Source organism: Cyanistes caeruleus, chromosome 1 (genome assembly GCF_971803275.1).
Source record: "Cyanistes caeruleus chromosome 1, bCyaCae1.hap1.1, whole genome shotgun sequence".
NCBI lineage: Eukaryota > Metazoa > Chordata > Aves > Passeriformes > Paridae > Cyanistes > Cyanistes caeruleus.
The window spans coordinates 94458550-94530638 of NC_141701.1; positions in this window are offsets into that span (position 1 = coordinate 94458550).

Here is a 72089-nt window from a genome sequence, read left to right on the forward strand (position 1 = left end):
CTCTCCAAATTTTTGTCACCTCTGTTATGATTAAACTTGTCCTTGTGTTATTTAGGCCTTCTCAAGTGACTGCTTTACTTCAGCTTTTTTTCACACATCCACAGTTTGATCCTCGCTTGCAGTTTTCACCCAGCTAGCAAGGGATAAACAATAACACACCCATCTTTACAAGGACTCAGTGCTTGATGAAAAGTTTACAAACATCATGAAAGTGTTTATCAGGATTGCATATTTTCACTAAAAGATTATCAGCATTCTGAAATGTGTTCATCTAGCAATGAAGGGATAGATGATATTATTTCCCATTCAGAAGTCTATAAAATCATTTAGTTACACCATGCTGGCTTTGAAGTCCTTGGTTGAAACATTACAGCATTATTTTTAAAATTAGTTTTTAGTTTTGCCATATCATAAGCATTTATATGTATATATATATGTACATATATATATGTCATGTCCAATGCAGTCCTCTCAATGCAGAGTGAAAAATTTGTCTTGTAAGAAACATACAGAGAATCATAATTCTGTATCTAAAATTAGATCAGGCTTCCACCTCCTTTCAATACCAAGAATCACTGATCAAAGGAAATAGGGACAGTTTATTGATGACATAGTTTTAGTATAGAACTATTAATGGAAAACCAGAATCAAGTGAGAATAAGTAGCAGCAAGAGTTATTTTATGAGAATTTTTTCAATATCTCAACTTATGCTTAAATAGGAGAAAAAGAGGAACATAATATCTTTCAATAAGGATTTCAGAATATATATTCAGCAAACAGATAAAAAAAGTTATTTGATGAAGTGTTCCAGTAATATACAAGTAACAAATATCTGAGCTATTCAAACCTCATATTCTATAGCCTTCAGTGTGGTTATGAGTCAACTTAGCTGATTTATGGTGCATCATAAAATCCATGAGATGCTTTATGGATGACTTTGATATAGAACTCAGTGAAATGTTATACTTCTTCTTTGAAAGTCTGTTTCTTTCTCAAATTTGACCCTCAGTATAAAGCTTTTGTACATAATGAAACCTTCTGCATTAAAACAGAGAATAATATATATATATATATATATATATATATATATATGTGTGTGTGTGTGTGTGTGTGTGTAGGTATGAATGATGTATGTATTCTGCTCCTTCCCATTCACCCACCTGGTCAGAAAATATATTGCCCCTTGAAATAGAAACTATCATCAGCCAATCCAGACAGCTTCTCAAATTATGGCCTAGGAGTCTATCCAAATACTAGTTAAATGATGGGGCTGTTTCTCTTCTTTCTCAGTACCACAGTTGTGGATTTTTCATGAGAATCTTCTCACATTTTTGTGGTCAGCTTTGGCTTTCACCTAGAGAATATAACCAGTACTGATAAAATAAGAACAGAATGATTTCAAGCTCAAATCACAACTGAAGAGCGATTAAAGTAAAAAAAGGACTTTGTTTGTATGTTGTTTTTCAAATATACACTTCTTCAAGTCCTTGTTTGCAAAGTGGCACCAAATTGTTGCCTGAATTAAATCTGTTGCAACAATACATTTATCAATATAGATGTAAAGAACACTGTACATTTGACAAAGTTCAAGTTTTGCAACTTTTCATGGATTACTTACATAACAGTCAATGATGTGAGCTTTGTTTCATTATGAATTTCAGAATAAGATGCATTCTTCTTTTTACCTTCCCACTGGCTTTGTTCAGTTCTTCCTTAGAGATTATATTTGAGAAACAAGTACTGTTGGCAGACAATGTACTTATATGCCATGAGTGATAAAAATCCTTTGTCTGGCTTGGGTGGATATTTACAAGCTCTTTGGGCTCTCTTTTATTTTGCTTGCACACAATACCAAGCATAAGGAGCTTCCAACTCTGTAAAACTATAAATTATGAACTAATCCTCAGCTGATTTCACATTGTAAAAAGTAGCTAAATTTAAAGGAATTATGGTTTCTTTCAATGTGACAGAATCTTGGATTCACATGTGTTGAGATGTTTAGATGTATTCTCAGACATACAAAATCCCATGCTCAGCTTGCAAGTATGTTGATTGAAGGGTTCAAAATGTGAGGTGTGTTATGAACTCTGCTGGCTGTTACTGCTATACTGCAAAAGAAAGTAGAAGGCTGAAAAATAAAGTAATGTGCTCAGTCTTTATTCCCTGTGAGCTCTTGACTTGGAAGCTGAATCAAACCTTTATATAGTCATGTAAAGAAAACTGAGACAAAAAGTAGCAGAAAACAAGAAAAAAATTAAATTTAGGAACAGGGTTTTTCCCAGTCTTAGTTTCTGCAGATCTGGCTGCAGAATGAGGATAATTAGAGTACAATTAGTAACTCTTTTTTTTTCTTGTACCTATTGTCTCTCTTACACGTTTATGCTTTTGTATATTCACTGTCTGCCAGCACTTGCCCTCTATAGGTTTTTAAAAGCTGTAGAAATACTTACAAAAACTTTTAATACTCACGAAATCGTAGGGAGGATTTTCAAAGAAACTTAAAGGAGTTGGTTTCCAAACCCTCATGAGAATAGTTTCAGACCACATTACTTTAAATCTGTGTTACTCTAGATTATTTTCAGGAGCTTAAAATGTAGGTATTGTCTACTCTATCAGTGATCTAGAATGTGTCAGTTCAGCTACTGCCATGGATTAGCTAGAAAACATGTTGCTGTTTCTAAGAACAGATTCTGCTCTTTTTTTAAGATTAGTCATTGCAGGGACAATGGCAGGTTTTAGTCTTCTCCAGGGTGCTGTGTGTTATGCCTTGACAACTAACTCTGGATTAATCCTAGCTGAAAGTACACATTTAACTGAAAAACCAGGAAAAGGAGGCTAGTTCCCTTAACCCATGACTATATAGATTCACACTGTATAACAATTACTCAGAAAAAATAAGATATGAGTTGCCCATGGAAATATAGGGGAAATGGACAGTTAGATAGGGTTTATGTAAGCCACAATGCCCAGGTATCTCACTCCTATGGTCTTTATGCCATTTTGGAATTCATTGTGAGGCCTCTATATCTGGTCAAAGAGCAAGGACTTTCAAAGTTTATGGTCTTGCTTCTGGATGATGAGCCCAAACAACTGATACTTCCTTTTCATTACCACAATTCCTTTCATTGCCTGTTTTATCTCATGCTTTACCTTTTAATTCAATTCAATTTTGTTTAAATTACTCTTTACTGAAGTAGTAATTCAGACAGGTTCTTCCTTGGCCTCACTCTTCCACTCTTGGCATCAGTAGGAGAAGCAGCATTAGGTCACTGCTTATCACTCCTCATAGATTTTTTATGGCCAGAAAAAGTCAGTGTGACCATCTCCTCTGACCTGCTTTATAATAGTAACCCCTAGGAGCTCACTAAGTAAAATGTGCAGAGAAGTTTCTATTCTAGAACAGTCAATAGGTGTGTTGCCATTCCCTTTAAAGAAAGTATCCTAAAAAGTAATTTTTGAACAGAATTTAAGAATCTGAATGAAATATAAACCCTCAACCCTTTTGCAGAGCTAGTTTACTTGTTTCTAGAAATACTACTCTAGAAATCTAGCTTAAACATCAGTTTTAGCCTGAAAACTCAAAATAAATTAAGCTCACATGAAAACACTCTATGGTCATGTGAATTTGTTTAATTGCATCAAACCTCCATCTAAATTTCAAGAATTTTGTCACAACATACATGTTAATAATAAATTAATGTTATAATAATAAACATTTTCTTAGGTAAGGGCTTTTGATTGGGCCATCTTACAAGAGAAATAACTTCACAGTGTTAAGAATATACAGTCTCTTTTGAATGTAGAACCAGAGGTCTTTACAGCCACAACAGACTATAGGATGCACAGTTTTTAAAAAGCAGTACCATCCCTTGTTACTTGGAATATGATATGTACTTAAAAAAGAGGGTGCCAGGTACAGAAGCTGAGTCCTGAGACCTGATAGAAAGTGTGTAAATGTTTATAACTGCAAACTGCTTTAGATGGTCAGTTCCTCTGAGAAGAGAATGTCTCAGATGGTAGATTTTTTACTAAAAAAAAAAAAAAGTAGTTCTCTATTAATTCTTGTGACTTCTGTAGTCTTTTATACTGAGATTACAGTTACTGTATCTCAACTATCTCAACTACCTTGTATTCAAGGACATGGGTACCTCCAGTCAAAATTCTCCCTTAGAATAATAATAAAGAAACTGAATGTGTGCTGGACAGTGACTTTTCTTATGTTTTTGAGACCAGAGTGGAGAATTCTTTGGAGGAAAATAAATATTCTGTACTTTCATTTCTCTTAATTTCCTTAACACAGATATTTCAGGGGAGTCTTATTTCAAGTATTGCATTTGAGAAGAAAAATTCACAGAAAACTACAGCACTTTTATGTCCAGGTCTTCAGGTTGGAGCTAAGTGAACAGATTACACAGCTTCAGCTTGAAATCAGCTTCAGACTGCTGGTTTATTGGGTTTCTTACTGTGGGCTTTAGCACCATCTTCTCTGACCCAGCAACTAACTTGGCAAGTTCATGGAGGACATGGGAAACCTTTTCTGGGTCCCTGCCTCTGCCTACAGTGTCTGGTTCTACAGAAAATTGCCATAATTGTGAACCTTTGAGGATTTATTCTTCCTAATCTTCTCCATTTGTGTCAATTCAATTTGCCCAAATAACCAGGCATTCATTGCTACCCATCTTGCTCACCTCCCAGGTGACTTTCAGAAGAGGGAATAATTTTAATCTCAAATTCAGGACAGTGTTTATATCCAGCTCACCCTATGGGTTTTTTGTTCTCTGCAAACAAAGCAGGCAGCAGAAAGTAATCAGGTTCTCCATCTTTAGTGCCTTCTCATCACACTAGAAGATCTTCATAGAATGGTTTCCTCATTTTGGCTAGAGCACTGTTGATTAAAATTGGTTATAAAATTATTCTAGTATAATTAAAAAAGGGCAGGGGAGAAAAGGGTGTCCTGGGTCTGGAAGTAGGATATTCTGTTGTGTAAAGCACCTCACCTGGCTTGCTCCAGTGATTGTTTTATTTCTTCATATAAAATACCTTCAACAAGCAAATTGAGAGCTTCCTTCCTGCCTTGCACTCCTTGCATGTTCAACCCAATCCCGGATAGTGTGGATTCTAGGCAGGAGCAGGGGTCCTGCCTGGAATGTTTTCAGGTCCCTTGGGAGAGAATGAAACTGAGAGAGATTTCCTGCAATGCTGATGTGTGATGGGGTAAAACAGTAACATTCCTCTCAGGAAGGGAAAATAGTGAAGTCAAAATGCACTTAGTGTGGTTTGATTTTTAGTAGCCAAAATAAGGCATCCACTAATGCCCTTGTCTTACTCCTGAGTCTACAGTGGACTGTCTGTGTGCATCCTTTCTGGCACTACACGAAATCTCTCGGACTTCCTGCCTTACATGAAGATTTAACGATAAACCATGTTACTGGAATCAGGGTTCCTTGCTTGTCTAGACTCTTAATTTTTATCACTGTAATAAGTAATCTTGTTTAAAATAAATAAGCCTGTATTCCCCTCTTCTTTTTCCTATACAAAATGAAATCATTTCAGGGTATAAACTGTATGTGTGTATGTGTTTAAGCATACTTTAAACTGCTGTGACTTTTGAATTTTGTGATTAAATGTAATTGTGATTGATTACCTGCTGCCAGTCTCACCTGATTTCTAGAACTCTCATAGAAATTAAAGCTTTCATCTCAACAAGAATTACCCGTCAAAATAATTTGTAATAAGCAACACTTTCCCCTTATGTATATTATGTAATTCTAAGAGAAGGACGTTATGTTGAATGCACCTGATGCATAACTGTAATGGAAAAAAGGAAGGCACAACCTACTAAATTTTCAGCTTTGGGAGGAGATGGAATCAGGCCCACTGTATGTTGTTTATTATACAATTCATTTCATTCAGTGTAATAACCAAAATGTTCTCTTCCAGTGAGAATTATTTTCTTGTTGACCTCGAGAAGAGAGTAGACTTCCCTGGTTCATTAAAAATAAATGTCAAAGCAAGATTATGTATAAATGTGTTTATAGCTGATTACTTCATTTTCTCATAAAATCATATGCAGAATTTCAAACCACCTATGTCATTGGTGACATGTACAATCACAATTCTAATGACATATGACAGACTTTCCCTCTTTCCCCCTCCTCTTGGCCCCACACAAGAAGTCTTGATTAATTCCTACTGCTGTGAAGGGAAGAAAAAAGGGGGAGATATTTGCACATGGGGGCAAGCTTTGACAGCTGCACTATAAGGACCACTTCATCTTTAGGGGAGACAGAGAGTTTAGACCAGTTTCCCTAAGCCCTCTTCATTGCCACTGCAAACACAGGGAAGAAATTCACCTTTCATTATTTTAAAAAATAATGACTTTAATCCCTTTGGCACTGTTTGTACAAATGATGTGGGACCTAAACTTAAAAAATAACCTTCTTATATATTAAGCAGTACAAGAAAATAAACCTCATATTCAGCTGGTGCCTTCAGCCTCTATTCTGCTAAATAGCTTGGGGGGACCTGTGTTCTGTCATGACTGCTGAACCTGTAGTATTTACATGGAGCCCTTTGAAAACCTGACTCTGGACTTGTGCAAGGAGATTCTGAAAATCTGGATCATTCTTAATCTAAGCAATGTGCTTTTACCCCTGACTGGAACAAGCAAGGTCGTTCCCATCACATTCAGTCTTGCTCTACACTGAAGTCACTGTTTCCTGGATCAAAGAGATGCCTCTCAAATGACCAGAGTTCCTGAATTAGTGTTTTGGCTCATGTACCAATACCTGGAGTTAAAGGTCCATAATTTTCACTGTTCTTTAGGAATAAAGGGATAGTAACCATGCAATTAACTTTGTCTTTCTTTCCCTGCTCTTCACTCCACTCCTTTTTGCTAGATTGTCATAGGTGCACACGCTGCATTGCTATTTCAAACTAATGCCTGATTTGCTGGTTACATCTCCAAACTGTTGCATATATACAGTGTGCTTCAAGTGTTAATGTAAGACCTTTTTCATATAAAACCTTGTTAAAACTTTGCTTCTGAGCCATGTCTTTGTTTTGTTTTGCTTTATGTTGTTTACAGACTTTTGAATTTACTCTAACTAGTACAAGACTGTGAGGGTAAACACATCTACAGTACATTTTTTTAAAATCTTTCTCCATTTAAGGAGAATGTCTGTTTATATACATTTCTTTCCTATGAAAAGTTTTTAAAATGTTTTAACTTATACTAATCCAGGCAAGGTGAGGTTCTTCCACAGAAAAAAACGCACACACTAAAAGAGTTCCTGGAGCACCACAATATTTATTTAACACAGGCCTTAACACAGACATGCAGTAATTCCCATTATGTGTCTAAAGAAGATTGAAAGGGCATGGTGTTTGTGTAGTTGGGTATAATCAGTGCTATGGGGTTCTTCCTCTCCAAACTCTGTTTCAAAGGAACTGAATGTGGAGGTCCAAAGAAGAGACAACGAATACACTTCTTATGATGCATTGGCTAGTAAGTACATCTAGACTAGATTTAGAGAGCTCATAATTTCCTGTTGATATAGATTGACTTTTTTGGTTTCTTGCACAACAGGGATGAATGGAAAGTAATGGATTTCATGGACTGCTCCGTAATTTGAACATTTTGTGGTCTTTCAAAAAAAGGAGGCACCCTCAAACAAAAGATCTACTCAAAAACAGAGAAGCGTTGCGGAATTTGCCTTCAAAATTAGTTAGTGTCTCTGTGTAGATTTTTCAGGATGTGTGACTCTGTGTCATGGGACAAAAAACACAAGAAAAGGGGGGAGTGTATTGATCTGAGCTGTTTGTTTCCATCCCCCTCCCTCAGATGGGGTACAGTGGAGTCAAAATAGCCTGTACACTTTGCAGAAAACAGTGTCTGCGTACGTGGAGACATGATAAGTGTCTCTAAAGTGGAATAAAAATAGTCTAGACATGGTAGTATGTAAGAGAAATACAAAGCGAAAGAAGAAGAAAAGCCGTTCCCATACCTCAGGAAGGAAGTGAAAATGCCAGGCCTAATCTTACTTTTAGACAATTCTGATGATCCTCTGTGCCAAGACACACTTAAAAAAACCTAACATCTTCTGAAGGATATTTTAAATTACAGACACCAACTTGTCTTGACTCATGGTTTTGTTATTTTACTGTGCTTTATCTTTGAAATCCTGTTTTTTTTCTCTCCGTGCAACTTCAGGTCTTTCAGAAAGGAAGATATTTGAGTTACCACCATGCAAATGTGAAAACAAGGCATAAAGAGAGGAGAATCACCTATGATAGAGCCGACTATGAAAGTTTTACTTTTTTTTTTTAACTTTGGGCCAGCAATGGGATTTTCATGATGAATTTTGGTTAGAAAAGTTACTTGGAAAAACCATTTTTTAAATTCAATTAATAGATTTATTTACCAAAAGAAGATAATTATTTAAGGGGAGAATGGATCATGAGAAACTAGTTCATCTGGTTTCACCTCTTGTTTAGAGTAAAATCTACCTTGTGTTTGGTTATAACTATCACAGCATCCAGCCTTGATTTGAAGCAATCAGGAGATGGATAATCCACCATTTCCTTTGGTAGTTTGTTCCAACAGTTAATCATTCTCACTGTGGCTTATTTCCAATTGGAATTTGTCTGGCTTTTAGCCATTGGTTCTTGTTATTCCTTTCTGTATTAGATTAAAGAGGCCTTTACTACCTTGTATTTTCTTCCTGTGAAGGCACTTATGTACTGTAATCAAACCACCTATCAATTTTCTTTTTGATAAGCTAAATGGATGGAGCTCTGTAAGTCTTCCACTAAAAAACAGCTCCTTCAGGCCTCAAATAAGTTTTGTGGCTTTTTATCTCACCCTCTCCAGTTCTTCAATATGGTTTTTAGAAAGTGAGCACTTTTTAAAGAAAGCTGTGTGCAATATCTCTGTCTTGTTCTCTAGAGACCTGGTCCTAGTTGCCCTCATGTCTCTTCTGTTTATTCATCCAACAATTAGATTAACTTTTTTCCATGAAATCAAAACAGAAGCCCATTGAGCTGTGTGCTCACCATGCCATCTGTACCCCTTTTAGAATAACTCCTGAAGAAAAGCAGTGTCCCACATTTCTTTTTTGCTAGATACCTCACTTTGAATTTGCTGTATTGCACACTGGACACAGAATTCCAGCGGATTCAGGGCACTCATTCAACAGGCCAGGCAGCCTCCTCCTCACTTCCATCCACTTTTTGCCATCCCTAAATTTTAACCACAAATATATTTCTGTAAGTATGCCACTCTTCAAAGCACAGTAAGAACCAGGCACTTGGCTGTTTCCTCACGCTCTGATGTACTTTGATTAATGTGTTTGTCAAAGGCTACATTAGAGTTTTTCAGAGTAGAAAGTTAGATTCCATACAGAAAGTGGCATACAGCTAATTATCATTTCTTCCTTTAGTTAAGTCTGTATGACCAGTAAATTTTGCTAGCTATACTTTTTCCAGTAATGACACATTAGGTGTCTTTCAGTTTCCCAAAATCTTTCAGTTTCAGCTCTCTTTGAATTCTTACCTAGGATCCAACTCATGAACTTAGAAACTTCTTTATTTTGTGTCCTGAATTACCAATGTTGCACTCCCTAATGCATTATTGATTACAACAATGATGATTTATTACATTATCTTGATATTTATACAAATAGCATCAATATTCATTATTAAAATTCAAAGTTGTGTCATTAGAAACTTATGATAATGCCCCTTCTCTGCTAGGAATTCTTTCTGGTGGACTTATAAGAATTCCTTCTCACTGGCTTTCATTTTTCCATCATTTTATACAAACTTTAGTCCCCAGCATCCTTATTTTCTATACTAAAGTCTATTTTCTACTAATATTTCACACTGGAGTTTTCATGTCTTTTCTCTATTTTGGCACTGTTAGTGCCCTGGAGTAAAGGGCACATTTATCCAGCTGTTAAAAAAAATGGGTTTTTCCTTTATTGAAGGTCAGGGAATCTCTGAGATTTTTTGCCTTCTGATAAAACCTGTCCATGAAATCTTGATCATACTTTTCTACTTATATTCCAAATCCCCTTTTTTCCTGGTAATGTGAATTTAGCTCGAGAAGAGACACCACACATTACAATGCTGTGTGCTAACTTCTCACTACCACATTAAAATGCAAGTTCATTATCACTAGGATAAATTCGTTTGAAAATATTGCAAGTATAACTTTAGAGGTGATGTTTTTTATCCTGGTTCATGACTCTGCACACGTGATGCTGAAGGCTTTGCTCAAAACATTTTGTAATCATTGGCAATATGTTGATCAAACAGATTGGGCCACTCCACTCCTGCCAGGTTTTTTTATTAATATGTTTTTGAGTTAAATATTTCTGTTACTGCAGTGACAGAATCCATCTTTTTCCAAGTGGTCTTCATTGACTTGTGATGTGGCCAGTAATGTCATCTTTTTCTCTGTCCTACAAAGATGTAGGAAGCTTTCCACAACTTTATTTTTACTAGAACTAATTGTTTGGTTTAAAAGAAAGCATACTCATTCACAGCTGATGGGTGGTGACTCTTCTAGTTTTGCCCACTGTGACTCCCCGTCAGACACGTAGACATGCTTATTTGTCTGAACATTTGAAAATTAAAACTCAGATTTGCAAAAGCCTTTACTTATTTTATTCTCCAAAGGTCCATTTTCAGAAATTCTCAGAGCAGTACCAGTGCAAGTCAGTTGGATTTATGTGTATTGGTAATTAACTCACACTGGGGATAGTTTTCATACCTTTATATTTACTGTCCTGAAAGATTTGTGGGTGTTTGCTGACTGACCAACCACCTCATTTATAGCTGAAACCTTCCACTTGTATTTGTATCTACTGAAAGATTAAGATAATTATTTTTTTTCTGGTGCAAGAGGTTTTTTGTTTTTTGTTTTTATTTTAAACAAAAGTCCTCTTGGATTTTCAGTGTCTATTGATGAAAAGCATCACCTTTGAATGTAAGGGCTTTCAGTCCACCAGGAATGTGTGTTTTCAGAAGGAAACTCAGGGTGAGAATGCCAACCAACGTGGTGCTGGCTGGAGCAAACACATAAACTTTCAAATACGTTGTTTTTGTGATGGTGGTACTGGCTCAGACTGAAATCTCAAAGGGGAAGTGTTGGGAAGAACTATTTGTTCTTTTGTTTCTGAAGGGAGTTGATAACATGTTCCACAACTGTCTTTGCACTGCCAAATAAACCTGAGAAATCACTGTACCATAGATATTCAGTTAAATAGAAATAATTACAGCCCATGCAGTTATGTGTGTCACACAGGCTTATGTTTGGCCTAGGTAGTGCAAAAAACTGTGCTCAGAAATGTGAACCATATGGAGCATGATACTTTTGTGTCTACAAAAATTAGTTCTGACATTTAACATGGGTTTGTTTTCTAAATCTAACCAGCCTGAACATCCCAGCTTAAATGTTGCATATGATTTGGTTTATAGAAACCCAGTAATATAATTAGAAATGGGCTCAAATCAAAATGATAGAATTTAATATTGCGATACTGCAAACTTGGTAGAAGTTTAGTTCTGGCTTTGAACTTTTCAACCTTGGACCCAACTCTCACTAAACTGTAGTATGTCTGACTTCATTTTATGGGTACAAATTTGCCCTTGTAAAACTTGCACTCTCATTCTGTCACTTAATTTACAGTGGAAATCTGATCACAGTCACCTCTAATTACCTGATTTGCAGCAGTACTTATTGCACACAACTTATTTGCAGCACAGCTTATTATTGAAGGGCAAAACAAATGCAAATACAAAATACATATTGAAACATTAGGAAATATGGTAGGATTTTGGCTTTAGAAAACTCTCAGGCTAGTCTGGAGTTTCACACAGCTTGTTTAATGTCAAAACTTTTTTTTTCCTCCTTAATTTAAAACAACATTTTCTTTAAGGCAGACTTAAATGAAATGTTTTTCTCACTGTAGAAAATGCTGAATTAGACACCAAACATGGAACTCTCACCAGAAAATGGACAGGCACAGGTAGCTGGCTTTTGGGCAGGAAGATAGGTCCAATGTTTGTTGTATTTTGATCTCAGTCTTCTCAACGTTGCAGAATTTCTGCAATTTCTTTGTTCAATTATTTTTTTCAGTGTCCTTGCTTTTTGACAACCTTGCATACCAGGTGCAAATGCAGATAGAGCAAGTTAGAGTAAGTTTAACTGTTTTGTTCATACTGAGAAGCTCTCTGATCATCCCTCCACCCCTCTGCTTTTTTCTTACCTCTCTCCCCCTCTCTCTTTCCCACATTTGAATTTCTCTGTGCTCAGCCTTTTCTTTGTTGTTGCTTTGTATTGTGACTGGATTTCCCCCCCACACTTCTCTTCAGTTTCACTTAACTGGAACATTAAGTAATCCTGAAGTTCTGCTATGAATTCTGAGCCACTCCAAGTTTTAAGTTAATTCAAGGATGAGACAAACAAGTTTGTTTCTTCCCAGACAGGGAATGTGATTTTTTTAATAGTTTTTCAGGAGTATATAGTTATCATCTCTCCAATTAGAAGATATCATATTTGACTTCCTTTTTAGCTCATAGCTTCCCACTAAAAGTATTAAATAAACATATGTTGAACTTCTGCAGGTTCAATGGTCTTATGCTAAAGTTAGATTTTAAAATTAGAAAAAAAAATTAAAAGCCTAATTCTCTTGAATGTGGAAATGTTGAAAAGATCAGGCTTTATACCAGTTTAGGCAACTTTTTGGACCTGGAAGAAATTTTAAAAATATAAATCCCACAGAGGACCAAAAAAGGACAAGGATTCTTTCTTTTTTTTTTTTTTTTAACCAGTGTGGTGTGTGCATGTGTGTTCTTGTGATAAAGCTGTGAAGTTTTTGGCTGCCCTTTTCTGGCTTCTGTTGTTTTCTAGGGGCTCAGTGGGATAGATAGTTTGTGCTGTGACAGGACATGCCAACAAATTGCATCACTTCTGCCTCGGTGGCCGAGGACAATGACATGCCATATGCCCATGGCAAGAAATGAATGGGGCTCATTTACACTGGCACTGGGTGCCTTCAGCCCTGTCAGTCTTCAGAGGCTATCCATGGCAAATTGGAAAGTAGCACTGGAGTAGCAGCAGCCTGAAGAGATGCAGCCTGAAAAGCTCCCAGCATTCATAACTTTATGAACAACATGCAGCTTTGAAAGGCAAAAAATATCCATGTGACGCCCTGGATGCACTTATCCCATCCCTTTGCAATTTAACCTTTTGTTTTCAGAAAGAAATAGAATCACCAGTCCTTTCCTCCTTTCACGTGCCACTAAAAAATAGAAAATTTGAAAAAAATCTTTGAATAAATTCCAGCTGCAAGAAGAAAACAAAAACACAGTGGGTGTCATGCTTCATGCATTCAAAACAGTTTCTCTGCTCAAACAGACTGCCGCAAAGATTTGCCCCAAAGTTGACCCCGTTGCCTCCAGTTTGCACTCCAGCAACAACAAAACTCATATTTGGCCTCTGACCTTCTTGGCAGCGCATCATTTGTTTCCCTGTGTAGAAGCAAAGGATGATGGGCGATGATTAAAGAGCAATGGGTCTGCTGGCCTGAGACACTAATGAGGATGAAATGAGAAGGTCAGCGATCATCCTCACATGGCAAACTAGGACATGGAGCTAATCTGTTGTTAATTGTCCTTTACATTTGTTTTAAGGACAGTGGCAAGGATAGGTGGCAGTCATATGTCTCCCTTCTTTATAATCTCTGTAATTAGCATGAGAAATAGAGCTAGGCTTGCCTGGAGAAGCCTGAACTGTGGTTTGCAAGTGGGCTTTATTATTTTATTTTATTATTTTATTTTATTTTATTTTATTTTATTTTATTTTATTTTATTTTATTTTATTTTATTTTATTTTATTTTATTTTTCCATTTACAGCTTATACAAATCCAGAGTTGGCCAGAAGTGACTGACAAGTACAGAGACAGAAATTTGTCCTTGCTGTCCCTTTCATACAGGTGACAGTCTATAAGATGTGCGGTGTACAATTCCTTGTCCCATTTTTCCCACTGCTAGATTTCTCCTTAAGTTTTCTGGGGATGCTGGGGAGGCTGCTTGGATTTCTGTACATCCTCTCTTCTTCACCTCTATCATGAGCTATCTGGCCCAGTATTGTTTATCTCAAAGGGATCTATGTCTGAAGGAGGAGCATCTAGTCTTCCTGCACAAACTGTCCTGTAACTTGTCTGCCCCACTGGCCTCCACTGGCATTAAACTGAGAAGCAGAGGAGAATACCCTGCTCCCTGAACCCACCACCAGTAATGCACAAGCCTCTCTTGTAAAATCTCAGCAGCCACAAATTAACAGGGATGACCTAATTAAATAAGGTATTTGCTGATTTCAAAACAAATACGTTAGTAAGCTGCTGGTATTTTTCACAAAATTGGCACTATAAGATGTTGGATACAAATGTTTTTCCATTACAAATCCAGTTGGTACATTCCACTGAAAAAGGGAAGCTAGTGGTTCCTGTCTCCTGTTTTGTTGCTTCTTTCAAAGGAAGAGAAGCCTTAAATACAAGTTTTACATTTCTTGATGCTCAGTACACAATTCCTCCTTCACTTCATCAGCTTCATTAACTGTTCCTGATACACAACAGCCCTATGTGTTATAACTTGTTTTGCCAGCTCTGCTGAGAGAAAGTACATTCCCACTTTCATGGTGGTGCTGTTTTGGTAGAATTCCTAATTTTTATTTTTTAGCCATAAACTCCCCTTGCACGACTAATGGTTGTCTTCAGCCTCTCAGAGGGAAACAAATCTGCTAGCCAAATGGCAATCAGCTGGTGAGCTAAACCCTGAGAGCTTTAAAGTATTTGTCTAGTGAAGAGTTTACTGCAGTGCTAATCATAACACACTCATTAATTACTCATTTGGATTAAGCAGAAGGGTCAGAGAAGCCATCTTGACAATCCATGCCTATCAGTGCCCTTTTCCTGCCAATTAGGACAGAGAGAATTTCAATGGCTGCAGCCTTTGCTTTTACACCTCCAGCACCACCTGCCTTTGCCCTTTATCCTGCGTAGCACATTAACCACGACTGACAGCAAGCACATGGGCTTCAGTCTCAATACAGCACCTTGTTAGGTATGAGCAAAAAATGGATAACAAGCTAGAAAATAATCTGGGCTAGGAACCAGGGAATTGCTCATCTCCACCTCCGTCTCTGGGGCTTCTGAAAGGGAGTCTTGAAGTGGATCTGTTTTTTGGTCAGCCTTTGGTACAATGAGAATGGCCATTGTAATGATGTGATTTGTGGTCGTCAAGGCTAAACAAAAGCAGAATCCCAGACGAAAGGAGATGAACAGCTGTTCTGCTGCTATAGCACACATGGGACAGGAAGGGTAAGAACGCTGGCGGGGTGAAACGAGGGATTTTGTGTCAGCCGTTTAGGTGTGTGAGCTGCAAAGTGAAGAGCATACCTGTCCTTGCCCTTGGCAGATGAAAAAGTCCATGATTAGAGGTGATGACACATTTCAGTCTTGGAGTCCATCACAAAAGTTTCTGTTCCAGCACCTCTTACAGCCCATTATCAGGAAGATCAGCTCTCAGCTCTGTCTGGCATTTCCAGAGTCACTCTACTCTTTGCAGCAGAATTATCCTGGATTAGTGCCAGTGCAAATGTTCTTTTTTATTTTTTCTGCATAAATTCTTCCTTATGATCAAAACTTTAAGATCTGCTCATAGTCTGGATGAGTTCACATTATCAGGAGAAAAACTGCAATTTTAGTGATTCCTGATCCACCCCTTCTGCACTCCTACAATATATACTATGTTCTTCAGAAAAATCTGGTTTCTCATTGAAATAATACGTTCTCAAGTGATCACAGTACTTTTTTGGTTTTTTTTTAATGTACACAGGATTGATTAATCTCCTCTGCATGCTGCCATGCTTTTTCCTCATATTTTCCAAACCTTGAACCCACAGGGATTTTAGTTGTTTAAAATCCCACCTCTTTCTTTTTTGTTACACTTCAACAATTCAGTCACCTGAAACATCCAAACAAATTAATCCCAGAGTTAAACACCAGGACAACTGGCCTGAAGGTATATCTTATAAGAAATTCCTTGGCTTCAGGAATTTTAAGGAATCCCTTGGTTTCTCGTCCTTGCCTCACCAAAGGCTAAGTGTTTTAAAATAAATTTTTCCCTAAGAAGTGAAGATAAGTGTGATAAAACCACAGCATAAATACTAAGCAAGTGAAATTCCCTTGGGAAAAGCTCCAAGGCTCTTGGATTACCTTACTTTTCATGAGGACTGGCAAAGTTTTGGAAATTCACAAAGCTGATCGACTGAGTAACTATTTTAGTGCTTTTAGATAAAACTTGGATTCTGAGTTTCAAAGACCTCCTTCTTAGACACAAATAAAACCACAGTTAAAAAACTTCAAAGCCATATCATTTACTTTAGAAGCAAATATACTATCAGAAAGTGCTTGCAGTATTGACTGGGCATTTGTTAAATACACACATACAGTCCCTTGAAATGTCTGCAGCAGAAATGTTCCCCTTCTTCCAATGAAAAAAGTGTCAAAATACTTACAGGACTCAGCTAAATTTTGAATAATTGTGAATAAACCACAGAGTAAAGGTTTTGAAAAACCACCAAACTGCAACCAGTAAATAAATATATTTTGCAAAATAATAACTTGCCTGTGACTTTTCCAAATAAAACATGGTAGATTTTTTGAGTAAATTACTGTCTGAGAACTTTTTGCTCATATCTACATCTGCCACACTTGCTGTGTCCATTCAAAGCAGTGCTTCCACTTGAGCATGTACAGCATCTACAAGTTGCACAGAGAAAGTATTGACCACTTTGTAGTAGCTTTTGGTAAAGATAGCTCACAAGCATACATCCTTCTTCATGAACTCTTCCACTGGCTAATCAACAGAATAACATGTTTAAAGTGAAGCTGTGCCTGTTCTATGCCATACCGCTCAGAGGAAATTATGGTTTAACTTCTCTAACCAGAAGCAGAGACATATATGGAGCACATTAAGCAAGTAATCTGCTTGCTTTTTTAGACATAAAGCTACTCTATCCTTAAAAATCACACTGCAAAATATTGCTTTTGCACCTCAATCTGACAAAAGCAGAGTCATGAACAGTTACATCTTTTTAGCAGGAAACTGAAAGAGGAACATCATTTACATGTCTCTGGAGGTTAGCCTAATACTGTTTCCTTAAATTCAGAGGGTGGTTGCTAAACATTGCTACAAATCAGCCTAACCTTTTTTGCAAGACGCTAGTAATTAGTCCCCTTAGTAAAAGCTGAAATTCACAGAAACTTGGAATTTTACAGACTGTGTGCCCTGATAGGCTTGGTGTGCTGGTAAAGGTAACTTTATCAAGTATGAAGTCAAATTAAGTGGTGATCTCTCCTGGATGGTCAAGAAAATTTCTTTGAGATGCAGGGATATATTTTTGTTTGCTGTGGTTTGTGATGTGATGGATTTTTGTTGCTAGAAAGGAGTAGTGACTTGCACATCCAAAGTAGGGTGAAGTAGGACTTCCAGGTCCCAGATTCTCAGACACTGCCAACCCAGGAGACATCTGGATTCAGAAGGGACTTAGAGAGTTCCTCACCTCCCTGGAGCTCAGGTGTGGTTCCAGGCAATGACAGCCTGAGTATCTCGGTAACTGGTTCACACCTTAAGACCAGCCAGTCCCTTGGCAGTGCACAAAAGTGGTCCTAGATGTGCAGCCCTTTCTGAGAAGAAAACACTTGACCATGATTTTCCTCTCACAGGAAGGATATTCCTTTTTACTCTACCATGAAGTATTTAACCTTGAAAAGCTGAAAGATGTGAACTTTAAAGTTTCTCATGCTTTGATGGGGCTCGAATCTGTCTCTTACCCGGAATAGGTAGGCCTAGTCTAGGTAAGAGGGTCTGACCACAAACACATGTGATTGGTCGTATGTCAGAGTATTTAACTGGATGACACTTCAATGAAAGCATAGACAGAGAAATGCACAAGTAGGGAAATACATACAAAAGTGTTTCTCTGCTGTTCACCCATCACTTAGTGAACAGTTATGGCTTTAAATAAAACAGTGTAAAAGTAATGTAATGTAAAGGTGGTTGTCCATCTTTAATTAAAGGGCTGGGGACCCTAGGAGAGAAAAAAGGACTTCCACACAGCTTGGGTCTCTTGTTTTAGGAAGGACTGTTTAAGATATACATTCTTCAGCAGCATTCTGTATAGGCTGGCTCCAGGCTGCTCTGTTCTCAATGTATGGATTTTTAAACAATTTGTCTGACATATTTTCTCATATACATACTCATACAATACATTTATCGTGATGTATTACATTGGTAACCTAAGCATCAAGAACCCTATTGATAATAGTGAAAATAAATATCACTTGAATCATCCCACAGACAGTAATTAATTACCAGAACTAAATAAGTATTTAAGAATATCAAATTCACCTGCTTAGTAACATTTAGCAAACTAAAATTACCTCACCAGTATCATTGCCACACACGTAACTGGTGTTTTGGATTCTCTCTTGGTTGTCTTTGTGTGAAACAGCTGCTTAGAGACATGATGCCATGATTTGCATCATGAGATAAAACAGAAGGGTTGAGTCAGTCTCCCACATCAGCACTGCCAGTGTTCAATAACACAGGTTTCCACAGGTCTTGAGTTATGGACTATGAAGAAATTCATCTGAGCAAGAACAAGCACAGCACTACCAGCCCGACTCTTCTGTATTCTTTAGTCTCTGTGCACTGGCTCACAACTCACTACCAGTCTAACTGGTGTGACACCACGGTCTGAGATCCCTCTTTTTGGCACAGCCGTGCTCCGACTCCTTGGGTACCTGTGAGAACCTCGTTTTGTGGGAGCAGATTCTAGACTTACTGCCACAGACCAAACTTGTGCCAACAGCAGCTGTTAAATTTGACCCATTATAACTAGATTGACCTCACGTGAATACCTCATTCAAGTAACTCAAGAAAAGCTATTCAACACTTTAAAGGCCAGAAGTTTAATCCCCTTAAGTTACTCTGGATAAATGTACACAGCCAAAAAAGTTTACATACCTGACCTAGAACAGATGGTGTGTATCAATATTATACAGACTTTCTAGACACTTCATATTTTTTACATTGATGTGCACGTGCATTTTCACTTTTTCAGATGTTAGATGCCTACCAAGTGCCATACATACCATTGTATATTTGTGGGAGAAAGAAACAAGGGTCTGTTTTAACTTCTTTGTCTAAACATTAAGCTTCTATTGAGGCCATTTGGCAAGTCCTTTCAGCTTAATAAGACTGCTGACTTTCAGTGTCAATAACTCAATAACAGGCAGGAGTGCAAGCTAAATATATATCTTCTGTTTTTACAGACAGGGCAGGGGCATCAATGCATTTTCAAGTGCTTGTCTTTAGAGCACTTAACCACACAATTCCAAAACCATCACTGGAGTCTCTCCAGGAGACTCCACATCCCCTGAAGGCTTCAGAAATGCTTTGAATCAATCCTTAAAAGCTGAAATTAGTTGCTTTAAAAGTGTGGTTAAAAATTGCATATTCTATGCTTTTAGGAAGATGTGGAAGTGCAAGACTGGTGATCATGTAGTTTTTTGGAAAGTTTTTTAAAGGCGGTTTGTGAAGAGCGCTTTTATTTTCCTGTGGCAGGTGTCCCATGCATAGGGGTGCTGAGAGATATACAGAGAGGAGCACATGTGAACTCTGTAATAATCAAATATCTGAATTGCACCCAAAAATAATATTAATGACAGGCTTAAATATTAGGAAACAGAGCTATAAATCAATTTCATTCTCTCAAACATTGTGTCGCTAACTTGGTGTTCAGACCCAAAGAGTATGACCCCTGACTCTTGTCCCCTTTCTTTGCTGCGTGTTGGGTGACTGGCTGTACACTGCTCCCTCATTTTGCCCAGCTTTCTTTGCAGAGAGGCGGTGAAAGCAGCACATCACCCTTCCATCCCGCCACAGAGTCTGGTGGGCCATTAATCAGGTCAGCCAATCAGCATGCAGGGATTAGCATAATGTACAGACACACTTAATCAGGTCTACTATACAGTTAATCATGTGTATGCTAATAGTTTTGGAGGATTAAACATTTAGGACACTGGCTTTCTGTTCTGATTGGCTGTGTTTCCTACCTGTTAACTTTCCCTCCCTTATTTTGTTTGGGGCTTTTTATCACCTGTTTATTCCTCCCACCAAAAGCTGTGACTGCCGAAAGTGTTTCTGTAAGGCTGCCTGGATAATAAAGGATACATTTAAATAAAGGGGAGGGAGTGGACAGATTCAAATGCTGGATTCACAAACTGATTTCAGACCAATAAAATAGTTATTTTTATGAAAAAAAGATATATATGACTTTGTTTCCTCAGAAAGTGTTCTGGATCTGAAGAGCTATTACAGTTTAATCATCAAACTATGTTAATTTCCAAGACAGATTTTGAATTTGTGAACTAGCTTTAAAAACAAAGGGTCTGAGTGCATTCACTTTTGGTAATCAAAAGCAGAAGACAGCAATAAGATTATTTAGCTTTTCACAGGAAATTGGGAGAGAGAGAGAACAAGTAGCAGCCAAAAGTAATCCCTCCAGCCACTCTGTAATTGAGTGTTTGCATATAGTCGGGGCTGTCTACGCAAGGGCTGAAGGATTCGGTGAGAAGGAAGGATGGAGTGGTGAGGAGAAGGAGTAGGGGGAGAGACTGAGTGAGAGGCACAGAAAAAATGAGCCTGCCAGTGGTTAATTGAGCATATAGATTCCTAATGTGTCAGGCACTACCCTCTCAGATGAAGGATGACACTTTTTAGGACGCATCTTCCTTTGTTACCATTTTAAGACTAATGAAGCCTGCAATTCATAAACCTGATGCTGGGCACTTATCTGCTGCCAGGGCAATCAGTACAGCAGAAGCATACAACTTTGTGTGTGCAGGTTTTAAATATATGCTTTTTGGGCATATACAATGGAAAATACAAGGATATATTACTGAGATACCTGTCATGAAGCTAGATTTTAAAAGCAGGCATTTAATTGTTTCAGAGAACCATTTTGTATTTTTTTCTGCTTTTTTTTGCTTTTTTTTTTTTTTTTTTTTTTGTGAACCAGGCCTGTTTACTTTTATAGTCTCTACACAGCAAGACTCCATTATACAAAAGTTGAAGTTTTTTTCCCCTGCCTTCAGGTCACTTGTTAATGAGCTGAGCACTGGTAGAGGATGGAAGCGATTACAATAGGATATGGGCAGAGAGATTTCCTTTATGTTTCCACAGAATTATGAAAGTGAGCAAGAGAAAGATGTTTGTCACAGTCCAAAAGATACACTTCCCTATGGAGGTTGATGAGACCACCTTACTACAAGCTGGACAGAATTTGGGTGACAGAGAAGCGCTGGGACCCACCTCAGCCCCTCCTTGTGTAGTCTCTGACCTCCTTAACCTCTGCAGGGCTTCCTTTATGAGCATTCCCAGCCAGATGGTCGAGTCATCAAACCTTTATGAGCACAAAGTCCTTTTACCACTTCACAGTTTCTTCCAGCCTAAAAGCAGGGAGGGTAGACATGTGACGAAAAGAAGCTAAAAGGTGTTAAAGATAAAAACAAGACATAGGGGTGGCTTCTTTCTGGATTAGCAATTTAGTGTGGTGTCTATGGTTTTGGTATGTCTGTCTGTGTTGACTCTATCTATACGTGCATGTTTAGATCTTCCAGTACAAAATGCTTTCTTACACTACTATACAAGCATTTAGTTTTTTTTTTGTTTGCTTGTTTTGGTTTGGTTTGGTTTTGGTTCTGTTTTGTTGGTTTTGGGGTTTTTTTTTCAACCCCTTCTGTTTATAATTATTTGGGACATTTTTTAATCCGTTCATTTTTAGTGGGTTAAAACTGCAAAAACACTACTCTGTTTTTGGAGGGGTGATCTGCAGTGGCAAAGAATGCTATGTACCTTCACTGACAATAGATAACTTAAATTACATGAGACCTGAGCCCAGCAAAATGATCTTGTTAACTCTATGAGAACTACATTCTAGTTTCTACCTGCATCCCAGGGTAAAAACCTCACTTATGAGGAAGTCAATTTCCAACTATTCCTCCAGGAGGAAAGTAAACTCAGTCACCAATTCCTGGATTTAAGTGTTAAACTTTTTCTATTAAAGAACAGACACACACACACACAGAGCAGCAAAACGTGAAAAACTGTACTGAAAAATTGCCGAGACCTGCTATAATCATCCTTTGATGTACAGCGCTAATTTTAGAATAATTTAAATCAATTCTTGTCACTAGCAGGTAAAGTCAAAAATAGAAGACCCATGAATCTGGGTGAGGTCAGACTCCTTTGCAGGTTCAGGTTGATTGGTTTGCAACAAAACCACTGAGATCTGCTAGTTTTTAATGAGCTTTTCTCCAGAGAGGCGAGCTTGTCTTTTCACTGGGGATTGTTCTTGAAGGTGTGTTTCATGTGTCTTTCTCAGACATTCCCTCAACTCTTGCTTAAAATTTAATCACATTAAAATCATCAGGTAAGTTGTTTGCCAAGGTACAACATATTATATGAGACATTACATCTGACCTGTACTAGTGAGAGAAGGGCAAAAATCCTTGGATGGTGTTCATATTCTCTTTGATTGATTTCCCTTGCAGAGGATGCAGCAATAATTCTAGAAAAGTACCTATCCTCTACTTGTGAAAAGGGGTTTTGACTCAAGGGCCAATGAAAGTAGTGTGTACTGTGGAAATTTACATTGCCACTTTTCTATGGGAACAGTAGATGTCGAGGTGATACTGAATGTTCTTTAAAAACAAAAATATCTTCACCATAACCACCAATGAGATGTACATTATAGAAGTGTTGTTTCCAGAAACTAATATTGGCTGTACAGTTTTGGTATGGCTTCTTTTACTCCTCTTTTTTAGATTTGAGGATATGTAGGTGCTGTGTATTTAAATATATTTTATTTTCTGTTGCATTAGTAAGAAATGAAGGGTTTGATTTTCGGGCTTTCTGTGATATCACCAGTAAATATAACTGCCCTCGGAAAACTTGGTATTACATTGTCAAGTTTAGACCCCTCACCCTCTTGCAGATTGTTTTTTGGGGTTTTCATATGAGCATCAGTTTTGAATATGTACTGTGATTAATACATAGGAAATACATATTTACAACAAATATGAGAAGAAGCACAAATCTAGCAGAAATATTATTCTTCTTTAAGGCATAAGCATCTCATTAGAGAGTGTATTTTGCAGTGCTCACCAAAATCTAGGCTGGGGCCTTGAAGAAAACCCTAAGAAAATGAAACATCATATAGTTCAAGTAAATGGCTTAAAAATTATAAATTTTGTGTTCACAGTCATCTGGATTAAGTTATGTGTCTGAAAGTTGTAAAAATATTTGTAGAATATCACCATGTCCACACTTGCAATTTAGATAGTTGGCATTGTATACGCCTACTTTATCTTTTCCTGAGAAATCATCCTCACTTTTCTCCCATCCCCGCTACATCTTTCTTTCCTTTTTTTTGTCTTTTAAGGACAAAGTAAGTCTCCAGACACACATAATGCAATTTTTTCAAAAACATTAAGCATGGTCCTGACAGAACCTAAGAAATTCAGAGTTAAGTCTAAAACTCTGTCCTTAACTCACCCCGCTGTGCTTAGGTATTATAGCACATATGGTATGAACCCCCCACTGCTCTGAGGCCCTCTGATTAAGTGCTGCAATACTGTACCTAGACACAGTGTGGTGACTTAAGGAGAGAATTTCAGCTTTAACCTGAATGTCCTGGTTCATGTGAGACTGTTAATGTTATTAGAACATAAAGTGGGTGGTTTAATACCTTATATATGGTGCTTAAAGTCAGAAGCAGCTGCCAGGGGCTGGGTTCTGCACTGGCTTTTGCTAGGGGGAGGGGAAATCTGTTGTTTTCCTTGCAGTAAAAATAGAGCATGAGACTGCTTTCTAAATTAAAATAAAGTTTATTCATTGTGGATGAGCTACAGGAAAGTGGTGCAATCTGCAACACAGGAACAGACTTGGGAGGATAAAGCTGGATTTTTTGATTGTCCGAGTAGACAGCATTTTGCTATACTGAAAAAAGACTGAGCTCATTCTTTGGTCTTTGCATGTGTCTTCTCATATAATTCTGCTTGTCTGGTAACATCTTTAGAGATGCCATTTTTTTAAGTCTGCAATATTTACTTGTGCAAACCAAGACCTTATTATATGAGTAGGTTAATTTTGGTGGCTGTTCTCAAAAGAAGATGCTACCCAGTGCTAGATTATTAATGACCAAATTTCACTAAATAAAGATCTGAAAAAACAGTTGCAATTGTTTTCCACAGCAAGAAAGCAAACAGCAGAGCCTACTCTTTACCTGTTAAATAAGAAAGATTCAAAGGTGAAAGGTTCAAGTAAATAAAAATTCAAGTGTGGTTTGATCACTTTTAGACTGTCAGAAGCATGCAGCTGTCCAAAACACTTTTTGCTCCTGATCAGGCAAGCTGAGGTACATGTAAGCCATATCCCAAAAGCTCAAGGAAAAGATTTCATAGAACACTTCTGCTTTGCATGTACACGATTCCTACATCTTGGTCAGTAGGCTCTAGAGAATAGGGGCTCCCTGGCAGCCAGTCGTTATGTTGGCTTAAGAGACCAAGGGACATCAGCTTAAAGAAAGTGGGTCTTGAAGCATTTCAGCATGTGGTGACCAGTGACCATGTCCTGAAGGTCTTGTTCAGAATTTACTCTGTGTATGTGTATGTGTCCATCCATGATTTTTTCCCGTGCCAAAGTGTTCATTGATACTTGATTTGCAAAGAAAACCTCTGTTTTGAGTGATGAATGTTTGTTTGCTGGCTGGAGTAGGGGAAATGTAGAAGTTCAAGCTACTTCCCTTGCATTATTTCACTCTTTCCATGAGTATCTGAGGGTAACTTCAAGCTACAGATACTCTTTACACACACCCCTAGCAGAAAGTTTCACCTTTTACTGCCTTGACTTTCCCCTCCCCATATTTACTTGATGCACACATGGGGTGTAGGTTTTCTTGTTGAGGTTTTCTGGAAAGTCCAGCAATCCCTACAGGAATCTTCACTCACACTGCTGGAGGACTCAGAATTTGATTGGGAGTGCAGAAGGTCTTCCTTGTGCGAGAAAACAAACTCTTTTTCAAAAGAACTTGAGGAGCTTAGGTAACTGACAGGAAAGAAAAAAGTTTATTTTATGTCCTTATTCAAAAGGTGATTAAAAGGATATTTCTAATAACGTTAGACATTTGTGAGTCTCAGAAACATGTGCCAGCACTGATGTGCACACTGAGAGTGGCTGAGAGGGCAAACAGGATAAGGTTGGTTGAGTTTTGCAGATCATGTTTAGAGCTACAGTACATGGACACAAAATAATATGTTCTTCATTTGTCTTTGGGAAATACTTGCAGAAAGCAAGAAGTTAAAGAGAGGTGTGGTGGGGGATGGGTCCTGGAAGGTTTGAGTGGCACCTCTGAGGCCGTAATAGATTTCTGGCTCACCAATTTACTGCTGCATGGCCAGGATCCTTCACACTGAGATAAATTTCATGTTAGGAAGACGAATGGAAATGAAGATCTGTGAAATTATTAGTTTCGCTGTGAGCCTATCAATCATGTGGGACGAGCTTCTGGTGGAGGCCAGGGGTGACCTCTGGGCGGGAGCGTTGCTGGCAGGGCTGCCGCGGTCTGCGGGCAGCAGCCGTCCCCCGCTGTCGGCATTATCCCCATCCTGGCAGGGCTGAGAGGTGGGCCCACATTCCTTGTCACTGGGACCCTTATAATTATGACAAATGACTAAATGTGTTATTTTCAGCAAAGCAACGGCAGTCAAAAGGGGTACTTAGGGTTTGTAAGAGGTGATGGCTGGCGTGGCTTTGAAGGCTTTTCCTTTTCTTGACTCAGCGCAGACTGAATCATACATGGCCACCCCACTGGTAGCTGAGCAGCGTGTGAAACCCATTTCACACGTCTGCGCTGCCTTACAGCTGCGATGCCCTCTTTTCATCCCTGACAAAACCAAAGCTGGTGGCTGCCGCCTCTTCAAAACAGGCACGCAGTTTGGTGGGGGAAACTTTGCTGGCTTTGTTTTAATCGGGATGAATGGGAAATCCCAAACACTGAACTGTATTTTACTGGAGTCTGGGAGGTGGGGGGCAGAGTGAACAAAGAGTGAACAAAGCCCGATAGGAAGTGTAGCCCCAATGGTATTTTTGACACCAGAGCAAGCGTCTCCATCCATAAAGACAATGGAAATAGGAGTAGTAAATTGTACAAGGATAAAAAAACACACATTTCTGGAAAGCCATTTGAAAAACAAACCCTGAACACCAGCAACAGGTTTAGTGCCAGAATCTTGTACATAGTCCACAAATGTCCTTCTGTGCTAAATAGCTCAAGACTAGACATTCCAGAGACAACTTTAAAAATATATAGGTCATAAATTTAAAGCTGAGGATGAGAAAAATATTTCTAAATGGTATGAAAGTTAATAGTACAGGGAGGAGAAAGGACTGTGAATGCATGGCTTGTAGCATGAAAAATAAGGATTTAACAAGCTCTTTGATTTAATTTGATGTTTTTCTTGCTGTAAATTGGCACAATAGTATTGTTATGTATATTTACAGATAAGAATTAATTTCCTTAGCTAAAATAACATACATACAAATCCTGAAGTAATGATGATTTACAGAATCTGATATTAAAACACTTGATGCTTCTTTAAATTTCAAGAAAACTACCTTCTGAATTCTTAATTTTTTTTGGCAAACTTTGCTCAGGACCCCACTGTGTTTTGTCCTTTCACAAATATCATTTGACAACAGAAATATCATAAGTGAACCTGCCCTCTCACAATTTTGTTTTGTTGTCACTAGAGGCTGCAGTTTGGATTGCATGACTTGGACAATGGTAAATATCTAGGTATCTTTCAGCTTTCAGCAGAGTGATGAAAGCTGTAGAGAAAAAAAATTGTGCCTGGTGGACAGTCCTGGTTTCCTGAAAGATTTCTCCCAGCAACAGAGACCAGACAACATAATGACACATCATGCAGCACGGCAAATGCCCAGCAGGACAATCCAGTCCTTGTACGTGCCCTGTCTCATCGAGCTTTTGATCATCTTTTTTCCATGGCTTCTCCTGGCTCACCTGAAGAAGAGCAGCTGGGCTCTTGGCACGCTCAGTGCCTCGCACAGCAGTGGCACAGGTACAGCTCTAACGCACGTTGCACAGATGTTGGATTCCTAATTCTCCAGTCAGTCAGCAGCAGAGAAGCTGCTGAGGACCCATGGCAGAAGTGACAGGAAAAGAGGGCTGTTTATCCTTTTTCCTACCCCCTGCCTTTGCCTCTTTCTATTTGGTTGTGTGCCCATTTGCAAAGCTGGGCCCCCCAGGCAGAGGGCTTGGATTACAAACAGCTTGACAGTGACACTAATTTCATATGCCTGCCACCTCATCCTGTGCCTGGAAGGTCACCTGTTACCTCTAGCAATTATGATGGAATATTTATCCATTAGCTTATTCAACTTGTAAGGCATCACTTGATAATGGGTCCAGTCTGGCTCAACAAAGGCTTAGCCATCTTAGTCCACAAGGTAAAACAGAGCCCAGCCAAAAAATATTGGCTTAACTTGTTGATGCCATGTTTCAGATAGCTTCATTGGAAATATAAACACAGGTTAATACAGTTTACTAATAAATTCAGTGTTCTTCCTGTGGACTGCACAGTTTCTGTACGTTGACAATAAAGAAAAATCTAGGCCCAAATTCAAAAGACCTTTAAAAAAACCCAGAACAAACACGGAAATGTATTTCAGCGTTGCAATTAAGGAAGCTGAAGTGGTAGGTCTGTGGCTATGTGGTCATGTGTTTTTCCATTTTCACATTACTATTGCTAATTTTTATTTACTGAGGTATTTGCTTAGCTCTGTTTTTTCTGATAACGGCATTTTGAAGGCAAACAGATAATTTTTTCTTTCCTTCCGCTTTCCTTAAGAAAGCCTAAAGATGTAATGCTCACACAGAATATAATTATATCATATGTTATTATAATTACTTAATTTCAGAAAGTTTTCTTTTTTGTTTCCGAAATTCCTCCTTATTTTTTTGTTTGAATCTTCCCATTCTATTTATGTTTTACTTTTTCCTAGGTTGTGGTTTTCAGTTCCACATTGTATGCTTTCAGTGTTAGGACCACCTACCATATTTTCATTTCTAAATTCTGTGAATTCAAACACTGTTTTTGATTTTTGCTCCAAAATATAAAAGAGAAAGAAAGAAAGAAAGAGCAGCTCTAAAGAAGCTCTTTAACTTCCAGAAAGTCCTGGAAATATGCTCTCTGACTGCTCCAAAGCTCAGTCTCCAGTTCCAGCATGCTCACACTAAATAGGAAACCTATTAAGTAAATGACAGATAGTTTTGGAGGGCTTTTTCTTTTGCCAGAGTTTACAGCTGTAGCAAACAGTTTGATGCAGATCTAATTTCTAATTATGACATACTGGGAGTGGAGGAGGTTGTCAGTTTTGCTTGTTCCTCAGTGAGAGACAGAATGATTTCATACTTTGTGCTGCCAACCAATCCATCCTCATCTATTGTAAAGCTAAGAATAATCACTGCATATTACTTGACAAACAGATGTGATCAACATTTCGGAATTTCTACTAATTTGCTATCAACACGAACAACCAACAGCCTGTGAAAATAAATACTAGCCAAGTTCAAGATATGTATACACCAATGGTTTTTATCTGGGGGACTGAATTCAATGAGCTTTATTATAATCTGTTTATGTGATGGCACATTGTTTAGAACAAATATCTCTTTTTCTACGTTCATCTTCTACCAAACCAGTTATTACAAAGAAAAGATGGGGCAGAGGTTTGGATATGTTGCATACTTTAATGAAAACTGAAATTGCTGAATTGTTTTCAAGCCCCTTCTTAATTTGGAAGAAGTGATCCTAATGTTTGAAAAGGGATGCTGAAGCAACAACAGTTTTATTTGCTAATGCAAACAGATGTGAGGGTAAACTATTGAAAGTAACAAGTGTATTTAATTCCCTTCAAACATGGAGGGCTAAAGGCTGAAACTATATAAAGGGGACTTCTGAAGTGGACCAGCTGCCCAAGCCTTTTAAGTAGTCTGTACCAGCATCTTCCCCCATTTGTCCTGCTGATTATTGCTTGATTGATGAGCTGGTGTGTGCAAAGTGACCACCTGAAAGTCCTGCAGGCTTTAAGAGCTTGGTCAGTGTGTATTTGACCCTTAGAGGCCATGGATCAAATATCAGGGTTATATGCATTTCAATAACTTTGTTTTGATACTTGAAGGGGAAAAAAATTATTCACACTAGGGGGAACGAAGGAGATTAAATATTTATGCTTGAGAGCATCTCTGAAAGGATCTCAAGTGACTGCTGTCACCAGCCTCCTGGTCAACTTTTCTTAGCTTGAGCCCCTTCGTCTTTTCATCTCAGAAGGGTAAAATATATATTATTGTGAAGAAGAATAGCAGAAAAGCTTTTGTAGCAGACTGTGAAGGGATTTTCCATGAGTGGCCCCTTTTGAGGGAGGAATGGGGGGTTCCTGAGAAATGGTTATTCCACACTGTAACCTGACTCAACAGGACTCCAAGGTGCCCAATAATTACTCAGAACAGGGCAAAAGTTTTGTTTTCTGAAACTTCACACACAAGTGATTAAATAAAAGAAGCATCTCAGTTCCCTAAAACCTGGAAAAATAACAATTATGGGATGAAATTGGGACATGTTAAAGCAGTTCTTATGTAACTGACACTTTTCTTCAAAACAAATCTTTCTCAAATAATTGTTGTGATATAGAAAACAATACAAAGGAAATAAAAATATTCATATGTGAATAGAATAATATCTCACCTGCAAGTTTCCAAACATTGGTAGTGTAATTCATATAACTAACTTGAATTTGCTGAATGATTATTTACATAAATGCACTTGGCTGGTATGCTCAAAAATTGTATGTATTCAATAAAATCCCTAAATTTATGAAGATTTATTTTTCAAAGTTTAATGGTTGAAAATGTTCTCAAATCCCAGAGAGTGAAAACATAGGTTTATACAGAAATACTTTTCATTAGCAGCATACATCTCACTTTAATTCTGTGGAGGCTTTTCTTCAGAGTGATTGTATTTTAGGAGTGAGAGTAAAGCAAATTGTTACCTGTACATAAGGTATCTGATCTACAGTTTCATATGCATTTTAATATGATGTGCATGAATGCAAAACCTGTTTCACTCTGTAAGGACTGTGAGTAGGTAGATGTTTCACTCACACACATAGGCAGAATTGTGTGAGATAAGAAGCACAATTGTTGTATACGTAAGTCTCCTCCTGCCCCTCATCCCCCTCCCTCACTCCACCACCACAAAAAGAACCAAACCAGCCCCTCAGCAAGCCAGAGTTACTCTTGGAAGAAGGCCTTATGCTGGAAGAAAGCTAATGTCATTGGTTACTCGTGGAAATAAAAGTAACGATGTGGCTGAATTTCATCCCTATCTGTTTTGACTTCAGCACTGTATCTCCCTGTCGGGGTGTGCCAGCTGGCTGGGAAGGGTGATCCATCTGTATTCAGCACATCACAGAAATAACTTCTGTGCCAACAATTAACCTGATACTAGTTTAGGGAACTGCTTGCAATTTGAGTTGATAGAAGATTCAAAAGCCCACTTGCATCACAGAGATTATAGATATTTTATTAATTAACCATACTTCTTGTTTAAAATCAGTGTGGAATAGTCTGAATTTGTCTTCCAGACCTTATGTCATTTTATGGCACTTTTCTGAACCCTTTCAAATTGATCAGCGTACTTTTGAAGTGTATTTAGCAGTATATGCTGGTAATGCCTGCCAAAATAAAAATAATATCCCTTGCTCACTTGTGATTAAAGCTTATCTGTTTCACCTCTATTTTGCTCAGTGTTTTGGATTGAGGATTTGCATTTACCATGGGATTCATGCAGCTGAGCAGACAATATCTCCATTACGGCCAACAATTGTCTAATATGATCTCCAGATCTTTTTCAGTATTTTTTTTTTATTCTTTCAGGTTTACTCTTTATTTAAAAACCTGATAGGATTATCTTGCTCCCCAATGTGCCAAAATTTAGTAAGTCTGTATTTCTAATTCTTGTGATTCTTTAGCCAATTCTTCTAAAACTTTTAGGTAAAATCTGTGCGGAACCTCAAATTTTAAAACATTTGCTTCTAGAACTTTTTAATGCATTTAGGAAAAGGAAAACAGAAATTAATTTGCTTATTTTTTTGGATATTATGATATCACTACTTTTTCCCTTTTACTTCAAAGAAAACAAAAAACCACAAACATAAAAAGCACACACAATTACAGTCCAGGATTCTGAATGCCTTTTCTGCACTCAGATTGCAAAAACTTCCTACAAGTTTCTATAACAGTGTATTCCACTGATGCATCCTATATAACATCAAAATGCTCTGCTGTTATTACTGTTTCATTTTCACTCATTCTTTCCTGCCACTCTCCCCATTTCTAGTATATTTTTAAATGTTACCTTTTCACCCTTTGATGGGATAATTTTAAATGAAGTAGTTTTCCTGCAAGACTGCATCACTGTGCAGTTTGAAAAGCCCAGTGTAGGATAATCAACCTTTATACTGTCATTAAATATATATTTTCTCTTTTCTATTCTATTTTACTCATAGTTTCTTTCTGTTTTGGCAATTCTCCTTTCTGCAGTACCGCACATACTTCTAGTTTACAGTTACACTGTACCATGTACACGGTTGGACAGCAATAGATTTTGTGCACAGCTTACTGCAGACTATATTTTTAGTAAATGCTTTCCTTGGCTTTTAGGAGTTTGTTTCCTCAGCTTCTTAGTTTATGACGTAGCAACTTACATTAAATCATGAACCTGCCTGACAAAATGCATCATAAATGTGAAAATCTTTCAATGACTTTCTTTGTCATCTTGAACTCAAAATGAATGAGTACAGAATAAATTCTTGAGACTATTTAACATTCAAATCTACTTCAAAGAGGGACCAGTATACTTTGACATATAAAAATTTAACACAGTCCTCCAAGTCAAACTATTACTGTGTGGAATATGTAACAAATTCACATATAAGTGTCCCAAAACCTGCAATGTTGTAAAGCAGGTAACTTTGGCTGCTATAAAATTCTGCATGTAGCTACTGAGATGGATAGCAAGTCTGAAGTTAAAAAAATAATTTGTCCTTTAGGCAGTCATGGCCTAATGGCCCAAATCATACAATGATTTTTAAGCAAACCACTGGCTCAGTACAGACCACCAGGATGTTCACATGGCTTTTCTCATTTCCTTGGTCTAAGTGCAGTACACGCCTGTGTCGGCAACAAGTGTTGACTGTTGTAAGCATCTGTGCTATCATCAGTTTAGCTATGAATTTTGCTATGTTAGTTATTGTCTCTAGGAGATGTGTCACCAGACCCCTTACCCTTGTGAGAGGAGAAAGCAGATTCACATTGTCACTGCTCCAAGGATAGATTCATACTTGACTTGTTCTGGTCAATGGATTTTGTCCTTAAAATATACATGCAGGAAGCTAGAGCTAGAGACCTTCAATCAAATAGTGAATATTTTATTCAATTACTCTACTAGGTAACCAAAATCCATTCTTTCTGCAAGACTTTTCATAGATGTCCTCACTGGAGGATCAGCTTTTCCTTTTTCCTGCACTAGCATGCTTAGGGCTAAATTATGCAACATTTCTCTTGTGGTAAGAATGATTTAAGCATTCTCTCCATAATGATCCCCATAACTGCCTGTATGTTGTGTGAGCACAACTGTTGGCTCAGCCCTTGCCCAACTAATAATCTACAGAAGAGGAAATAATCTCTCTTTTGGGTAGATGCATACCTTGAACTACTTCGCCATGTGACAGAGCACTGTAGCCTCTGGAGCCAGTGCGCAGAAGTAAGGATCTGACATTGCTGGAGACTGTAGGCTTCTTAAATAGCACTATGCACTGCTGAAATCAAGCAGGAAACCTCAGCCTTAGTAAATGTGGAAGCCCATGGAAAAGGTGCTACCTATCCTCCTTAAAATCATATTCTGAAATGTCTCTTTTTTCTGTGAAGAATACAGAAAATATTTTAGGCACTAATAGAATGTACTGCTTCCACTGAAATACATTAACAACATTGCTCAGCAATTTTTTGGAGCTGTAAGAGTGACATATCTAATTGAGACTACAGAGAGAATTCCAACAGGTATGGTGGGTACCAGGCTGGTGTTTGGAGATTAACACTCTGGGGCATGCTCCAAGAACCTTGGGAATGAATGAATGAATCCTCTTTAAACTTGGATTTCATCTGTAAAAGAGAAAACTTCTTTAAGTCTGTCACTCAGACCTGCTGGGAGGAAAGAGAGCCACCTCATGGATCATCATCTCTGCTTCCTGCAGCAGCAAGGATTTCCTTGGCTGTTTAACCAAAGTACTGAGCCTAAACCTACCTAGTGAATAAAATGGTGGGGACATAGGCTGAAGCAGTGTAAAATACAGTTAAAATCCTCCACATCATTTCTAAATTGTATGTACCTATTTATAAAAAACATGAATAAGACAGTTCACTGAGCCATAGTGAATGAACTTGATAATGCCATGGAAGGATTGCTGGTTCTCCTGAAGCCAATAGAAAGACTGAACTGGAGCAGAGTCAAGCAAGGTTGATGACTTCATTTTCAAAGAGGTTTCTTCTATACTGTGAATGTATATCATGCAAAGAAGAATATGCAAGTAGAAGGTGGATTACTGTTATCTGTAAACGTTTGTGCCTGTGCATGAGGATCTTGAATGTCTGATTTTTTAACACCAACTCAAGACAACAGATTTGAATTGCCCTTAATATTCCCAGTAAGCTGTGTGCTACAGACAAAAGGAAACAAACTGCAGTACTAATTCTGAGATTCTGTTCTCATTTGAAAGATCTCTGCAACTGGAGCTTGCTTGGCTTTTTATGCACTAAATACATCTAAAAACATGTATTGAGTGATATCTGCTGCACTGTGCGTTGCAATGTGAGATATCAGATCTAGTTTGGATATAATTGTATTTGAGTTGCATTTTTTTTCTGCATTAGTTTGTCCACCTGAGAAATTCTTTGTTGAGAGCTGTCACAAGCATTCCTCTCTAAGACTACACTGAATCATCCATATGAACCTAAATAGTCAGTCTGTGCCCTATGAGGCCCTTGTCCCAGCATGTCCTCCAAGTATGGAAAAGTCCTACACTATTTTCTACGTCTGATTGTAAGTTCAGATGTTTTCACCGCAAAAAAAATCTTGCCTGACAAATTTTTGAAAGATGCGAACTGCAACGCAACAAAAACTAGAAACTGCTCATCATGTACAGTATCTTTTAATCTGTCCCATGCTTTTTAACTTCAGCAAAAGACCTGAACACCAAAACCAGAAAAGACTTTATCTTCTAAGAAAATCTTAATGTTTGTGCTTGATTTTCTTTGTAGCTGAACACTAGCTTAGGTGGCAAGTAATATATATACTTCTGTGTTTTTTATCAAGTCTTAAGTACTGGGTGGTGCTATGCTACGCACTTGTATAAATTAATGTTAAGGTTTCTTCTGTGTAACTATAACCTTTCAACTTGCTTTCAGCCACTAATTCCATTTATGTGTCTGTGCTGCAATGATACATCATCATCATCATCATCACCATGACCATTCATGACTGGAAAATCAGCTTTAAACTCACTGGCTGGATTATTTCTGTTGCCTGAGATCTGCTGCTATGTGTACAAACCGAAGTGTATATGGGCCTTATAAGAGTAGAACACTGAATATGAAACTTATTTGTCTCATCATGTTTCAAATTAGAAAAATTTGACAAACCTGCTAAAGTGAAGTGAGAGAAAGCTTCAACATTCCTGCATGATTCTTTTGTGAGCAGAGGCTTTTAAACAGTTTACAATGTAATCATGGCAATAGCAAAAATCTTCAAGTTTAAAAAAAGAGAACAAAAAGGAACAAAAATGTTTAACTTGAGCAGAAAGTAAGCTTCCCCTATGTGCAAAGTAAATGATTTAGTGGTGTTCTCTTCACGTTAAATGAGGCAGGAGATCACAAACTAAAAAACACTTAAATATGATTTTAAAATTAATTGTGCTTCACCCCCATAATAGTATTTAAATTGCATTTAAATTGGTTATGCATGCATAGGGTTTGTTACATAGTAAACGCATTCTTGTTCAGAATCTAAGTGGAGCTAGGCTTCATTTCTGAGACACACTCAGTGCCATCATTGTGTTCAAAGTGGAGCTCATGGAAAAAGGTGCCACCAGAATCAGGAGTGTATAGTATGCAAACTGCTATGTGAGAAATGTTAATTCTATTGTGCCAAACACTCTTTTTGTTTGTTTGTTTGTTTGTTTGTTTGCTATGATGCATTATTGCTGTAGCTATTGAAAAATGATCACATTAGTGTAAACTTTGTTGAAGCAAAGTCTTTGTTTCGTTCCATGATGGTACTGAAATCACTGAAATAGTTCATGGAAATCCACAGTTTTTAAGTAATTCTGGCCATCATCACAATGGGACACTTTCTGGTGAAGAGGGAGCTCCAGCTATCCACTGGCACAGCTACTGTTTTCTTCTGCAAGAGAGATATTCCAGCTATTTGCCTCACTACTTTTTCACTAATGAAAGTGAAAGTCTCATGCAGAGGCAGGGATACAGATTCTATCAACAAGTTCAATACAGATTTGGTGGATTTGAGTGAAGGAGGGTGAAGGGTTAAAGGATATACCAGTGGTGTATAATGCCTCAGGTGCTGTATTACCAAACTGGTCACTGTCATTTCAACATTCAGGACGAAGTAGACACCAGCTAATTGTTGCTAAGTTTCAAGTCTGGTCTGCCTGCTGCAATAGGCCCCTGGACTCCTGCCTCAAGCAATAACAGCACACCATGTATCACATGTTCTGCATTTGAATGGTTAATATCAGACAAAAAATATTTTTTTCTGTAAAAGATGATTTAAACAGTTGACCTATAGTGAGCACAAATTTAAAACTAGCTCTGTAGCATTGGCTATGCTTTTGGTTTCTCTCTTGTCTAATCTACACAGGAACTGTTGATTTTGTCTAACAAATCAAGTCTGTAGTTTTAGACTGCAACAAATCTGCATTGATGTTCTGCAATAAAGGACCATCATGTATTCAAACGTTTGGATTTCAGGTGTCCGTGTTGCATTCTTTGTGTAAAGCAAATGCTTAATTCAAATTAAGTCTTCCCTTACACCCAGTCTGAATGCCATATGACCTTGGGGATGCCAGAAACACATGCCATGTGCTGAAGGGTCTGTTTCTGGGCATACACAGCGGTTGACAGCTCCAGATACGTGCATGTTTCTCTGTTTTGCAAGACACTGTAGCCCAGGGCTTAGTCCAGAAGACATTCTGGCTGGACTAGAGGAGAAGGAAAAGAGAAAAGAGAAAGGGTGTCAACTTTTTCTTCTCTCATTAAATAACTCTCACTCCACAGTGTACAAGAAAGGGAAATTCAGTCCATTAACCTGCAAACCTTCTTTCTGTTTCAGGTAAAGATACTAATATGCAAATTAAAGACTGGCTCAGGTGCCCTCTGCAGGCGTTTCAAAACTGTAGATTTTGTGGTCAGTAACTGCCTATACCTTTCACCTTCTCTGTGGTTACACACTTTATAAATTGTCTCTAAAACACAGCTTTTTTTTGGACATTCCAATTAGCTTCAGGGTGGTTTTTATAATGACAATTGCCTGTGCAATATCAGGAGAGGTGGCCAGGGCCTTGACAAGGGCCGTAGGTACTCAAGTGGTATTTATAGTTGCTTATGTGCAAAGTGCTTGAAAGCTCTTTCTCTGAAGGTCTGCCTATCCATTGCACCTTCTCAGCTCTGCCTCAGACCTGAACCCTTTTGTATGTGCAAGGTGGGATTTCCCACATCCCTCTCACTCTGGGGGGAGCACATACTCCTCAACCAGAAGGGAAGCCTGGAGTGAGGAAACCTGTTTGCTCCCATATCTGGACATTCATTGTCTTGTGATCCTTCCCTGTGATCTTTCCCTCCAGGGTCTTTGTGTGCAGGAAGTACCTCCAAGCGTTAATTATGATTGATTTGCCGTGCTTTTAGGTACTTTTTATATCATCCTTTGCCCTCAGTGACCTTTCTGAGACCACTCAGCAGAGTACTCTGTGCATTTGTGTAGAAGAAAGACAGATTGTTGCAAAGTTGTCCACATTCACGTTTTTTTCTTGCAAAAATCATTGTCAGTTAACTGAAATTGACTGTGAAGTCTATATCTAGATTAAGAAATGGTAATTTCAAGATATTTTGCTTGAAGGGCTAAATAATTCAACTATAATATATATATATATATATCTTTTCCAATATAAAGGACAAGAGATGTTTATCTGATTTATGTGACATGTATTCCCTTTCTTTTGAAAGCAAAAGCATTAAGATATGGAATGATTAGTTTATGTCATGTAAAACACCTAGTATTTGAAGCAAGGTGGCAAGGAAGGGTGGCATTGTCTTCAGTATGACTAAAAAGAACTGAGAACACATGATCTTGATTTTTCAATGAATAAATGACAATAATCTGTTCAGAAAATAAAAATGAAACACCACTAAGTATAAGATATTGGTAACAAGAAACTAGAATTTTAGCTCTTTATCATACTCCTAGCACTGATTTCCATTATTGATTGAGAAATTTGTTTTGATGCTCTGTTTTCTTCTTTACTTTCCAGACAAAGGAATTATTTTTCAGAAAAGGAGCACTAAATATTACAATGCAGTCACTGAATTTCGAGGTTTGTCTTGATGTAGCTTGCTGAGCATTTGTAGGTCTTGCTTGGTGGTGCCCTGTATCCATCCTTCAAATAGACTGCTTACTTTATAAATGCATTTCTGAGTATTAAAAAAGTATAAGTCTGTACTTCACTCTTAGTCTTCAATCAGGCTGCTGGCTTCTTCTTTTTACCAATATGTTATATTTATTGCTATTATGACTTTAATCAGTATATTTTATAGATGATTATGATCATTATCATATTATTTTTTATTATTTTTCCTGAGTTTTATTATTATTGTTATTAGTAGTATTCAGTTTATTCTGTCATTGTTTATTTACCTCCCAAAACACCCTACAGAAGCTGCTGTGAGAAATTATTCCTTAACTATAGAAGTAAGATTCACAGGACTTTTGCTGCCTTAATATAAGCACAGATAAACAATTAGTGTTTTCTGCACAGAAAAGGCTGCAGTCAAGATAATAAGCATGATAACTGTATTAATTACTGGTTTAGCTATATGTTAGTACATCTGCTGTTGATGCAGATTTTAGTATTAGAATTCAGTCTTTAGCAGTCTCCAGCAGCTTGAAAAAATTATGTGTCTCACAGAGGCTCTGGCATTTTTACATCCCATTTCTTGCTTCTTTACCATTTCTAGAAGTTGCATAGAAGTGATGGAGTTCTTCAGCTTTGCAGGTTTGCCTTCAAGTGTATACAAATTACTTATATGAAGGTAAAGTGCTTTTGAACAAAGATTAATCTCACATGGAAGATTTTTTTTTATCCCACTGAAAAAGCCAGGATTTAAGAAACTCTTGTCTCCCAGATCTCCATCTTCAGTCACTTGTTACCCTTTGTGTAAAACAGTTAAAAACTCTTTGCAGTAAGGATAATCATACTGTTTGTGAGATGCATTGTGAACTGAAATTGCCTCTTGTTTCTTTGAGTGTGCTTTGCATCCTCCAGATCTTGACTACTGGAATAATTTCTCTTTTTCCCTTTTTGATTAGGATCTAGGCTAACACCTTCCAGGAGAATAACTGTGGAATTTTGAAAGAATATATTTTCCTTATGTTAGCTCTGAATTTTTCTTCCACCCCACTCAGTTTTCAATCCTTTGAACTTGTACAGGCATCCGCAGCAAGCCTGCATCAATTTACTGGTAAATTTCTGCCCATCCTTGGAAGGCCTTATGGTAGGTCAGTAATACTAGGAAAAATACCATGATCTAAGTCTTAATAATAATAATAATAATAATATATGTGGATCTATGCAAAAAGCACTTGCATTTGTACCCAAAAAGTAAGCTTTAGCTGCCATAAAAGCACTTCCCATAAGACTGGGAGGAAAAAAAAAAAGTGTACCAGAGGAAAAAAAAACAATAAAAGAACAAAAACCAAGAAAAAAAAAGAAAAAAGAAAAAGTAAATGTGTGCTATGTCCTGAGAAGATTAAAGACTAGTATGGTCCCAGCTCTGTCTCCTCCTGGCAGAAGTGTGCCTGCCAGTACTTTGGCTACTGCTATTGGTCATGGTGCCTTGCAAAGGTCAAACAAGAAGTGTGTCTTGTCAGCTTCCCTGGGCCATGGGGAATTGCAGCAGCACACGGGGGGATCAGTTGTGGATTCAAACAGACAGGCAGACATGCAGCCATTTCTGAAATCTACTTCAGATATAGGGATAAAATACAGATCTTTGTTAAAGGTAAAGTCAGATTTGCTATCTCAACTCACAGACTCTAAGCTTCACCTATACTACACAGGCTGTCAGGGATGGATCAAAAGTCTTGGGTATCCTACATGAATTTACCTCAACTGAAAAATAAAACTTTTTTTTTTCTTTTTTTCTTTTTTTTTTTTTTCCCAAAAGCACTTATGGAATACTTCCAGATTGAAACAACAAACAAGGAAACTGTAAAGATTTGAATGTGGGCTTTACCATCTCATGGGGTACCAAATCTAACAATTTTTCATCAGGCAAAACTTCCATTTAGGTTGCAGGGAGCTTTGCCTAAGTAATCAGTAAATATGGACTGCAGGATTTGACTCAAGTTTATGTTTGTTGCTGGTTTCCAATGAATGGGTCTTGCTGAGATACATCACTATGTAGCATTTTAATTCATTTACAGAAAAGTGTAGATTCCACCAAATAAGCTGTATTCAGGCAGGTTATTTTTTTTTTCTACAGCCTTTATTTGCCCTTAATAGGCAGAGGCTATCTCTTGCATTACTAAACAGATCAGACTCCAGGAGCAGTCTCACGGGAGAGCAGAGCAGAGGGTTGCAGCCCCTGATAGCAAAATTCCCAGCCTCTCTCTGTCTCCTCCCTTTCTCCCCTAGGTTAAGCAGCTGTAAAAAAGCTTAAACCATTTCAGTGAGGCAGACCTGCAGCAGGGCCACACTGTACCTGATGAATCTGTCAGTCTCCTTGCACAGCTGTTTCCAAAGGCTGTCACTATATTGCTGGGCTTGAAGAGCAGTCTTGCTGGGTTGTCTTTACACACTTTCTACCTTAAAGAAAAGAAAAGCCTATAAAGGTCAGAGCAAGGACACTTCTGAAGCAGGCTGCTCAGCTCACCCTGGGAAGTTACCTTATTACTTCTCTCTTTTTACCTTGTCATTTAAAAGCAGAGTGAACTTTATATCCTATCAGAGAAAATGTCTCCAGTGAATATACCTGAAGTAGATGCACTGTCAGGTATCAGGTTGGGAAGGAAACCACAGCTTGACAAGATCCTTCCTGGAGCTGATGCTTAATCCACCCATATTTATTGCTGGGAACCATCATCATTCCAACAGCTGCCCAGCCTTTGCCTTTGGGCAATATGAACCCACATTCAGGAACTATTTTTATTATTATTTATTATTCCTATAGTGCCATAAGTGTGTGTGATGTTTTCCAGACTAATTAAGGAGACAGTTCCCTGCTCCAAGCAATTTGCAATCTCCTTTGAACAATAGTTTACTGCTATTGCCCTCCAAGCCAAGCTCTAGTTGTAGAATTATAGATAGATGGAGAGATAGAAAACGCAGAAACACATATGGAGATAGCACCACAAGAAACAGAGAGAACAAAATAATTTATTTGGTTGGACTGACTCCTGTCTGAGGAATATACAGGTATAAATCTGGCTGCGAAAACTAAACACTTCCAACAGGGGAACATTTGGGCCAGCACTGCCCGTCAAGAAAATAAGAGTAATCCTTTAGAAATCAGTGGGGCACAGAGTTACACAAATGGAAAATTTTCCCTTTCCATTGAAATCCTTGTGGGAATGCTGCTTTGCTGCAGGTCAGGGGGTGTGGGTAGTGGTGGTGTGGGTGTATGGGTTGGTGGGTGGGTGTGTGCAGTGGAGGGAGATTCAGTGGTTTTGGGGCTTCTTTTGGCAAAAGGGCTGGAGTGACTGAAGTGTTTGGCTAAACACTGAAGGTGTATGGATAATTTTGCACAAATAAAAATTTCCAGTTTAAAAACAAAAACAAAAACACACCCAGAGCATCCCCCCTCCCCCTCCCAAACACTACAGTTAATCTTGTTTGCATTAGAGATCGCTGCTTTTGTTCAACCTGAGGAGGAAGCAAGTTTGTCTGAGAGCCACATTTTAATACTTTCATCTCATAATAGAAGATTTACAGGTATGGACCCAAACCAGTGTCGACTGCCTACTGGTTTAATGCAAATGAGGAGATGAATGCTCATGGGAACAATACAGAAATGCTTCCACATGACTTCCTCCCACTGAATTGCTGATATAAGGTCCCTCTATGGGGCATACACCAACAGCAGGGAAGTTTCCCCTAGCCTCCCCCCATCCTTCCTTCTGAATAAAGTTATTAAAGTAGATCAGACTAATTAACAGTAGCTTATCCCTATTGATTGAACCAATCCCTGTTGTGGAGGTGCCATAAGAATGCCTCTACTTTGTTGTGAAAAACCTGTCTTAGGGAGGACAGTATAGTTGGCTGTTTCCTGATTGGTCTTAAGGATTTTATCCTCTCTTCTGTATGTTTCATGGGCATGTTGAAGCCATATGTGAAGGTATGTGAACATGCACATAGACCTATCCTTTTCTGAATCATTTTGAATTAGTGTCTGGATGTAACAGGGGAAAGTATAAAAGTAAGCATCAACCCTTACAAGGTCTCTACATGCTGTTCTTTTTTAGTCTTGAATATTTAAAATTGTTAACATAAAATAATCTGATGATTTAGTTTAATAATACATTCTAAGTAAAATATACTGGCAAGTATTAGGAGAAAGCAAAATATTCTTGTTTAAAAAAAGCAACTTTAACATTTTAATTGAATTTATTCTAATACCACTACAATAATAATCTAATTGCTTTAGGCAACATACATCTCTACAGTCAGCTTGTAAGTCTGCATGGGTTATAAATTTACACTATATTATTGCATCTTACACTACTGGCTGTAGGATAATACAAATAGCTGTACATTTTCTCAACTAACAGCTTATTGTGGAACAAAAGAGGAAAACCAATCTGCTTAATGGCACACTAGACTTTTTTCTTCTTTCAAACAGTACCAATAAACTACTTGGATGCTGGAGTATTTTAGCATTTGGGTAACGTAAAACCTCTTTTCTTATCTTATACTTATCAGAAGTATAGCTAAACAGATACCCAAGGATTAAAAAAAAAAACAAAAACAAAAACCCAACAAAACAAAAACAACCAAGAAACCAAACCAAACCAAAAGACACCAAGCTTGTTTGTTGCAATTTGTCATTCAATTTGCCACCCAGAAACAAAACATGATTTTATTTGTATTTGTTTTTCCTACATTTTTCTGGCTGCCATATTCCAGCATGAAAATAGCATTTTAATACTCCTTAAATAATAGTATAAAAATAATAGCTAATAATCAATTTTAAAGCAATAATAATTTTTCTTTTCTTATTCATTTTATAATTATTTTTATTTATAACTAATCAAAATGCTGTTGCTGTCTGAGACATGAACAACTTGACTCACAGAAATGGCCATTCAAATTGCAGCCCACTCTCCCATCACCATTATTTATTGCAACAAACCCTGAAGTCAACACGTTTTGGAGGCTGTTGTTGTCTTGGGGATTTTTTTGTGTTTGATGAGTGGAATTCACAAGCAAAATGCACTCAGAGTGATAATGAAAAGCTGCCTCTGCTTCATAAGGACTGAGTTTCCAGGCAAGAACTACTTGTGAGCTGGAAAGCTCTGTGTGCAAGCAGGAGATCGCGCTGGGACTGCCTGAAAAAAACCAAAATTCAGATACAATGTTAAGTAGTGATAATGAGCCCTTAAGGCTGATGATATCAGTGCAAGGAGCCTCACATCCTGTCTCTGGGGTCTGCACAGTTCAGCTCTTGGGAAAGGATCCTACCATACTGCCCACACCAGGTTAGAGAGGACTAACAGCTAGCCAGGGTAGCTTTTTTATCTTGGGGCCACCCAGCATGCATTTTTCAGCAAGATTATAAGCTATTTGTTAACCTATGGTTCTTTCACTACTTCATTAGTTGCACACTGTACTGTGGGAAAATGGTTCTGGTGCCCAAATAGGAGACAGAAGGAGCCCATGGGGTTTGCCCAGCAGCTGGGCATCACAGGCTGAAATCTGGTGAGGCAGGCAAACATGCAAGTAGAAGAAGGATGTCCATACAGCAAGGCAAAAAAAACAATTTCACAAATTTATCATTTTGCCTAATGGATGATACAGGTAATTGTGGGGATTTGTAAGTTTGCATGTGTTCCTATTTCAGTATTTACATTAGATCAGAGCCTTCTAAAAAGGGATTTAATAAATTTTAATAGTGTGTAGTCAGAAGAGCTGCTCAAGTCCAGGGACGTCAAGCAGAAACTGCTCATATCTAGATCCCATCCTGGTATCTATTCCAGATATTCTGAATATGGTGTGTTTGCTGATGTCTGCTTGGAAAGTCTTGAAGCAGCAAAGTGCTGGCTGAAAATTTGAAGCCATGAATTATTAAAGCCTGCTGAGTCTGACCGCACTGCACTGCTCTGCTGGTTTTGCCGTCACTGCTGCTTTATTAAATTTTGTTGTATTACTGAAGCATTAACAATAGACTGTGCTAGAAGCTTGTGTTGTACATGGGGCACAAAATGAGGCCATTCCCTTGCTGATCCTCTTCCAGTATTACATTAAGCATCTGACTAACTTCTCTCACACGTAGCTCTTCCTTTTGTCCTTACCCCAAGGGGAATATAATCTGTCTAATCCAATGTTTGCCTTATAAAAAGTTCTGTCCCTAGTCAGCCTGTAAACTAAGAATCATCTTTAAAAAATTAATCCCTTAACAGTTTGGTTTGACCATCTGAGCAGGCTCGTGTTTAAACTGTAGATGCTGCCTACTGCAGATGAGGTCTGGATTTAGACAAAAAAACATGCCTTTCAAAATCTATATATCTCTGATACAATTTCCCCCTCTTTAGAGAAATATGTGAGTCTCTTTCAAAACTATCAAGGCCTCTGCTTAAGTAGCAGGAGAGCTGGTCATCCTTTGGTTTCATGATCAACTTCTTTGAACAAAGGAACAAACAAACAAACCAAATAAACAAACCAAAATAACCGAAAAGAGGCAAATTAATAGGCCTGAGCATCATTGTCGGAAAGAAAGAACAGCAGCAGCCAAGCAAGGAATGTGTGGACCACACGGCCAGGCGAAGAGATACTGTAAAATTAAAAAAAGCCATTCATTTGAGCCTTTACTAGAAGGAAACTTAGGTACTGCAAATTTTGCACAGCCTTATGCTTCCTGTTGAACATTTTAAATGGGTTGAAAGGCATAGCAGACACCTTTGCTTGGATTCATAAATAGGCTCCCACCTCATATTAAAGGCCTGAGTTTAATTTGTTTAATATTCCCACCACTAACGATGCCTATTTAAGACATCCTTTTAAAAGTTTGTAACATTAATTTAATGGAAAAATGCCAATACCGCTCTAAGAACTCTATTAGATTTTCTCCCTGTTAAATTAATGTTACTAACTTTTAATGGATGTTGTAATTAGATGTTATTATTAACGGGAATATTACCCAAATTAAAATCAGACCCCGAGAGAGAGAGAGACAACTTAGGTTTACAAGTGCATTAAGCATTAGTATCTGGACATTATACATACAAACTGGTGGAGCCAGATGGCCTTGTCTTTGTTTTTCCCCTGTAACCTGCTACAGAACCAGGCACACATAGTTTTGTTAGCACATAATGTCTGCAAGAACAGCACAACTATTAATGCACCCACTTACGAAAGGAAGTGATGGTTTCTCCACCAGCACTGGAGTAGGAAAGGGGAGCTCCATCTCCCAATTTCACACTCAATTTAAAGGGTCACTCTCAAATCGGCCTGATTGGGTTTGGCAGCTTGAAATTGATTGTTTTGGTTGTAAAGCTTGCCTGCCTTCCTGGCCAATTTAAAAAAAAAAAAAGAAAAAGGAAAAAGGAAAAAGGAAAAAGGAAAAAGGAAAAAGGAAAAAGGAAAAAGGAAAAAGGAAAAAGGAAAAAGGAAAAAGGAAAAAGAAGACTGCTAAGTTACTAGCTTATTATGAGCTGGAGATCGGGGTGAGAAGGAATGTCATGAATTCAAAGCTACTGAATCCAGTCTATTTACGGCACAAGGAAAATGACAAAAGTGCCACTGTTCATGCAAGGAGATAGTCTTTCCTTTTTCTGTTCCACATTTATGGTTCTGAAAAATTTACCTGAAAAATTGCTGCCATATGCTTTTACTCTGCATGTATGGGTTAGGAATTGTGTCTCAGCTGGGAGAAACAGGACCACTTTTACAAAAAGCTCCCAGTTATCTCCAAAGCACCTTCCTGCCAGTTTCAGACCATTTCTTTCTTGTATTTCTGTGATGGCAGTGGGCCTACCTCAGCAAGCAGGAAAGTTCAAAATATATATAATTTTTTTAAAGGAGTAAAAAATGAAGTTGCCAGCCTTGAGCATTTCCTATCAGTGGTGGGGTGCTCCCTTTGCACTGTTGATTCTTTCCTCCTGTTAGGTCCACTAAAGAACTGGTTTTGTTAATTGCAGCTCCAGCTGATGTGTCTGTGTACTGGGTTGGAGGCAAACCAGCATGAGGAGTTAGGTACACACAAATATTTTGCGAGAGATTCCAAGTGAGAACTACAATTTAATAGGAAAATTAGAATAAAGGCAAAAATACAGAAATACTGGCTAAAACTGGCAAAGTCAGAATACGACCTGAAACCCTGTCTGTCAGGATGGTGGTCACAGCCCAATTAAATGGTGGCTGCAATCCTCTTGGAGTAATAGATGTGGTTCTGTGGAAGAGGTGATCCTGTAGAAGGGTCTGGTCCTCCTCTGGAGGTCCAGTGGTGATTATTGAGAGCTCCTGTCCTCTGGGAATCCAGTGGTGGTCCTTTCATGGTGTTCCAAGTCTCGGATTATATACAGGCAGGCATGTTTGGTTCCTCCCCCAGGGCGGGGCATCTCGCAGTGGGATGGTGGAATTCTGTGAATGATGCTGGGAGACTTTGGATGGCCCATTAGCTGAGATGCCCCCCCACCAGGGTGGCTGCTGCTTCCCACGAGGGAGTTATCAGGGCTGAGTCATGGAGAAGACAAAGAACACTGCTCCACCCATTTTAACAGCCCATGCAGATGGTAGCAGAATACATACTTTTGGTTCCACCTTACATTGCAACGCAAGACAGTCTGTAAGACAGAGGGCCCAAATTTCAATGAACAAGTAAGTGTTGCTTTTTCTTAGCATTTCTTAGCAGATCTGACAAGTGCTCACTAGACCTACGTTGGTGCAGCAGTTAATGTTTTAGAATGTGTTGCTTCTGGCTCAGAGCCGAATCTACCAGAAGAAATATAAATAATATAATAATTGGTTACTTTCCTTCATAACTGCATATTGAAAAAATATAGTATTTTCTTTCCACAGTACAAAAGGATTATATATTTAAAATGTGGAGAGGGTGAAGCCACAAATAAGCATTTCCTTCTTCTTTTTGGGTTGGGCTTTTGTCTCTTCTTGTAGCAGAAAAGGGAGAAACGGTGCATGAACAATTCACTGCCCCTGTTTAAAGAGATTGTACCTTTAGATTAGTTATTCTTTCCTTTAAAAAAAGTGAGATATTGTTAGCAAGTTTATTAGTTAAATCAGGAGGAAAAATTCCAGTTCCAATAAATGAGCTAGTGTCAAAAAAAGTGTCATTACGTCATAGATATCCTGTCAGAAAAAGAATTACCTGTGTGATCACACCCAGGATCTCCTCAGTATTTGCCATTGTAAGCCTGGCAGCCATTTTAGTGCTAAACCATGACCCTTAGCTCCCTCTCCCCTCCACATCACTCACATATCAGGAAAACATTTTCCTTTTACAGTAATCAGCATCTTCCCCTGGCAGACTTCAGAAGTACATACTGATGCTGTCCTGCAGTGGCCTTGAAAACATGTGACAAGGCTGAAACTTTTTTAAGGGACAAGAAATTCTGAGGAAAAATTTCACAAACAGCAGCAGTTTCCACAGCTCCTTGACCACGAGCACTGCCAAATGCTCATGGACATAAATACGCTTGGTGCAAATAGGAGTGTTTTTCAGAAAAGGGATTGCATCTTTAGCCAAATTCTAAAGCCAAAATCAAAGCAAAAAGTTATAGTAGTCTTATCACTTATCAGTAGCATTATTTTCATAGTAAATGGCATGCTCTTGCTATTTCATTAGAGATTATCCATGGATATCTATCTACAAGAAAAATTTGCTTTAGTCATCTGTTGTTTTTCCATACTATTATTTTAGTCATAGCTATTAAATAGATCACTAAACAGCTGTAAATTGAACAGCATTCAGAAACCTAGAATGATAAATCAGGTGTTTTTCACATATTTTTAAACTTTTATCTCTCAAGTTTCTGTTTTTGTTTTTGTTTTTTTTCTGTGAATAGTATGCCAAAGGATTCTTCAAATGCCAAATACTATGTACTCATAAATGCTCAATAAGCAAAGTTCCTCTGCATTCACATCATGGGCTTTATCTTTCCTGCTACAGTGTTTTGGCTTTCTATCATTGGAAATCAGGTAGTTGTGAGAACAAAATATGATGGAAGTTTTGAGGAAAGAGACACTAATATACCTATTATGAAAATAATATTATTATGTGAATATTAAACAATATATTATTATATAAGTTATAAGATTTTCCCTCCATAAACTATTCATACTTTGGAAGTTGCAAGGAATATGAAAGAATAAATTAAAGCATTCCCCTTTCCTATGACATTTCTGTCTTTGGGTATAAACTAGACAATCCTGTGCTGCGGTAGCAGATTGGTTTAAAACAGATAAGTTTTTCATTGCTCTTTCATCCATTGTGTTACAGGATATAAACACTTAGTTGTTTGGGTTTTCCCTCCTAATATTATATCTGATCAAATTACTCAAAGCATGTTCATGCTGGAGTCTGCAGGCTGGATGCAGATTGCTGGAGGCACTGCGTGCTCCGTGTACTTCTCCTGGGTTTCTTCGACATCCTCCCAGGTCCTTTGATGGAATGGGTTCTGTGCTAGATATCATTTTCTGAAAATCATTCCATTCTGTATGCTTTAGGATGTGTGGTCTTCCCCCACCCACCTTTGACCAAATGTGCATCTGTCATGCCAGGAAAAGGTGGTGAGTTTCCCCATTGCAAGGCAGCTGTGCTTCCATCCACATGATGGGAGTGGAGATACAGATATTAGCTGGCCCTGGGCAAAAGCTGTAGGGATATGTGCCATGAAAACCTGTCTATAATGCAGGTGTGCCCTTGTGATGGGCACCTGGCACGTGAACTGCAGCCACTTGGCTGTTTGCTGTGTGATGAATGAGTATCCCACAGTGTGACTGTGATATACTTGTGAAGAGGGTCCTTACTGTCTGTTGGACATTTCTCAACTTTGCAAGTTTGCACTAATTATAATGTGAATACAGGCTGCTTTTTCTTCCCTTTCTACGCCTTACTGGGGAATAGAAAAACAGAAAGTGATGGAAATGGGAAAAATCTCTCAGTGGGAGGGCTTCCGCTCTTTTTACCTTTGCCTCCAAATGACAAGCTGTCTACAAATCTTTTGCCATGTTTTTTACTTCCTCTAGCTGTCTATCCCCAAAGTGAAGAGAGAAAGATTTATGTGGGTTTTAAAGTGAACCTAGATAAATTTCTTTAAACTGGGTGACCTCTGACCCTACCTCATCTTATCCCCTTCCTTTTCACTCAAAGCCAAATTCCTCTTGACTGGAATGAGAGTAAGTTCACCTCCTCAGTTAATTAAGTCTGTTAATATTATGTGACATTAGATTGCAAGTAAAATGCACAAAGATCAAAAAAGAGCCTGTCAGCATGGGTGTGGAAATCAGTGTGACTGGAACATCCCCCTCGTTTGACTCAGGCTTGGAAAGCATGGGAGGAGGTGATTTCTCAGAAGTGATGCTGTGCAGACCCCTTTCACTACATCCTCCATTCTCACGGATTCAGTGAGAGGACATGTGCAGGCTTCACAGCTGCCTCATGGACTACCAGGCATTCTCTGCCAGGGGTCAGCAGCTAAGAGCTACAGCTCAGAAAGCACAGGGAGATATCATCCAAGGCCAAAGCTAATAAACACACCAGTATCTGAAGAGGATACTGCTTCACTGATGCTCCAGCTTGACCATAACTCAAAAAAAAAAAAAAAAAAAGAAAATTACTAGCGAACAATCTTGCTTTAAACTCACAGCATTCTTGGAGAATACAGATATTGGGAAGGGGGAAATCTCTTCATTTCATCTAAATTACATTTAAAAAAACATATCCAACAGGAAACTATACATGCAGGTAAAAATCCCTGAACTGATGAGACTCTGGGATGCTGAATTATCGGTCTTCATGGGATAGACCTTAGCTTTTCAGCCACTTTCTTTTTCCCCCTCACTGAAATGAAAAGGTTAAAATTTTTTGTTCAGTCGTGTGTCTTCCAGTTTTGTGCTCATTCATACATACACAAATCAGGAATTTTGTGAGGGAGACCAGGAGCCGGAAAAGTTAGCTTTGATCCACTTTGAAGCTCTTGTGCTTCTGTTAGAGCTGGCATTTGTAGTGCCTGAAAGAATTCCATTTTTTTACTGTAAAACTAATGAGTGAAATCACCAGCCCATCAGGGAAGCACATCAACAAATCCGGGTAACCAGTGAAGAGCTCGATGCTGCTGCGCTGCGTTAACTGCTCTGCTCACTCTAGGTGACGACCATGGAGTCCGAGAATGCAAGAACATGTCTTCTCCTGCCAAGGACCAGCTGACACCCATGGAGGCACAGAATGGGAAAGGCTGCATGCACCGAAAGGGAGGAAGTTTATAAAAAGATTTTTGTTTTCATTCATGCTGTGACCTAAGTAACGTCCCAGTTTAAACATTAAACTCGAGGTCATTAACTTGTCACAGTGATTTCTAGTTTAAAACTTTATCGTAAAATAAGAGTTAAGAAGGCATGAAAAGGCTCATTAATTGATATGATAAAGCTTGCTGAAACATAACCCTTTCCATACTTTATATAACTAGAGACACTGATATTTAGTTTTACTGTTGAAACTGCATGCATCATTTAAACCAGAGACCAATCAACATCACACCTTAAAGATGAGACTACATGACAAAATGTATTTCCAATCAAGTAAAATATCAGAGGCCTGGTTCCTCTTCTGCTAAAAATAAAAGTATTTTGTGAAATTAGGTTTTGTACCCAGGAAATGTAAGAGAAACAGGTGATTGTGTGGTGCTCATTGAGCTGCAATTTGATGCCTGCAACAGCTGAATTACACAAGACAATTGATCGCGTCTCAAGCATTGCTTTAAAACAGGCATGATTTAAGCCAAGACCGACATAAACTCTTGACACTCTTGTTATATTACTGCCAGTCTCGGTTTTAAAGTAAGTGAAATTACTTGATTTCATTTTAATTAAAAATCAGAATGCTGCACCATTCCAGAGGTAGTAAAATTCATTCCAAATTTTGACTGAAAGTAATAATTTGCATTGTCTTTGGGTTTTAATCTCCTTCTGAGCGTTTTTATTTCCATCTTAGTACAGACACTTTCAACCAGCTTGGTTGAATTAATGATCCTGATACACAAAACGCAGTATATATAACCTATCTCATATTTAAAAGAAAACGGCTGATAACAAAAGGTCACCCACAACCTGTTTTTCCTTAGTTAGGACAATCATTTTGAAAACTGGAGATTGCCAAAGGAAATGAGCTGCAGTATCGGCCTTGTTAGCCCCTATCACTCTCCTCGTAATTACCCTTTCTGTCCCAGAGTATTGAAGGTTTTCTTGAGAAATATCTGGATTCCAAATGAATCACTAGCCTTAGTCTCACATCGCCTGTAGGACAGCAGCATCCCAGAGCAGTGGGGGTCTATGCCTTCGCTGCTTGAAAAAGAGATGATAACTCTCAGCATGTCTGTGCCCTGCACTCAAGAGTTTGTGATGTACGTTGCCAGTGTAGGACAAAACCACCACTTCTTTTTTTTTTAATTCCTCCTTCATGCTGCTTATACAAATGATTCACAAGCAAAAATTGCAGTTACGGAAACTGTAAATTGTAAATTGTCTTTAATTGTTTTTTTATTTCTTGGTATCCAGTTATGAAGTAAAAACAATGACAAATCAGAAATTAAGAGGGAAACAGCTAAATCATTGAGATTTTTTTTCTCATTTTGGTGAATTATTTGGACTAGTGGGAAGAGCTTTTTTCACCAAATTTCCTGATTGTCTTCTGCAAGTTCAAGCTTGTAAAGCAAATGCTTCAAAAATTAAATTGTTCTTTTAAATTAGAAAGAGAGCATAGTGGTGATACCTCATTATTTTTCCTCAATATTTGTATAAAGGCAGGAAAGTATTTACTTCTTGAACATTATTCTAGCATCTGAATATCAAGATGTAGTGTCTGCAAATACTGAAGTCCTACTATATTCTTATTAGAGAAGGGGGAGATTCTTTTTCCTACTTGTAAGGAAGCAAGACATCATCACTGTAAGCAATAGGAATAATGTCTATTAATGAAAAAGGTATATTCAGACACCAATTCACATATCTTTTTTTCTAAATATGTCCACTGATGCTTTAAATATTATTAGAACAGCTACAAAATGGTGCATTTTAGGAACATAATGATTTCAAATCAATCTAGGTAAAAGAAAGTCATCTTTCTCCTCAAAAGTAATGAGGACTAGATTGCAACAAGGTTTAGGAATCTCTCCTTCTAAGTAAAAAAAATCCAAACAGCTGTTAAAAGAAAACAAAATACTTAAAATGAAGGCATGTATGGATTTACTTCAATATGCTATGGTATTATTTTGACTATACTTAGTTTCATTGTACCATGAGCAAAATTTGTATTCCAGATTGCTTTGTTTCTGTCCATGCAGTGTCGACAAGCTGGTAAATATCTACTTGATTATTATAGTGTATTGGCAATAGACAAAATGAAAAATTATTTGTTTACATTTCAGCTGAACCTTGAAATAACATGTATATACTTTATGGCAACATCTAAACTTCAGAGTAAATGTTAATCAAGAAATTGTTGCTGATTGTTAGCTATGAAAGAAGACATATCAAAAATTAAAATATGCTGAAGGTGACTGTATCTAACCCTGATACACAGCATCTATGTTCCACACTTACGAGACCAAGATTAGCAAAGTGGTGGAATACACTTGAAACTAAGTTGAAAATAAAGATTTATTTCAGCCCATAATTGAGCTGGACCCTGGAAGGAAGAGTTGGACCCTTCTTAATTCTTTTTAAAATTTCCCATTACGCCAAAGAATTGCACTGTGATGGAAACCAGTGAACTGTCTCTCCAGCAGAAGTATTTTCTAAGTGTAAAGCAATTTATCGAATATAAGCTTTTCAGATGTTCATTAGCTTTATTGTATCTTCCTGCTTATAATTTTCCCAAGTTTGCAGAGTTCAAAATGGAAACTACATTTTGTGTCACATTACTAGCAGTTTTATGCACAAACACAGTGAATTAACTGTTTTGCGATAAATCAATTTAATGGTTTTCACTATAAATGTAACTGGTATTTTTTAACAGTAACTAACACTGTATAATACAGTATTTCTATATATAGCAAACAGTTCTAGTTAATTACACAGTGACAGAGACTGTTATGTTCTCACTGTGTAATTTTAGAAATTGTTTTTAACAATAGAGAGCAGTTGAAATTTGTCAATTGAAGAGTGACAAAAAATGTTTTTGACTGTAAATGCAGTGCTTAAATTGTTGTTTTACCAGTTGACTTGTCATCTTGGTACAGCTGGATGTCATAAAAAACATTTAAAACTGTAAATCTAACTGTTAAATCTAACAGCAAAATTATTATTGGCTAGTATTTATTACATTTTTTTTTTGTGAAATGAAAGAATAATGAAAAATTAGATGATGATTAAAAAAATTAGCATTCCAATTGTATTTTGGGAGTTGCCTTAAGTGTATAGCAATTAACAGCAATGGCAGTATTGCCGTGAAAACGATACGATTTTACATCAAAGGGTTATCTAGAAGAAAATCTTAATATTTAAGATCCCACACAGAGAAAAATAGAGTTCCTACTTCTGTCTAAAAATATAGTTAAAATTAAAAGCATTTTTAAAAAATTATATTAACTCCTACCACTGTAATTGCAACACTGATTTTGGTGAATAAATCATCATATGCTTGCACGTGTAAAATCTTGGACTGTAACTGAAGAAGGAAAAGCACTCAGGAGGCTGCTGTAGAAGTGAACACAAATCAGCCCTTGCTTTCTCTTAAGACCTCTTACACCCAACAGTGCTGTGAGTCCTGTATCACTTTGTACTGCAGGGATGTTCAGGCAAACCTTGAGCCACGGACATGTGCTCGCTCACACCAGTTATGGCTCATCAACATCAAATATCAGACTTGGTAGGCTAAGATAAACTAAAGCTTCCAAGCACAAGAAAAAAAATAAAAAAAAAATGTCTGTGGGTTTTCTGGCTGGGAAAATCCCTATTGCTTCATAAGGAAAAGTGATTGCTGATTGTGCACAAAAGTGTCTGGCGAGTTCCTGAGCCACTCAGTGTGCCAAGCACAGCGCACCAGTGTTTGTTGGAAATGCTTCAGGGAGAGGTGTAAAGGAAAGCATGTGGCACTAAATATACTTAAGTGCTTGCTGACTGAAGGTGCAAAAAGCAAAGCACCATTTGAAGTGGGATAAGCACAGAGAAAAGGCAGAACTAAACACAACCTGCTGTCCTTTTTGCTCCCATGTAAATGTGGGACTGCAACTCTCTTTCTACACACTGCATTATTTTGATCATTTACACTATAAACAGAATCCCTCTAATCTGTAGGCACTGCCACTTCTTGTGAGCTAACTCTTAGATGGGGTGTCATAAGTGAGGTGGCATGTCCCTGCTGTGTTCATTGCAATGCCACACAGTCAAGGGCAGGGGACCTTAAAGGCTGCCATGACAATTACACAGTTTATTGTTTGGTGCTAGAGGTCAGATTTTGCAATAACAGAGGAAATATTCGACCCACTCTAGTTTATCTGTCTATATCAATGGTCAATTCCTATGCAAGTAATTCCAGCATTGCTACTTTTGCCAAAGCTGCGTGGGAACTAGACCCATATGTGTTAAGAGAATGTCCATAGCCTGACATTTTGATCCAGTGAGAGAAGTGCCTTCAAACAGAGGGTTAAACTGAGGGTTATGCTAGCCTGTACTCTCTTAAATGAACACAAAAAAATGTCTGAGGGCCAAAATTCGCTGCCAACTGCACATAAACAACTCCAACTGACTTCAATAGGAGTTTCCTGTGTGTATCCAGGAGCAGATTTTAGAGCTAAGAGTATGCATCAAAGTCTAAATAGCAAATGTTAGTGAATTGACATTCTGTTTATTCATTATTTTCAAATGTCAATAGTGGTTTCTCTGTCTAATATAAAATGATTTGGTTGTCACATTTTTAATGAAGGTTTTTAATTACTCTTGATATACAGTATTGTATTGGTTGTTTTGCACAGTTGCTTTTGTGCATTTAACCAAATCCCCTGTCTATAAGAAAACCTGCCTAGATCAGGGTTTTGGTCAAACACAGCCTTTGTCATTGCTTTTGTACAGGTGGTGCTTTCAACCTTTAACAGAAATCAGGAAAGGGATGACCTATGTTAGACTTTTGTACAGATAGAGGAAAAATGGACTTTGTTTTACTGAAAAATGCATCTTTAGTTCCCTTTTGTAAGCATAGGCATGGCTGTACTGAAGTATTATATGAGTCACTACCTAGCATTTTGTGGAGGGGGTTGCTGTTTTTAAAAATTAGAAGCAGAAGGGCTAAGTTTGGTCACAAAATGAGGTGGTCTGTGACTTACAGTGACTTTGGAATGGGGAGTTTGCTCAATCATTCTGCTGCTCTAAAAGCCAAGGTTTGATTCCCATGGAAGTGAAGCAATGGAGCCTGGGAACTGTGGTACTCTCAGATCTCAGCCATCCCAGGACAGGCCCATGAGCTCTCAGGTCAGAGTTCTTCATGCATTTCACCTGGATCGCTGCTGAGCCGGGCACGGATGGTTCCAGAAGGCATAGGAGGCACTTGTATATCCACCAACTGCTGTGGGCCTGAGGAATAAATCACATTTATGGCACTTGGTTTCAAACACTTAATGTTTAAGCAGGGAACAGCAGAGGAGGAGCAAGCTCTGAGAAGGTACTGACCGAGTGAGTGGTGAGGGCCAGCAGAGGACACCATCATCCCTTCTGCCCCCACCTATGACCATAAAGAACAGCTCCAGCTTCTTCAGCCTTGATCTTTTTAAGAACCACTCATCTTCATGGGCCAAGTCCAAAAGAATGGAGTGACAAATCCATTCGCAAAGCCAAAATATGAGGAATGTCAGTCTCTCAGTGGCTTCATGAAACAAGCATCAAGTGAACTTGAAATTTTTGGAAAATTAAAATAATTGCCTTTTTCTTTTTTTATTCAAATGAACATATGAATGAAGGCAATGCATGCAAATATGTATGCATTCATAAATTATAGAGAAAAAATACAGCAATGTGCAAATTGCAGGGCCTAGAAAGCAACTTGATACCTTTATTGGTGGCTCGTTTCTTATGGCCTAGATAAGATACCTCAAATATTAATCAGCTTTTATGTTTCAAACTCTAGTGGTCTTCAATTGCCTTAATACAGAAAGTCTCCTACTTTGGTATCATTGAAGGGCTCACATGTAACAAAAATAAACACATTAAATAAATAAATAAATAAACCCAATCTCCTAGGTACTAATTTGCCATGGATTGTATTTAAGTCCTCATCCATTATGTGAATTAGAAGTGAAACAAACACTGGCATCAATACTCTATTGCAGCCAGACCAGCCTGAGATCCCAGTGAGTGTGTGTCCTGGACAGTTTGTATTGATGCTGTCCTGGGTATCACGCTCATCAATAATGGAAATAATTGCATTTTAATAATTAAAAAACCCCCATCATTTTCACAGAGGTAGAAATGATGACTTTGTTCCCTCCCTGCAGTTTATCTACCTTCTAATGACAGGAATGATTCACTGAGTAGCTCATTTATGAACACACAAATGCACACAAAGAAATCTGCTTTTATTCAGGTGAAGGAGTATCAAATGTCCCTTAAATATCAACTTAGCAATACACCGCATCAGGAGCTCTGAAATAAAAGGTAAAATTTATGGAATAGCCACTTCCCTCCTGGCCCAAACTGTGTTACTGTCCTGATAATGGATTGAGACAAATAATGAAAATTCTTATTCTGATTTTTTTTAAAATATTTTTTATTAACTTGACATTCCAACAGAAATATATTTTTCAAATGGGATTGCTTAATACTGTAATAATGTCTTGCTGAATATTGAGTCTGTGCAGCATTTTAATGTGGATCCGGATAAAAGATTTTTCTGTTAGTTCTCACGATCTTTTGGTTTTGTAGTCCTTAGTTCTTTATTATTTCTCTCTCTCTCTCTCTCTCTCTCTCTCTCCCTGTCTCTTTTATTTTTCTTAATTCTTTTATGCACACTGTGGGCAGAAATGCCTTGAATCTGTTTTGCAGACTTTGGTCTGTCTTGTGTAAAATTAACAAAATCATGATATAAATATGGTCATAATCTAGGCCTAAGTTATCTTATCACTATTTTTTTTCTGCTAGACAAACATTGAGAGTATTTTGTACAGACTGTGGACTCCATCTGGGATTTTGCAGACCAAGAATATCCCAAACCGATCTACCCAAATGTCTTGGATGAAGCAAATTCCTGGAAGTGAAAAATAAATAAACTAATAGAAATGAAAGAATAGTACCATAAAATTCACTTTACTCTCTGGAGACTTATGTTGATTTAAGAAACTGCATAATGAGAAATGAGTGGATTGCCTCTGCATTAGCCAGTGTAGTTTAGACTCTTGCTCTTGTTCTCTTCTTTTTCACTACAGACCTGATTCAAATGGATGTGCTTAAGATAATGCCCAACAAAAAACATAAGAATGAAACTCAAAATAAATCAGACACCAATTTTAGAAGCTTATGACTTTCTTCTTTCATACTGCTCAGTAGTATCTGAATAAATGTGCGGTGAAATTTCCTTTAAAAATATGTGCCAAAATTTCCCACTGAAATGGCAGGTTTTGAGACATCTGCCACCTTTTCACATATTTGCAGATGAGTACATGTTTTACAAAATATTTATAAACTCTTCTCACTACAAATCAAAAAATTTATGGCAGGACTGTCCTAAGATAACTTAGTCTCTATGTCTTGCAAAAGTGAACACAAAAAGCCAATACTCCTACTAGATACAACAAACAGAAATAATCTGCACACCTGCCTAAGCTAAGTGGATACATAAATGTTTTGGTATCACAAGTCTTTAAAAACATATGCCTCTGGACCACTATTTATTTGCAAATTGGTAAACACCCATATAGTAATAATGCATTAAGAAAAACATTGCAAATGTATAAAAAAAATAAGCTGCTCCTTTGTGTTAAAATATTTTTTTTTCTTATATGCAAAAGCAAAATCTAGGTGAACAAAGCCTATTCATCTAGGTTGCTATAAAGCCTCTGCTGTGGCAGCATAAGCTATACTAAAATTTCAAGTAGGCAGTTAAGATTTTAAATCCTTATTGAGATTAAAATTAGGAGTACCAGATATCAACATAAATATTCACTCACAAGCAAAGGATATTCTCTCTCTGAGCAAAGGATGTCCTTCCATTATGCCAAAATGAATAACCTAAACCCTTTTTTGTTTCTTTGCACTCACTGTTTAGCTTTGTGTCATACCTATTTCTTTCCTTAAAGCTACTTAGCAGATTAATTCAGCAGAAATAAGCGCCTTATTGTTGATAATATAAATGATTCAGGATGTTTGACATATTTAATTTGACAGAATGGCACAAATTGCAGCCTGACCCTGCGCTTTGCTAGTCCATATGCACCAGGACCACCTCTAGGATCATTAAAAGTTCAGTTAATTCAGTAGCACTTTGCACTGAAGAGTTTCACTGCAATGATTAGGTTTTCAAAGATAGCAGCAGGCCCTTCCCTCCCAGCCCAGCTTCTCTTTCAGACTGTAGTGAAAGTGAACAAATAAAGAGAGGGGGGGAAAAATGAAAATACCTGAAGAGAATAAAGAACAAGGGTGATGGGGTAAGATGGATTACTTGAATTTTCCACCAATCACTGAACAACACATTGGCTAAAGCATTGATTGATGAAGTATTTAAGTCGTCAATCTCACATCACAAGCCTTTTTACAAATGGCTGCAGAAAGGGGCTGACATCGAGGTGGTATCAATGGAAGCTGGCTTTGCTACAAAATATAAGAAAGACCTCTAGTCTGCAATTTGCTCTCTCACAAGACGTTCAATAACCACTTTCGACGGCCACTTTGCCAGCAAATGTTTCACTTAAAATGTCGGTATTCTTTACTCAGGACTGCTGTCCACCTCTGAATTCATAGGCCTTCACTATGGGAAGATTTACTTTCCTTTAGTTTTCGGTCAGATTATTTTTCCCCCATGTAGACTGCTTTTCAATTTACATGGAGGTTTTCTTGGTGGGTATTTTTTTCTTTTTTTTCCTATTCCTTAAAAGAATTGCAAACAGTTGTTGTCTCTTCAGATATCTTTAAAACAGTGTATCAGTCATTGCCAGAAATCTGTGTTAGATTGAGAAATCAGCTCGTTCTGGCTTTTTATTTTATTCCACTCCTACACTTTTCTTGTTCATCAGCATTAACCTAAAAATGCACAGGACTTTAGTTTAGTGTCTGCAGAAGCTGTTGCTGCAGAGACAGGTCACTTGGTTAGAATCAGCATCACACTATTTGTTCCCTGAATTCTCCTTTTTCAAAGGAATATGATAAATGTAAGGAGTAGCTCATATCAAGGGAAAGACAGAAAAGCAATTCAGATTCTATGAAGGGAGAAGAAAGAAAAAAAAAAGCCAACAAAAGAGAGTACATACCCCAGCATGAAAGAGCATCTTGATTTCAAGTTTTCTTTCAGGAGTCGTTAATATTTTATGAGACCACACAGAGTGTTCCTCCAGTGACATTTTTCTAAATAATGTAATGTGCAGTAAAGTATCAGACAAAGGGGAGGAGGAGGGAAATCGCCTTGTTTAGATTAAAAAAGAAGAAAGAAAAAAAAGGATTTGAAGACAAGCATTCTCAAGGTTGGCTGGTGTCTGACTCCAGGCCCCAACCTTTTGTAGGGTCAATACTTATCAGACGAATGATGCCCAGGAATAGAGAACAGTCCAAAGTTTTTTGTTTTTTGGTTTTTTTTTCTTTTCCATCTTACTTGTTTTCTTGTTTTCCTTTTTTTTTTCTTTTTTTCTTTTTTTTCTTTTTTTTTTTCTTTTGTAGAACCTAAGTGCATTGTACAGACTCACTAGGCTCCTTACTCTGTATCAATAAAAATCAATTGGACAGGGAATATCAACAGGAAAATACAAAAAGCACAGTCCTCCTATTTTCTTCTTTCCTGACCCTCTCATAGATGGGAGCTTTTCTTGGAAGAAAATTTTGATCTAAAGCTCTGGGTCCAAGCACTCTTTGAGCTGCAGAAAATCTGTGGGTGACTTAAAGTACAGGTCTAAGATTTCACAGGTCTGTCTCCCAGAGCTGCAGTAGTTGACAATAACTCAGAAGCCTTACTGTAGACTAAGCTGGACCAACTGAACCAAGATTTTTGTTACAAGCAAGATTCCAAACTATCAAGACTACTCAAGTTTTAAAGTTTTGGGTCACACATCTTCCTGGCCTATTTTGGGTCTTCCACTCTGAAGAAGTTACAGGCTTCCATTGAGAAAGTGAGTGACAATTCCCCAATTAAACCATTTTATTTTGCAAAAAGCAACAGGGTAAAAGCATTCATGTAAGAGTGGAATTGAAAGATTAGTAATTTGATAGCTTGTAATTTCCCAATCTATGTTAGCTCATATTGATCAGAGCATAGAGCTACTAACTAAATAACATTTTTTATAAAAGTCTTATTTGAGAATAAAATAAAACCTAGATGACTGGAAAATTGAAAAAGTTACCATCAAAAAGCACAACTTGTGTAACACAAGATTGAAAAATTAGGTTTACTTTTGTTTTAAATATGCAAGAATCTAAATTCCATTGGATTTTGATAGATAAGTAAAACCACTCAGCAGCAAATTTTATGTGCTTCCCTTCCCCTGAACTATTTAGACAGGCACAAGTTAGTGGGCACCACTCTTGTACAAATCTACTGTATGAGACCAAAGTGAATATCAGGTACTGTAACAGGAATGTGTGGAGTGAATCAGGCAACTTGCACAACGCTGCAACTGAATTTATTGTATTAAATAAGAATCCAGCATGCCACTGCAGTTTATGTGAGCAGTTAAAATGGTTTGCCTCTTCCCGTTACATGACAACGTAATCAATGGGATAAATCACCAGCTGGCAGAAATCCTACATTTGAAATATCTCACGTGTTTCCTATGGCACAGCAGAAATCTTCCTGTGAAAGCAGAAGGCCAAGGAAGTTGATGAAAGGCATTTGTGTAGCTGCTGTTGCTGAGGATTGTACCCAAGCTAGGTGTTAAATTGCACAAGCTTTGATCATTCAAACAGACGAAATACACGTAACCTGATCCAAAGGTATGCAGTGATATAGCATCAGATACAGCAATTACATAATTGCACCCCACTCATGCAAACATGCATATGCCTATTTTCATTAATAGGATTAGTTAATTCATTTAATTGTTCTTACTATTCCTGCAAGTAAAGTTAAGACACACTTATATGTTTACCTTGCAACCATTACATTCACCCTTTTCCTCCTTGTTCCTAATCCTACCTTCCTATTTGTTTCATTTCATTACTTGATAGCAAGCGGCCTGATGAAATCTCATCCACTCCCACTTGTATATATTCATCTTTACTGTCATTCTTCACAGTGTTAAGGGTGAAGTTTAGGCACCCTTTTCCACCTGATCACTTTTTATGTGTTGCTGCAGTTGCCACCCTGGCACTGCCAGTGAGCACATATTAATTGGCCCTACATCACTCCCCATAGAGCCTCGATGGCCTGGGAACTATTGAATGGCTCTCTAGTCAGAGAGAGAGTAGTTTTTTAAAAACTATTTCCATTTATTTTCTCCCCTATAACAACTCAATAGTAGTGATGAAATAAATAAATATATTGAATCAGAACCTCACTTCACTGGGTCTTAATTGGTGTGTCTTGAGTGAATCTATGCCAATGCGTAATGAATCTATATTGCTCTTCACAGATCTCATCCCACCTACTGTATCTGACATTTCTGCTGCAACACACTGAGGTGGAGCAGACTGCACGTCTGGTTTTTGTAACTGTGGTTTTGTTTAGTTGGCATGTTAAAAAGTAATCAACTGTGTATAATAAAAGTTAGTTTCCTTGAGAGCTGGTTTAAATTCAGAAGGTGTCATCACAATAACCAAATCTGACCATTTTTGTGAAAGAGGTCAGTCAGTTTCTCATGAGAGGACACCTGATGAAGAAAGGAGGTGGGGAGGGAAAATAATCTTGTCTACCTTTTGCAATTCCATTGCAGAACAAACTTGTGCACAAAAGATGATAAGGTTGCTAGAACCAGAGAGGTTAGAATAGGCACCTGAAATACTGCTTTTCTAGCACCTGCCCATGACTGAAAGTACATATACCAAGAGTAATGAAGTATTTGCTTGATACGCATTTCAAACATCTGTGACACCTTATTATTTTAATATTCTGTGTCATTTTCTTTACTAAAGTGGATCTGACAGAGCTTTGACCTATCTCTTCACAAAAATTATCTCTGAATTTAGCCTTGACAACAAGTGAAATAAGACACCTCCCTTTTCAGACTGGTGTCTTTTAGAAGAAATTATGAGGACCTCCTACCTGTAAAAAAATAGAAACAAAATCAATTTTTATTTTATACTTAGCTCTGAGTTAATTTCTGTCCATGAACAGACCTTTTTTTTTTTTTGAAAATCACATCAGCTAAAAATTTCAAGACTTAAAACCTATTTTGAAATGTGCAACATTTATTCTGAGACCTATTTTTTTTTAATGTGGAATTAATAAAAGTTAGACATGCAAATACACTATTAATTACTTGGGTTGTTGTAACCTTATGTCTAATTTTTCCCACTGAATGCAATAAGGTGTGCACTGACTGTTAACTTTCAATTTATTATGCCCCATTTCTTGACCAATTATAAGAGAATGGTGATTGAGCAGCTCATAATTTGACTATAGGTGATTAGGACCTATTTCTGTTCGCTCTGCTTACCATAGGAAATGTTAATAAAAAAAATCACATAATCAAAGTGTAAGCCATAAGTTATTGACTGTGAGCAGTCAGGTAAAGGTTTTACACAACCCTGAAACTTTGGTCTTTCCTTGAATCTGTCTGCTTGCTTAAGTTTGAAGTCTCGTAGGTCAAACCAATGTCAAAAATATTTAGCATAACATTACTTCCTTCCCTTGTCTCACCTATAAGATGCATTTACCACACATTTACCAATTACAAGCCTTACTTGTCCTGCAGAGAAAATATTTCAGAGGCCAAAACAGCTGGATTCAGGCTCTCTTAGACACCATCAGGCACCTTTCCATAAGCTTTGGCTGTGAAAACTGGACATATCTCTGTGGCAGGTCCAGTCTTTAGACCTGTTGATGAAGTTGCAAAGAAGGAGACTTTTCTTCCTTCCTCTGTGGACTTTTCTCCACAGAGGTGGTGGAATAATGAGACTGTCCTTCAGTTCTGTTAACATACAGCATGAGAAAAAGAACTTCATCTGGGACTAACTTCCTTTTTCCAGCAGTTGACAACTCCAAATGCAAACACTTTGAAAATACAGGAGGAGTATATGGCCTAATATATATGCCAGGCCTGGATTCAACAGCCCAGTAATGGCTCTGGGCCACTTGTTCTTTCCTGATGTGAAAGCACAGCACTTTAGCTTGTGTCTCTGGCAGCAGGAAGCCCCACAGGCTGGGGAGAGCTATTTTATGTACTGTGCATATGAGGGGGAGCATTATGTTTGGTGCAGGGGAGCTGCTGAGGTTTTTATACTCTCATTACTAGAAAGCATTTCTGTGTACTTTTCTCTGTGTTTTTATTAATCCATTTCATTTCATGCTGTCTCCCCTCCCACATCTCTAACAGCTGCTCACACAATATCTCACCTACAGTTTGGGAAGACACAGTAGGCAGATCACAGTATATATTGTGTTATACTCCTGGACGTGCCATCTGCCTTCTCCTCCTGGACATTTTTGCAACCGACTGTTTACAGCAACAGAGGGTCTGGCTGCTTAAGGCAGATCCTTCGCAATGAGTGTCTTGTAAATGAGTGAAAGTTAAAAGGAACAAGTAGCAGAAACCATCCTGCTCAAGTTAAAACACTTCTTCATGGTTACCAAATGATTTCTGTTTTGATTTTAAAAAAAATATAAGATGCAATGTAATTTTTGGTGTGCTCTGGATGTATCTGCTTTTATAACTTTACCTCCATTTTTCTCTTCCTAATACTGGAAGAGGTGGAAAGGCATGTAGCTAAATGCCACAAAGAATACAGTGGCAATGCCATTTATTCTTGGACTTGCTCACAGCCAAAGCTCTCATTCCTGCACACGCCCCCAGCCCTTCCCCCCTCACCCACTGCCATTGACAGTAAGGAGTCAATAGCGAAGAGCTTGAAATGTCCATTCAGTGAGACAAACAATGCCTGGGTTTTCAGTTTAATGAGAGATCCCTCTGGGTGTTTTGAGCCCCCCAAACCAAGTACATATCTCTATGTGTTCTCAGAGTTTATCAGAGCAGCTTGATGGTGGCACCCTCATGTAAAGCGCTGATGCTCACAGCACCACTCAGTGACCTTCTCCACACTGTCATCAGTCAGAAACTACCTCCTGCCATTCACATCTCCTAGTGAAGAAAACAATGCTTAAGGGAGCACAGGACCTGCTTACCTAAATATGAAGGCATCTCACCACAAAGCTTTGGAACAGTAACATTAGGAGGTCTGCTTTACCCCTTTCCTTCTTTGGTCAGTGCCAGTTAAAAAGCATTGCATGAGCCAGTGTTTTAATCCCTGGATAAATGGACTGACTGCTTGGTACATGTGTACATAATCTGCAGCTGGAGACCCTCTAGTGGGACATGGTTTAATTCCTGACTCATACACCCTCTTTTCTTTCCCATAGAATTTGTGAAGTGAGTCACATAGGTGAGTGCCCAGTTTGTGTTGATGATACCAATGATACCAAAGTACCCATGTATGTGCTGAGAAGAGCCAACAGGTGAGAGGTGAAAGTCGTCCTCAGCTCTCTCCAAACTGTTGATTCATGCAGTGAGCAGACAGAGGGAGGCATCTCTGTCAGCTGCACCCAAGGCTTTGTGTGAAAGACTGTAGGAGATAGTAGGATTAGAACAAATGAATAACATAACATCTTCCTACATCTCCAGGAGCAAGGAACTGCATGTAGAAATGCAACAGCTTTACATTCCCTGCATCATAGTGCACAACAACTTAAAAGATAAAGGTTACAGAATATTATTCCCTAGCACCATCCTTTATGACATGAGACTGTCTGGCCAAAAATGGAGGTAAAGAATTTTTAATTCTTCCACCAAGAAAATATCAATTAAATCATTTTGTCTTTAGCCTGTATGGTAGGTATTTTTTGAAACATTGCCTGTCACCCCATGAAGGCATCAATACAAGTTAAATTGCTTTATACCTGCTTGAAACACTTATTTCTGTATTTGCACTGCAACAATTGGTTGCAACAATCAATAATTTCCTATAATTCCTTTTGTGAGCAGAACAATAGATAGGAAGTCATTTTTACAGCTGATATTTAGTCAGAGACCAGTTCACAGAAGGAATTACAGCTTTTTATTGTTTGCTGCTGAAGCACTATAAGATTGTTGCCATTTTTTGTTTTAAGATGGATTGTGGTTGTTTTCATGAACACTCAGGGTCACAAGTATTCAGTTGATGTCCTGTGATGCCTAGCTAGTGCCATGTATCTGAAACTGTTTCCTTGCCACTGAAGAAAGATTTATGTCTTCAACCATGTAAAGTGAAATAGCTGCATTGTGGAGAAGAAGGCAAATGTTTGCTTGTTCAAGTTTGGCTCTTATTCATCTCCCAGCTGACTAAATCCATGAAGATAAACATGGCCCAGCTTCCCTAGCTCAGCAATGACTGCTTATTGTCTTCGAATAAATACTGCAATATTATTGCTCCATACTTTCCTGGCCACTGGCAGACTGTGAAAACAAGCTGAAGTGATGGCGTAAGTCATAACTTATACAGTCCCTGCTGTCATTAACCCAGGGAAAAGGAAGAAAGAAGGATTCAGAAGTCAACTCTGTTTTAACCCTTTGAATTGTAATCTTTTTTTTTTTTTTCTTTTTTTTTTAACCTCCTCCAAACATGATTGACGTCTCCTAGGAGCTCACTATCCTTTCATAGGTTAGGAAGCATTAAGTAGTTGCACTTTCCACTGGCTGAGTCTAATCACATTCCTATAGATGAAGTTGGCTGCCCCGGACACCCACAGCTTTCCATTTATCTTTTAAACCACAATCTACACTTTTATGGATGAGTTCATCTTGGGGAGTGGCAGAAAGAGGAGGACAAGAATAGAGGATGGATTTTCTGAGAAACCAGCACATGATAACACTTGCATTAAAAGCATCATAACAAGCTTCCCTTAAGAGGTCTAGAGAGGAAATTGAAGGAACATTATATTTAAGAAGCTAATTTGCATGCAGATGAGGAAAAACCACAATGAAGGTTCTGAATTGCCAAAGTCTAACTGGCATTTACAGCCACATGATGGGAAAAAAAATAAACTGTCCTGCAATCCTGGTAATAATTTTTTTCTGTGACTAGCATTCCAGACATCAATGAACAGAGCTTTACAGTAGCAAACAAAGCTTAATCAGAAATATATTTTGTCAAAAATAATCATACTGAACAGTAGTGGGACCAAGAAAGAGAGGTGTGCTTGGAGATCTAATTTTAACAAGTTAGCAGTGGTATTTTAGGAGCAGAGATTAAAATTGCTGTCCCTGTGCTATTCCTTCTGCATTTTGCAATTCACTTACCTACAGACAACTAGTTCACTTCTAAGCTGTTGGTCAGCTGTGATTTTGGAGTTGCAGTTTATCCTCTGATATGTTCAAATCTCTTGGCCATGACAGTGGTACATTATGATACAGATCCTTCTAGAAGTTATGCCCATGGAGGACAGGATGGGGATTTGGGACAGCCAGCACATCTTTACTGAGGGCAAGTCCTGCCTGACCAACCTAGTGGCTTTCCATGATGGGGTGACTGCACCCATCAGTGGACTAGGGGAGGGCTACAGATGTCATATACCTAGACTTCATGGGCTGGCAGTGCCACTGATTTCAGCTGAGGGTGTACAACTTGATACTTCAATGTATGGCATAGTATGATAACCTCTAGGATCCCAAACCCCACAAAAACTTATTCTTAGTGACCACTGAAACTGTTTGAGCCCTTAGAAACTCTGCAACTGAGGCAGGAAAAAGCCTAAATCTTAAGACAGCCCTCAGATACCTTCTTCTTCCAATTGCCTTCCTCACCATCACAGCTATGAGACTGAAATTCTTACCTTATCTGCAACCAAAGAGAAACACTTCACAAAACTCTCTAATGCATGCAAGCCTTCCAACTTCTGCAACCTGCGGTGCAGGGATCCAGTTTTTAGCAACCCCTCCACCACCCAGCCTGACTCATTCAGGTCTGTGAAGTGCTCTGAGGTGGAGAATCTGTGTGATGTTCATTTGGGTAATAAGGACTACATCATGTGAGGGGACTAAAATAAAATAGTAGCCATTATCTCATTACTTGTGACTTTGCAATGCTTGTATTTACCATCATAATCCTCCTTTATAATGCCATTTTTTCTGTGTAATTAAAGAGTGCAATAAATGCCACAATATTCTAAAGGTTTTTTTAATGTGAAAGACATCTTATTTGAGTGTTTCTCAATTTTTTTTCCCACCACAAGAAACAAAATTTTAAATGTTGATAATTCATGTCATAATTCATTTTCACTTGTGAAGGAACAACCTCCTGTTTTCTCCCATAATCTCAGAACCACGTGACTGAAAATATATTTCATATTATATCTTTAAATTATTTACCCTGCATCACACTATTGCCTTCACAAAGAGTTATTGAAATAGAGCATTTGATGGAAAAAGAAACAGGTTCAGCTGTAGGTTGGACTTGATGGAAAAATGGATTTAAACAGTGGACCATCTTTTTAGCACATATAAAATAAGTGATGCTTCATCTGTTTGTACCACTTATGAGAGTAGAAAAAAAAGCCTGTCCAATAATTTCAGCAGCATCTAAAATCACTTTATATGTCTTATGGAAAAGGTACATCTGTTGGGGAAGAGAACTTTACTGCTATTCAAAGGTGTATGAGGAAGTGTGAAGTACTAGGCAGTACCTCAAGAACTGCTGGCTCAGCAACTATTAAACAGTACAGACCCACACACATCTGTTTATATATATCTGCTGATACAGTGGGGTACCAAACACAAACTGAGTTATTTAGTCAATATTGGCATGACTTAAGAGAGTTAAAAATGTTTAAACTGTCATGGAATTAAGACTCTTCATCCTGTGCTTTTCTTTTTCCCTTCTGTGACGTTATTGCTAATACTTCCTCCCCTGAGAAAGGTCCTAAACGATCAAGTGCTCTAGTTTCTCCAGAGGCATCAGGAGTCACACCATTCCTTTGCAGAGAGCCAGGAGGTTAGACTTGGTCCAAGGATAGCCTGATCTGCTGGCATCCAGCCCTGGGTTGGGCAGTTTGATGGAGCAAATTGTAGGTAGGTGATGGAGCATGATCCTACAGAAAGTCCACATTGTGTCTTCACCTCCAGTGAGGATGCACGCCTTGAGATTCACATATAATTTCAGAAACATTGCCCTCAGGAAATAAAACCAAGTAAATGAGTCTCTGTTTCTGCAAAAGACTACATGACACAGTACAGTTCAGATACAGCACATAAAAATGCCATCCAATTATGCTGATGAAGCCTCATCTCAGAGAAGTAACGCTGTATAAAAACATTCCTTTCTATGGTGAATTTATATTCTGACAATAGCATGAATATCAATGGGTAATTCACACCTTTATAATGGTGATAAAAGAGAAAAATGTAGATGTAAAAGATTCTGTTTGTTTAAGGCATCAGAAATATTCTATTGTATGACATGATCCTTCTTTTGCCACATAAGACATAATCATTTACATGGTACTTCCATACTAAAAGCAGCACAATCTCACTCTCCTGCAATGACTTATTTGATTGCCTCTCACACTAATGACTGCTCCTGTCACTTTTTCTACATGCAGTGAGGAGAGGGGCTAAAAGGGCATAGCCTGGGACTAAGAGACTTTTGGAATCTGCCCTGATTCTGTTTTGTATCTGCTATTCAGTCTTCTCTCTCTGTGTGCCTATGTTTCTACAACTCTTTGGGGATGGGGTACTGTCACTTTCTGGTTTTTTTGATGTTTTCAAATGCTAGAATAATGCTCTTCCAGTCTTTCAGCAGGTATCTATCCTTTATGATAATCTATTTATTGTTGAGAGAGAATTGATTCAGACATCATTTAAAAATAAAACAAACCTGGACTAAATAGTCAGATCCAATATCTCTTTCTTTCTCTCTGTGCTTGAAAGGCTTTTGTAACCCCTGTTCTTTAAATTACCTTTTATTGTCAATGTTGTAAAAAGGTCCAATACTGGGAGCATGAAAGCTTGCTGAGCCATTAAGCCACATGGTACCCTGAACCTAATTGAAGCCTCTGAGTGCTATAATGAATAACAATGTAAAGATTAAATTTCATAATAATTCAGTGAGTAGAAATAATTTAATAATGGGGCAAAATAATAATAATGCAAAAAAATCTATCATACTTGTGGAAAAAAATTCCTTAAATATAAAGACATTTTCTACTTTTCTTTTCCATTTTTAAGGTCAGAGAACCTTCATGTGAAAAAATTATTTGGATGAATTATTCTAAGCTATCACATTGCCAAATCTTGTTTCTCTGCCAAATCTTCAATGTCTACAATGTGGCCAAATCCAGATCAGCTTTGTCAAAATTCTTGTGAAAACACACAAATCTCAGCTCCTGTGCAAAAATTTCCAAAGTAAAAGTGAATTTAGTACATGCAAAGAAATAATTAAAGCTCATTGGGAAAACAGGAAATCTCTTGTTTCCTATGCCTGTCATGAGCGCTGTAAGTCACTGAAGAAATGTGGCTTGCCAAGGTCCAGTCAGGCTCTGGAAAAAGACCAGCTTTAGTGATACATTACATCAAATATACATTTATTGTCCTACTTTTTTTGAATCTGTTCAAGTAACAAATATTTCATGTACAATTGAGAAAATTCCACTTGGAAAAATAAACAATCTTTGTTTCATAATTGGTCTAAATCTTTAGATTTAATCTTTAAACTTTGCTTCTCTAAAAGAAAATGTGCTCTTCTCCATCACAGCTACCTTGTCTAGGGATGTGTTTGTCCAAATACTTTGCCAATGCCTGATGCAATATGGGAGCATTCATATGAACACTGTTTTTTTTTATCAGCCCAGCTAAGCTGAATATATCCAGCTTGTGGGAATTCTTGTTGGAGGAGAAACCATCATAGCATTCAGAGGCATGTCCATAGTCTGGGAAAGCAATTTCATATCTCCCATGCCTTTCAATTTGATTTCATCAATACATTTGACATCGGGAAATGAAGTTTATTGAACCTCTGTATTTATCCTTTGAAAAGCCCCTCCCAGTGTCAAAGCAATAACTCAAATGGAGAGACAATTTCAAAAGGTCCCTCACTAGAATTGCAGTCATTCTTCAAAGGTGGAAATCGTCATCCGCTTTACTGGAGTGCTATGCAGATTTTTTTTGATTTTTTTTTTTTACCTACAAGTTTAAAATAACAGGAAAAAAAAAAAAATTAGCTCATTTCTTCAAAGGAGGGAAAGGATCAAATGTTCTTAATTATACCCCTGACCTAAAAATAATGCCCTTTTCTTTGGAGGTGGGGGGAGCTATAGAAGGCTATGTGCTAAATTTTGCATCTTTTTATGTTGTTACAAATACAAAGGTCCAATTTCTCCCATTGGTTACATCTATGTAACTGTCACTTACCTGAAGGAACTGAATATTAACTCCAGGAAATAGCAAGAGAATAAATTAAAAAAATTACTTTTCCAGAGCTGTGGGAACTTGGGAGGTTTTTACACAAAGCAACCTGATAAACATTAGTCAAAGGCCTGAATCAGATAGTATGATTTTGGATAGGTAATGTTTACAGCATGTAACATAATTGGTCCCAAGGATTTCAGAGCCAAAAAAAAAGGCTTAAAAATAACTGCATCATACAGACAGAAAAAAATTGTGACTTAATGTGTAACACCAGGAAAAATCTGCAAGAATGATTTCAACTATCGACTGAGAGCAGGATTATAAACATATTGTGCTGGATGAAAAAAATATCTTTATAGCTATGCAACTACAGAAGATCTAGATTTAAAACTTGCCATCTTCACCATGCACAGCAAAAACTGGGGAAAAGGTTGCTGCTACCATTCTGCTGTAGAAACTTTCTTGAGACAGAAACTTAGCATGGCAAAGTCTTATCACAGAACCCCATTAAGACTCCAGCAGCTGCATCCTGCAGTGGTTTCATTTTCTGCCAACATAGCACAGGCAAGAGCCGTGGATCATAGCTGGCTCCCAGGCAGGCACTTTCCAGCAGGACCACAAGTGCAGGGGTGGGAACAGAGGGATTGTCCCAGTGAGAGCAGGGACCTCCAACCATGCCAACACTGCACTTGGCAAGGCCAGCAGTCAAAGGGTGAGACGCGGTCTCTGCCCGCCTGATGTTGGCGTGGCGTGCCAGAACAATGCACAGGTTTTGGCTCACATCAAACAATTTGATCTCAGCCTAGTCTGATAGGGTGGATCAGGGACACATAAAGCCTCTGAAAGACTTGTGGAACGAAAATTACTTCCATAGCTGTCTTTTGACTGTTGCTGAGATTTATAATCATGAAAATGACTCCTCCACAGAAAACATCTCTCATTGAGATCCTGTCCCTTGTCTCCCTGTCATGAGCCAATAGGGTCAGCTGATATTCCAATTGCCTTGGACCTAGGAGTTACAATATGTGCTGTGCTGTAAGTAATGTCCCACTCTGTGTCCATATAAAGCTGCCATGGGAAACACTGGAAAGCCAAACTCTTCTTTCCATGCTGGTTCTGAAGTTTCTTGTTTTCTCTCAGTTGATGAAATATCTTTAACTGTATTTCACAGTGGAGTTGTTTTAGGGCTTTTTTCTTTCTTTTTTTTTTTTTTAATAACTATTATATTCTTTTTTATGATTATGGGATAACGAGTAATATTTCAGTCATTTGTATTCTAAAAGCTGTGCATCATTAAAACAAATGTATTCTGCTCTATAAGTTCTCTTTTTTAGGCTTTCATTTGGTCAGATTCACAAAAGCTTAA